Consider the following 72089-nt stretch of genomic DNA (forward strand, 5'->3'; position numbering starts at 1 on the left):
CTTCTTCTTGGCCCAACACTGCACCGATTGCTGTGTCTGAGGCGTCGGTTGAAATTTGGAATGGTAAGTTCCAATTAGGTCCTCTGAGAACTGGAGCTGTAGATAGCAACTTCTTTAATTCTGTGAAGGCTCGATCACATTTTTCTGTCCACAAAAAATCAACATTTCCAGTTAATGCATGTAGAGGTGCGGCAATACGTGAGTAATGTTGTATAAATCGTCTATAATACCCAGAAAAACCAAGAAAACTGCGTACCTCTGTTTGATTAGTGGGGGTTGGAATAAGCATGAGTATTTGAATTTTAGCCGGGTCTACCTGAATTCCAGCTGCTGAGATGTGATGTCCCAGAATGAGTCCTTCTGTCATCATCATGTAACATTTTTTGTGACTCAAGCAAAGCCTGTAGCAATGCAACGCTCTAGAACTTTTTCGAGAGTATCTAGGGCTGGATCAAAGTCATCTCCATATGGTGTAAAATCATCCATATAGACTTCCAATCCATCATTAATTAAATCTGCGAAGATGCTAAGAACAGCCCGTTGGAATGTAGCCGGAGCATTACATAATCCAAAGGGTAAGACTCGGTAGGCGAACGTTCCCCAGGGGCAAGTAAAGGTAGTCTTGTCCTGGTCTTCAGGGGCGATCTGAATCTGGTTATATCCGCTGAAGCCATCCAAGAAAGAAAAAAATTTCTTGCCTGCTAAGGTGTCCAATACCTGGTCTATGAAAGGGAGCGGGAAGTGATCTTTTTGTGTAGCTTTGTTTAATTCTCTGTAATCAACACAGATCCTCCATTTCCCATTCTTTTTAGGTACTACCACAAGTGGGGAGACCCATTTGCTGTCAGAAATAGGATAAATAAAATTAACGTCTAATAATTTCTGCAGCTCATCTTTTACAACATCTTTTAAATGGGGATTGAGTCTTCTCTGTGGTTGGCGAACTGGTCTTGCATCTTTCTCGATATAGATACGATGTGTACATTGCTGGGGATCAATCCCCTTCATATCGGGATAGTCCCAAGCAAATGCCTCCTGATACTTTCGTAGGAGCTGGATGAGTTTGGTCTCTTGTTCAGGTGTCAGATTAGCGTTAATGTTTAAAGTTTTGCCCGGTTCAATTTGTATTACTTTGCTGTTAGCAACAGAGGTTACAGGTATATTTGGGTCATTGTCATCTTTTAGAGGATCTTCCTCTAATTCGTTATCAAATGCCGCTTTTATCATAAAGCATTGTGTATACGATGTGGACTCTGTTTGATTAATGAATTTATTAATGGCATTGTCTTCCGTTTGATCTTTAAAATCTAGCGCTTCCTGAACTGTTAATGGTGGTCTAATATTATCAGTAATATATGAGGCAGGGCGCAGATTGGTCATCGATATATGAGGTGTGATACTTGGCTGGGCTGGCGGGTACAAGATTAAATTTTTGATATCCGATCCTCTGGTTATGGTCATGTTTCCCTGCCGGCATCCAATGTAGGCGTCAGCAGTAGCGAGCCATGGTCTACCTAGAATTAGCGGATGTCCATCTAGTCGGGTTTTGGGATTAATCACCAGAAAATCGGTCGGGTATTCCCAAGAGTCCACTGAAACCATGACATCATACAAGGTGCCTTCTGGTCTTATTACTGATCGGTCAGCTAGTTCTAGTAAAGTGGAAGTAGGCTCTACCGATGTGATTCCAAGCTTCTGGCAGGTTGATGTTGTCAGGATGTTAATCGCAGCCCCTAGATCTACTAAAACGTTGGTCAGGGTCTGCCCGCAGACTTGAACAGTGACAATTGGGTTTCCAGGATCCTCATATTTAATTGGTGTTTCTTTCCCTGATAAGAGGTCGGATAAGGTGCCGACTACCTGGACTCTAGGGTTAGGGGTTATATTTCTTTTTGTTTTTCTGCTACACAGGTCTTTTATGGTTTTTGCATATATGGGGATGTCTTGTATAGCCTAAAGGAATGGAATTCTTATATACAAGTTTTGGAGTTCTCCCAGAATATCAAAATCCGGATATTGCATTTGTCTTGGAATGGCCAGTCGTTCTAGGAAAGGTGGAGAAGATGTAAGTACTTGCTGATGAACTTGGTATTTACTTACTTCTTCTTGTTGTAACGGTTGTTCTATCGGTAACTGGTTTTCAATATGAGCGGTTCTATGTCCCTCAGTTTCTATTATTCGCCCAGATCTCAACTGAAGATCATTGCACTCCTGTAGATCAGATTCAATCTCGGAAGATTCTATAATTTGAAGAGATTGAACTGGCCGATTGTTTGGGTTCGGGTTGGGTTGGGCTGGGAGCTGCGGTCTTAGGTTGGGCTGGGGATTTTGTTGCAAGGCTGGCAGAGTTGGTTGAGGGAGCGGGATTGATCCTGGCGTTTGATATGTCGATCTTGGCCAGTTGCTCTGCCAGGGTGAACTTTGCGAAGTGGAAGGGGTCCACTGCGGAGGATATGAATTATTTGGCCAATATGGCGGAGGATAAGGAAAGTTTGGCCAACCAGCTTGGTTCATCCAAGGGTTCGGAGTAGGAAACATTTGAGGCGGCCAATTTGAAAACGGGTGCTGAGACTGATTTTGCCACATATTCTGTTGCTGAGCATTAAATTGCGGAGATAGAAAAGAAGAGGAGGGATCTTGAAACATACCAGGTTGCCTAGGTTGCCATTGACGACGCTGGTTGATAAATATGCTGATTCTGGTTCCTCTTCTGCTTCTTTGTACACCGCCTTTAAACCAGGGAGCGAGGGACAGCTTTCAGTCGGATGGTCCTTGGTACAAATAGCACATATTTGAACTGTATCAAGCGGGCATTCTTTCTGGCTATGTTTCTTCCTGCACCGTGGGCAGAAAATTGCCAGATTCTGTTCCGCTTCTGCTTGCTTCTGTTTAGCCTGCACAATATCAAGCTGTGTTGTTAATGTCCCCATGATATCAGTTTTAAAATTCTCTAACAGATTTCCAAGTTCCACTCGTGATACTCCTTCTGTTGATGTTCGATTGTCTCTAGTGAAGCGATCATATTCTGCTGGTTTTATCCGTGTGCTGCCTCTTGAGCTCCTGATACATAGATCAATAATGTCAGCAAAATTTTCCTGATAAATGTCTCCTTTTCCCATAATATTCAACGTTTCAATCCATTGCTCCTTCATACCTCTAATCAATGCAGTTTTCAACACGTTATCGGGCAGAGGTAACGATGCATATGGAGATCTCTGCAAGTTATATTGGAAACGTTCTACATATTCTTCTAAAGTTTCATTTGGTCTGGCAGACATTTAAAAGATTTCATCCTTTAGTTCTCTTGATCTACAATAATCCTGATATTTTTTTAAGAAGGCCGCTTTCATTTCATCCCAATTGTTTATGACTCCACCACCTAGACCCATGAACCATCTCAGAGCTGCTCCCTTCAAGGTAGAGGGAAACAGTTTTAGCTTCTGGGGATCAGTGGTGTAATCGTATCCCCTGCATAACACATCAAATTCAAATAGAAACGCATCAGGGTCTTCTGATGTGAGTCCATGGAACGTCGGAATATGTTGAAGCGGAATTGCCTTCATTGGTGCATTTGCAGCAGAATCTACTATGGGATATTGCAAAGTAGAGGTTTGGGTATTTGGCTGATTCTGCGCCATGGAATCAAATATATGCCAGTAATCTTCAGGAATTTCCAATAGAGTATTCCTTGGTTGAGGAGGGGTAATCTTAGCAGGAACTGTTTTTACAGCACTCCCTTTATCAGGGATAATGATGGCCCCTACGGTCTGAGGTGAATGAATTCCCTCAACAAGGATTTTTGCAGCGCTTCCTTTATCCGGACTATTTAAAGGCTGGTTTAGTTCAATAGGAGATCTAGGTTCCTCGATTTCCCCTGTTTCTCCTTCCCCTTCGCAAAGGTTACTAAAATTTCCTTCGTGCACTGGTCCAGGAGTCGAATTGTCAAATTCTTGAAAGTCCTGCTCCTCTGTCTGACTGTGCACCTTCGCAAAGGCTTCAGATGGTAATTCTGAGGCCTGAAGGGAACTAGCAGGTTGTTTAGAGTTTACTTTATTATAACCTACTAATGGCGGAGATCCGGCTTTCTTGTAAATTTCGTCTATAAAGGTCTTTCGTCCAAGGGTCGCCGACCCCTTGGCTTTTTCGATTTTGAATGGAGGCTTTTGATTCTTTTCTGGCTTTTTCTGCTTAGTCATGCACTCCAATTAAATTACTAAATCAATTCTGCTAGGAAAGCGGACGGTGGAGCAGGGCTTTTACATGCTCCGCACGCAGGTTCTTACCTTCCGTTTTTAAAATCCAGTTCTCCCCTAACAGATTCACACACTACCCTGTTAAAAAAACAAATGGCTATGCCCCTTCCCCGGCAACGGCGCCAAAATGTGGAGCTGTAACAAGGGTCTTTTTCACCTCTAGTTATCTCACATTACAAGTCAATCCGGGAGCGTTTTGTTATTGTAAGGGACATCTTAATTTGAGGCTATTTGTCAGGATAATGCTTCGTAGTATAGATCTAAAGAATACAAGAGTAAACAGATGCTAATGCTAAATTACTTTTGCATAAAAGAAATCACACACGCAGCAACTTCGTCGGTCGAGGGTATGGAATTAATAACCTATCCCCCTAGAAACTGATGAAGGAGTATGGATCATGATCTGGGAGCATTATAGCGTCTGCTGTATCTCACAACAGTCTTGAACCTCCTCTCATGCCACTTCAATAAACGCAAGCAAGAAAACAGAATGAAACAGCAATCTTCAGAAATGGAACAGCAATAAAAGGAACGACAGTAAATGGAACAGCAGTAAGTGGAACGGCAGTAAAGAAACTAAGTCTCGCGAGGTCTACACTTCTAATCCTTGGCACACACTTGCATACAAAACAGAAAGCAATCATTTATACAGGTTTGCAGCTTGATTAAATGGAACAGCAAATTATTAAAGACAGGAAACGTCAATCATATGTATATCAAATGGAACAGCAAATCATTAAAGACAGGAAACGTCAATCATATGTACACGATCTGCAATAGTCACCAACAATCCATTAACCCCAGTCACCTGTAGCTGAAATATTCTACTTATGAATTCTGTAATTAGTGCAAACAACTCAGATCAACAGTATGCGAAGAATCCTGAAAGTATGATATGAACTTGTTACAGAGATTTATAACAAGAAAGCTACAGATGAGTAAATATGAAACAACATGTAACCATAACAGATTATGAGAAACAAACCACACAAAGCAGAATTGTAATGGTACAATCAGCCAGTGTCCGTTGGAGCCGGGCCCAAAGCTTCCAATGGCGCACTGCCGTAAACTACTTCAGATGCACGGAGAAATTAACACCGAGATATTATATTAACGCATCAATGAGAGTACAAAACTTAAGTCTCAGAGAGACTCAATAGTCTGAGTTCAACTGACAATGAAATTCATGAACAGAAAGTTAAGATACAAAAGTCATCCCCTAGTTTCAATGCTACCCTCCTTTTATACAATTAACGGCGGAGTTCATTGGTCGACAAAACGATTGATCGTAGCGATCCCTCAGGATCGAAGATCCTGAGGGATCCGCTAAACTGTTAACGCTTTCCTTTACTCGGCCTGTAATTCCGAACTGGCAGTCCTTCATCTCGTTTCGGACTGATCTCCCTTGATTTACTCGACCTGGTCTGAACCTTATTTAGAATTGGAGGGACAGCCGTTATCTTCTCGTCAAATCCTCGTTTCGCATTGCGCCTTCCTGCTTTTACCTTTTCCTGCGTAGAGAAGACAACTGTTAGTGATTGGATCATTTTAGACTCGTTGTCTTTGCATTTCCCCTACTTTATAATAAAGAAAAGATTACAACTATTGCTTAAAACATCACTAAATCATTTATTAAAACATACCTTCCCAATGCTCTACAATGGCAGGAACACAACCAAGGCTCAAAAGGCTGATGTAATGGCAATCACAAAGGTTATTTACCAAAGGTAGGTTCATTTTTTAAAGATCTTGAACTCTGGGGGAACATATGCTCTGTTGGGAGGTTTATTTTTTACCGAGCTTGAACCTTGCATAAACATTGCTCATTTTCCTTTTCATGTAGGCTTGAAACGACCAAACTACAAAGCTTAAAAACACTTAAAAAGCTAAGGAACTACTGAGGTTAGGTAGGATAGTTTCATTAGCAGTTTAGACAAAACCCTTCCTATGCTTCATCCGCAGAATAGAAGAAGGTGAATGGTGTGTCGGACCAATCACCTGACCTCAGGAGTTAAAAACTAAAAAGCTAAAAAATCTAAAAAGCTAAAAAATGAAATTGGTTGTTTATTGTTTGCATAAAAAGGTTTGCATGCCCCCAAGCATCGAGAAAAGGAGATTCTCCAGTAACCATATGTGAATCACTGTGGTTAATTAGGATTGTTTTTGTCAGCGGTTAGACAAAAACACTTCCTTGGCTTTGTCCGCCAATTAGACAAAGGTGAGTGGTGTGTCAGACCAATCACTTAACTTACAGGGACATTCATATGGTAGGATGGTTTCGTCAGCGGTTAGACAAAACACTTCCTTGGCTTCATCCACAGAGTGGACAAAAGTGAATGGTGTGGGATGGCACTTCCAATCACATAACCTATAGGGAAACCTATCTTTTCAGCTGGGTTCATCTGCGAAATGGACAAGGGTGCATGCCCCCTAAGCTTCGTTACATTCACCAAACTACACTCGGTAATTAGGTGGATGGAATGAAGGTTGAAGAGACATTCTTGATGCAAAAAGACCATTTAGGGATGATGATTGACTCGGAGCTATGCTTGAGCCCGGAAATGAAAGCAGGTCAATAAGCTGGACAATTTTGCCTTCATGTGGGAAACACATCACTCGAAAGAGAGTGGAAACAATAGCTTCCGTGCTATAAACATAGTCACATCCAAGGAGTATATTGTAATCTAATGGTCCTTGGACTAGCATCATGGACTAGCATCATGTTCAAGTGAACGGTTTTCCTTCTCAAAGTTATCGAAAACTTAGGAAGGATCCCTAACGGTCGAGTGGTTCCTTTGTTAAAGCCTAAAAAATTCTGTGTAACAGGCATAAGCGATGGCGAACCAAGAGCTTTCCAAGTAGTTGAGGAAAGGATACTCACTGAAGCCCCTTCATTTATGATAGTTCCAGACATGATCATTTTGTAGACTTGTACTATGATCTGAAATGGTACATTATAAGAAGGCTCTCACTAGTTGATTCCAATCAAATGAAGTAACTAGACTGCTTGGAGGGGGTACCGATTAAACAGTTGAATTAACCCCTTGAGTCACAAGAACAGGTGGATTTCCCCCAAGTTCATCGGACTCTGAAGTAACAAAAAGAATTTGAACAGTATTGTTCTCACTCTCTTTGGGAATGATATCATCTGAAGGTGGACCTTCTGAAGGCAAGACTGGGTCGACTGCCATCTCGACTTGTTGACTTTGGTCTGACATGGACTCAGAAGGTTCACTTTCAATGATAGGTGTTTCGACTGATGGTTGAGGTATGTCAATTGGGTTTTCAACTAGTAAAGGACTTGAGTTGAGTTTCTTGTATCCAGATGAAAGTCACTGCGGTGAAGTAGGACGGTTACGCAAGACTCTTTTGGCCTAATCCAAAAAGGGAAAATGGGGAAGGTGATGGTCCCTTTCACATAATCCACATGGAATTTTTACCTTTCCTTTCTGTCCAAGAATTTCATTTTCACTAGTTTATGGTGTGCTGTCAAAATGATCACTAGAGGTTGATGACACCAGACGGTGCGAACAGGGAGACCATTCTTTCAAGATCCATGGAATGCAAGGACAATCTCAATGAAAATGGTTTCCTTTCCAAATTACACAAGGATATTTTGGAGATTTAGTGTGTGTATTTTCACCAGATGATTCATAGTTTCCCCCTTGCTTAACTGACTTCTTCTTCTTCTTCTCCTTCCCTTTCTTCTTCTTCTCAAGCACTTGGTTACTAGCATCACTATTTTCACCAAGCGAAGATGAAGAAGGGGAGGGAGAAAAAAATGAAGAGGAAGGTGGAGGGTCAAATTCAGTATCAACTGGGTGATGATTCGATTGCTGATGAATCACATTATTTTGAACCACAGAGGTTGAGAACAACCACACTAGCAGGCCAATAGTCAGACCTCGCAGAGACAATGTGGCCATATGAGGAGCACCAATATTTCCCCAAGAAGAAAATGGACTAGGATTCCCCTCAAGAGGGATTCCATGATTGGTAGACTCCATTAACTCAACCTAACATCAACGAAGGAACGGGGATGTTATTCTAAATTTAATAAATTTTAATGACGCTTTGACACAACTTTGTTTTTTCAATTTTTAAGAGTTGAGAAAAAGCTAAAGATGACTCTAGTCCCCTTCGATTTTTAATGAGCCTGAAGTGACAAGTGCTCAGATGGACCTTTTCTTTTAAGGAGTCAAAAAGGAATTAAAGTGACTACTCTGGAAATCTAGACAGAAGGATTGCCAAACCAATCGCAAAACTGCAAAATACACTTTGGTGATAAATTAAAGAGAAATTACCAAGGACTTATGTACAACAATCAATCTTCCTGAATGTTGTGTTCAATGCATTGCGATCGATAGGGCGGTAGACACGGCTTCCTATGGATAAAGAATATAAGCCTATTGTGGTCTCCCAATATATTCTCGATAGTATGGGGAGCACAAGTCCGTGCTAGCACTTGTCATATCAAAGAGGAGGAATCACCCAACCTTTGATGAAAACAATAGTTATTAGATTTTACGACGCCGAAACACGTCTCTAGCCTAGACGTCTAGATGTGTTGCGTTAGGTTCCAAAGCGTTGTTAAGTTCATTGAAATTTATTTTAGAGTTGATCTTGCTTAGAAGTTTTCCTTTCAATGGTTCATCGCGTGATGTAGATGTAAAATTCCTAAATATACAGTCTAAAATGATAAACAATCATTGTTTATTTTTAGCAATGAAAATTCTAGCTACTAAGGAAAGAAGATTATGATTCTTTCAAATAGAGAGAAAACAGCACACACTAAATGCACTTTTCCAAAATCATTTTTCGCACACAGTCTAAATGCAAATGTAAATGCATATATTTGTTTTTCATTCCCTTAATGTGAAAAATTCCAAAAAGGAAAACTGAGTATAGATCTAAAATATTTTCTTCAAAGCGACATTTTGACAATTTCTTTTTCAAAATGAAAGGAAGACTTAAACAACACTTTTCAATTTCGAATAGAAAATTCCTTCGACAATTCAAATATCAACAAATCAAATCGAATACATGAAAAAAGGTTCAATCTACTATCTAGAAGAGTAAGACTTTACGACACTCCTCTTTTTGACACAAAACAATAGTTATGACACTTTTTGCACCAAAACGACAAATCGATTTACACAACTTTTCGACAAAGGATTGCAAATGATGGAAAAATACATAAAAACATTTACTAATCCTAATCAATGGAGGCTAGTCTATGTAAAGCAAGGAGGCTTCAATAATGAGATATTATTCATAAGCAGCAAAACAATCAAACAGAACTGAAAACAAGGACAAAAAACCCAAATTTCAAGGAAAGAAATAGGATTACTCAGTCATCGCACCTGTGCTTCACAGAAACAGGGATGCATCTCACCTTCTACACTCGGGAAGTGCGATGCATACAGGCTTCCAGTGACAGACAATGTGATGGGCTAGGGAGCACAACTGAGATGGGTTTTGGCTCAACTTTGTAGCTGATTTCAGTGAGTTAAGCTGAGCTATTATGGACAGTAAAGAACAAAGTATAGGGTTATGATCTTGGGAGGTTATTGAGATACCAACAGGGCATCTAGAATTCTTGTAAGTCAGATGTTCAAATCATAAACTAAACCAGAGATTGACTGAAGCAGCATTCATCTACTTTGCAATTGCAGAGCAAGAGCAGTTTGAAGGCTATCTGGCTAACTCCAGGCTCCGTCTATAGTTTATAAAACAAACAATCAACGACAAACAAACAAACTATTCATTCCCCAGCAGAGTCGCCATTTTGTTTCCAGGAAAACTAGTGTCTTTTTTATCTGTTAGTCCCACTAGGATTGGAAACTATCCTAGAAACAAACAATCAAAGTAATTTGTGATTTCCTCTATGTATGATAGATAAGAGAGAAGCAAAGGGACCAACCTGGATTTTCTGCTTGACTCCTTGCTTGATTTCTCTCCCCCTTGATAGAGCTTGTAACTCCTCTCCTACTTGTCCCGCTTAGAGAATATCTATAGAAATAGAGTAACAAAACACCATCAAAGCATCTCGATCTATTATATCATAAACAATGTAGAATCATAAATACATTAAACATACAATAGCATTCACAAATAACAAGATCCACAAATACACGATTGTATGGAGGAAAACTCAAAGAACTTTATTAAAATAGAAGGGAGAATTACAACCCAGCTGTCTGACCCAGCATCATCCTCCTAGCATCAAAGCCCTCTTCACCTCATGAAAATAAAAATCACCCAACAATAAAATGCTCTTTCTCAAAGACAAACTATAAACACTTCCTTACAAATTACAAAATTCCATCCTCTAGATCTCTCAGATGAGGGATCCATATATAGATGTCTGCAAGGGTGTGAGTCATCTCTGGGTTTTTGATTAGTGTCATTCCAATTGTTGTTCTTGGTTCCACTTGGAGATTTCTTGGATCTCTTACTCATACCTGGGCGAATTCGGAGAGGCAAGTGTCATAGGAGAAGTTTCTGGAAGATTCCATGAGCATCCACTTAGCAAACTGTCTCGGACATTTGTCCATCCTTGCTCATCGCACCCCACAGAAGGCCTCTTCAATATGCATCGCACCTGGCTATTGTAAAATTCAGTATGCATTGTAGCATAGCAAGAACCATCAGAATCAGGTATAGGGTTTCAGTAGAGGTCAGAAGATCCAAGAGAAGGAAGCAAGCATGAGGACATGCTTGTGCATCAGCAAGGGGGGAGATGTTGGCCCTCGTTTTTAATCCAATTTTGCTTAAGAAAACAAATTTAATTTCTATATTATTCATCTATTTGCCATCATATACACCCCATTTTGATATATTTATGCATATTCAGGTATATAAATTTAGTTTTGTAATTTTTAGATGTTTTTATGAAAATTGAATTTTAAGTGCATTTTTGGACAGAATCAAAAATTCCCGTAATGGCTTCATGGATGTCATATTTGCAGGACACGTGGGCACGAGATGAGTACATTTCTAGAAATATTTGGAACTAATATTGAACAAACTCCTATTGGTTCGATCAAACCAAGCTTAAACAGGCCCGGTCAAAGTTGGTCAAATAGGACCAGTCATTCTGGAAATCCCTAGGAAATAGGGTAGTTTTATGATTTGATGGGATTTTCCATATTTTTAGTGATGAGATGGATGAGTTTGACTTGGATAGATAGGATATGGATAGACATATCTGTTAGAGACATTTTAGATCAATTTGTTTCATATTTTTCTATTCAAGCCAAAACATTGAAGGCTTGTGTATGTAAAATTTGTATAATTTCATATTGAGACTTCTAAATTATTTGAGTTAATTTGAGGAACATTATTTATCTTCATTTTTTTGTTCAATGGTTTGGACGATTGACTGCGTTTGCAGTAGATAATAATCTTTTCAAGTGTGCAAGGAAAGGGTGGAGGGTCCCCACTCCAAGCTAAGTACACTTCATGGTTAATCTAGCTTAATTTTCATAAACTAGTTTTGTTTAAGATTTGTTTATTTCGATTTTATGTATGATGATTTATTATGTTTGCTGATGAATATTGGTTTATTTATCATCTTTATATCAAGGGACAACCCAGTGTTCAAGTTGAACCCTCCTTCTATTGGATTAATGAATAAAAACTAAAATTCATCTTTCTTGCTTTCAAGTGATTTTCTGAATTTTCAGTTTTCTAACAATGAAATTAATGATGAATGAATTTGTAATGAAAAAACCAATGACCTCCTTATTTAGGCACCTCTTACATTATTTTTTTATGCATCTTAAGCTATTTCCCATTAGTGGTTTTTTATTTCTGTTCATAAAGTAGTATTCTAGAAGAAGGACAAATCTGGTTCTCCTAAGTTAGTAGCCACTTCTCCTACTTATTACATATTGAATTAGAAATTACTTAGTTTAATTTTATATTTGTAATATGCACTTATAATTAGTTTATAATGGAATTTCCTTCGGTTTCCATAATGATCTTCCAAAGCTGATTATAGCTGATATCCATACATTTTGGAATGCTTCTAAGTTCCACAAACTTGGATTGATAATGAAATACTTAATTTACTCTATAAATTAGCCCAGTAGTCATCTATAGGATTATCAGTGGGCATTAAGGGAGGAGAGATCAAAGGTTTTCCTCATCAGACAGTAACCATGAGGTAGGAGCTATACCTTCCCATATTTTCCAAGTTAAAAATAAAGAAAAATCCTCCATTTGGTAAAGAAAGTTGCATTCTAGGGGAAGTATATTGCATAGTTATCATTTAAATCTCTCACCCACTATAATTCTCGAATTATACCCATACAAGCCTCCACAATTACCAAGGGAAAGATGATAGGGGGTTTTAACAAGAGGGAACCCACGAACACAGTAAGAATTCATCAACACCCTCTTGTAGTAGAAAGCTTCAGAAGGCACAATTGGATGGGTTTCTTTGAAACAATGAGAGGATATGATGATGAGGTGGCCAGAGACTTTGATCTCTCACTCATACCCCTCACTAGGACCCATACCACTGTTGTGGTGAAAGGCCTGTCAATCGAAATCACCCTTGAAGTCATAAGCAAAATCACCAAACTTCCTTTAGGGTTGCCTTGGAGAAAAGAAGATAAGGGTAACAACACCCTTGCAAAGAAGAAATTATTTTTGGAAGGGTAGGAGGTGATGGAGGACAAAAATGGGGTTAGAAGAGAAAGCCTTCCATAACCTTGGAATGAAGTCAGCTACCACCTCATTAAATATATATTATGTGAAGGAAGATACAGTGCGGTGTATGGATAAAATTTCAGACTTCTCCAAGGACTGAGATTTGGAGGAGACACACCTCCTCAAAACAAGCTAAGTATACCCTACATTCTTCTTCAATCAATGATAGATATGAGCATCAAAGTGTAGGAGGGAAAAAATCAACAACTATCCCATCATGGGTTAATCTAACTTACCCTAGAAGATTCTCTACAAAACCTAAGCCTCCCTATTACATGGACAACTTTCAGAGACATGCAAGAAGAGGGACCAATTCAAGAACTTGAATATGAAAAAAGCCCCACTGCTAGTGAGAGGAATGAAGAAACAAAGGGAGAAAATGATGAGTAAACAGAGGAGGAAAAATATAAAGAAAAGGAAGAGGAAAATGAAGAAGAGATAGAAGAAGAAACAAATGAACAGAGTGAGGAACTGGAGGAAGAAGAGGAAGACAAAGACAAGGATGAGAAGGAGAATGGAAAAGAGGAAACAGACTAGAGGTCTACAGTTCAAGGTAAAGGAGGGAAAGAATCACCAAGGAAATCTCCAGAACCCAATGAGAAAGAGGCAGCAACTGCTCTTACTGCCCTAAGTACACCTATTTGTTAGGGTTCAACCCTAACCCCCTTATTTATGTAATAGGATCGAGTCATAGTTATAGTTAAGTAAAGAGTCAATAAATCCCATATTAATAATTTTAAGTGGTTGACTTGCATTTAAAGAAGGGACCATAGTTATTTGAAAATGGGCCATGGTATTAGATAGATGGTATTAATAAGAACCATGGTATTGACCCATGGTATTGCGTGTATGAATCCTATATAAAGGATAGAGACTCCCCTCGAGGAGAATCGTGTCTTATTTTGTAATTGAGCCTGGCTCTATTGGAGGTTGCCCCCTCGAAGAGGCAAGTGAACATTGCTTTCCTTTCTGAATAATAAAATACTAGCTATTATTTCTTATTGTTCTGTGTTCTGGGTATATTTCTTCGCATATTTGGTGTTCTGGTATCTTCTTGTAGGTTAAGAGCATAACAAGTGGTATCAGAGCACTTTCTAGGGCTGGTGGGATCTCCATTTTTAGAAAAAAAAAAATTGGCTAGAGACGTGTTCCGACGTCTTTAAACCACAGGATCTATCATTGAGCGCATAAACCTGCGGATTTTGGGAGGCATGCACGGAGGAAATACAAGAGGTGGTCATGCTTGTTGGACTCCCTTGTAACCCCTGTGGGTACCCCTTCGAGTAGTAGCGCATTAGACAAAACCGCACATGGAATATCTTCCAAGTACCCTCTGGGTTTATCGAAAGCCCCCTAGGCTCTCTTGAAACCTCGCCATAGATAAACCGTCAGTTGTCTTGCTGCTACAGTGCACCGAGAACAACACTCAGGGAGATTACTTGCATGTACAATAGGGTAGTCAGGTTGTACGGCTAAGGGTACGGTTGATCCTCCTTGGTTAGTGCCCTAAAATATTGGGTCGAGTACTACTGTCAGACCCTTATGTATATTGCGATCTATAGAACCTGAAACTTCTTGAGACCATAATTCTCGGGTCTCTCTCTAGATCACGCATCATCTTTACTAGATCATATCTATTAGGTGGGGTTCTGTCGTAGCCGCAACAATCAGTTCCGCCATTAAAATCTATCAAATCTGCCAATCAGATTTATCAGATCTACCATTCAGATCTAGCCATTGGTTTCGGTAGTAGTCGCCACAATCAGATCCGTCATTCAGATCTAGCAGTAGGGGTTCGATCACTACCACATTCCTACTCATACTCTGCAGTTTAGGGTTAGCCGACAGATCAGACTATTTGTTTGGGCCCCTATACCTGGGTGTGATTCTCACAGGACATTGGGCAGAATTGACTTTTCTAGGATTTGGCTATTGTAGTATTCCCAAGTGAGGAGTAAAAATCATTTTGGAGTGTTAGCGCTTGAAATTTCACCTCAGGCTGAAAAAGGTAAACTTCAAGGCAACATCAAACCACTTAGCCTCGTAGCTAGCCCTACGGGGCAAGAGAGGGCTCTCTTCGGTCTATCTCGGTAAAGATTTTCAATGGGTGAGATAACCAATAGGGTAACACTGATTTTAGGCTAGTAAACTGATCAAAAGGGTTGATTTGGGATTTTTAGGGTTTTTGGTAGAAAATTGGGGAAATGGCAATTTTAGGTGCGGGGATTGGACACAGTTTTCGCAGGTGGTTCTTTGGGGCGAGGTAGGAAACAATATTTATGCCTTTGATTGAGGTGGATGATTAAGAATGATAGATGAGGAGTTAAGGAGAGCAAACAATAACTTTGAATTCTCCTTAAATAGTAGAAAACATTGAAATTAAACAAACTTAAAAGCAGAGCATGACAGTCATGAGTTCTACTTTAACACTTCATTTGCTTAATGTGCAGAAGGAAAAGAAAGGAAATGATTCACATAACACACTTACAAGTACATAGAGCAACACACCATCAATACATGTAACCACAAGAATCCCAAAAAGGACTGCAAAACCCTGGTCTTCCTTAGCCAAAAATTGCAAAGATACAGTGAATAATACAATGATAGCTTCTCCCTCAAGAGTCCAACCTCTCCAACCTCTCAAAATGATTGAAAAATACATAATATAGGCAAGCCAACCTCTTCCCTTGCCTCTAGGGGTCGAGCTCATCCTTCTAGGAGCTGTTTCAACCAATTCTAAACTGAGCACTAAAATCTAGGCAGTCAAAACAACTTGCCTCTATAAGCTAGGAAACCAATTCATTCATTAAATTTTTGCCTATCTTATGAATGAATCTTCTAGAAGAGGTAAATAAGTGTCAAAATATCATAAAATTACATCATTTACAACAAGGAGGATGAAAATCAACTCCCAAAAAGTCAAATCCAGTCAAAACTGCTTTTTGCTGAGCTGTAGGCTGAAATCCTGAGCAATTTGCCTGACGGGTCGCGCGCCTTTGAAAGAACTTTTGGGGCACTTTCAGGTGTTCAAATGAGGCAAGAGTAGGCTTGTTGGAAATTTCTATGAGTCTACTTTCCAACCCAACTGGAATTTCTGAATTTGGTTGTCATTTGCCCCTCCAAAATTGCAATCTCCCAAGACTGCTTTCTGTGTGTCAAAAATGTGGCAGAAAGTCATTTTTTGCTTGTTTTTTGACTTTCAAGAGGCCCAAAACTTCATAAAATCTCTTGGCAATGGGTGAGCATGTGTAAATTTTCATGAAAAATCCAGAAATGCTGAGTTTTCCCGGAACAGAGTAGCCAAATGAAAGGGTCGCGTGGGGGGTGAGACCCGTTGAGAGCAAAAACCTGTGTATGGCACAAAAAATTCACAATTGACAAAATTTTCTCCAAATTTCTTGAAATTTGGGCTGGGAGTCCCCAATCAAGTACCATGCTCAGTAAAAGAGGCTTTGGCCAAAATTTGGAGTGGATCGGCCTTTTCCGTTGGTTTAGTGCCTTGGCCAACCTCCTTGGATCCGGCGATTGTAATTTTGAAATTTCTCTAAAACCCTGACACCTGTGGAAAAAGTGAAGGAGGTTTTTCTTCTTTGGCATGTTTTGGACAAAAACCTCTCTCAGTTTTCGAAAATTTATTTTTGATTGCTCTGAAACAGCTTTTGAGTGCGACTTGTCCCGATGTGTGAAACAAGGAATTTTGTCGAAATGGAGCGAAATGAAGGGGATAGGGGGCTTCTAAATTCTTAAGGAAATTTTGGGGAGTAGGGAGGGATGTTAGGAAGTAGGGGAAAGTGGAATCATGGCGATCGAGTGAGGGGAAGGGGTCCAAAAGGGAAAAACATAGGCCCAACCTAGAAAATTGCCAGGTTGTAGCTAGAAACTAGGGTTTGTGCAAAAATGAGGAATTTGGGGGATCTAAGGGATGGGAAGCATTTAATAAGGTACTTTATGGATAGGGGAAGGTGTATGAACATCAGGATACAAGTTTTGCCGATGATTTGACCGTCCAAGAGAAATTGCCTTTAAAACCCTAGGAGAGGGAAATGACCCTGCCTAGGCGCAACTGAAGCATGAACAAGGTGTAAAATGACTCATTAGACACTGACATGATAATGACAACCATATGAATGATGATAGACTCAGCTGAATAGTGACATAGACCGACATTTAGAAAACTTTAGAAGGAGTGAAAGAAAACCCTAGACCTAATGCCTAGTGACCAAATTTTGCTTGAAGACTCACTGAAATGAAAAAATTTGACCTTGACACTGTGAGACCACTTTGTAAGAGCATATTTGATCACTGGAGGAAGACTGGAAAGACTGACACTAACATGGAGTAAAAAAAAATTCAAGTCGACAAGCTGACCAAGGTGGTACCATTCACTTGTTAGCGTCAAAATTTTGGGCAGTCCCAAATTTTAAGTGCACCGAATCGGTGCATGGTACAAACTAAAGCTCAAGCTATGGCCAATGAGAAGATTGACACCCTTGAAATGAGGTTGGATGCAGTACTATCGTCGCTGAAGACCTTAGCTGATACACTCACAAAGGGCAAGTTGGTGGAACACGCAGAGGCATATGCTTTTAATGAAAACATTGAGGGTGAGTCTAGCCATTCTCTTCACCTCTTTGGCAACCACCAACAGTCCCAGACGTGACCACCCAAGTTGGACATGTATAAATTTGATGGCTCTCATCCGGCCACATGGCTAACACAAATGGAGCAATATTTCACACTGAATCACAACAGAGATGATGCGACTTAGCTTAGTGTGGGTAGCATGTACTTGGACAATGAAAGATGGCAATGGTGGTAGTAGCATCAACATTGCTATGGAAGGCCTGTGACTTGGTAGACATTCGCAAAAGCTCTTATGGATCACTTTGACCATGAATCTAACTTTTTGGGTTGTCTCACTTAGCTCCAACAGACAGGAACAGTGAACGAATATAGTACAACCTTTGAAGCCTTAACCTTCCACACAGGAGGTCTACACAATTAGTTCTACTTGGAATGTTTTGTCAGTGGTCTCAAAGACACCGTACAAGCTCACGTCTGACTACAACACCCAACCTCATGGCTGGATGCTTGCAAGATAGCTCATGAAGTAGAACGTGCATTAACATCCCAGTCCAATCACCCAAATTTCATAGCCAAGGGTCGCCCCACCCAGGCACAAAGCACTACCCAAACACTCAAGGTTCAAAAGGTGTCACCAACGGAAATGGCAGAAAGAAGAAAGCAAGGACTGTGTTACTATTGTGATGAGAAATACTCCCCCGGGCATAAATGCAAGGAGCCCAAATTCTTTCAAATTGATGCTACTGATCACTGTTCATCAGAGGAAGACCCACCACCTGAGGAACCAGAGGAGGAAGATGAGAACAACCAGCCAGACAACGTACCTGAAGAACCAGTTATCTCGCTTCATGCTTTGGCAGGGATTTCTTCTCTCCAAACTCTCAAAATCAGAGGTTTTATTAAGCATCGCCCTGTAGTAGTCTTGATTGATAGTGGCAGTATGCATAAATTTATCCATCAAAGAGTCGCAGAAGCAGTGCATTGTTTTGTCAGAGTAGTCTCTAACTTCCAGGTCCAAATTGTTGATGGGGGGACAATGAAATGTGAATACCGCTGTGAAAATGTCAAACTTCAAATGGGGGATTATCAGTTAAATACCCACATGTTTGCCATATGCATGGGAGGGTTTGACATTGTCTTGGGTGCTGAATGGCTCCGCACAGTTGGCCCAATCACAATGGATTTCCAGGAGTTATATATGAGCTTTAAGCATAACTACCACACACATACCCTTCGCGGACTCCAGGCGGGTGATCCCTCTATCATCAGCTCACATAGGATGGAAAAATTGTTAAAAAAGGGCCACCATGGAGTTATAGCCCAATTTAATTCCATCTAGGCCTTCGAACCCACTTCTCTTCATATTCATCCTAAGATACAACAAATCTTAAACAACCGTCTGCCAATCTTTGAAAATCCTCATGAGCTTCCACCCTCAAGAGGGGAACATGACCATAGCATTACTTTGGTCCCAGGGGCCCAACCACCAAATGTGCGCCCATATAGATATCTGTTCACCCAAAATAATGAAATTGAAAAAATCATCAAGGAACTCTTGGAAGCAGGCATCATTTGTCCTAGAATTAGTCCTTATTCATCGCCTGTGGCCATGGTGCTCAAGAAAGATGGGGAATGGCGTATGTGTCCAGACTTCAGGGCCCTCAACAAGTTGATGGTCAGAGATAAATTTCCCATCCCAGTTGTCGATGATTTGCTGGATGAACTAAATGGGGCTCAATTCTTTACTAAGCTCGACCTTCACTCTGGCTATCACCAAATTTGCATGAAAGAAGTAGATATTCTAAAGACTTCTTTTCGAACTCATGAAGGCCATTATGAGTTCCTGGTCATGCCATTTGGCCTTTGTAATGCCCCATCCACTTTTTAGAGCCTCATGAACCACCTTCTCAAACCATATCTCAGACAATTTGTCCTTGTTTTCTTTGATGACATCCTCATCTACAGCCGCACCTGGGCCACACATCTTCAACATGTAGATCTACTCTTGCAACTGCTCAGGAAGCATAAATTATTTGTCAAGATGTCGAAGTGCTCTTTTGGCATGGAAGAAGTTGAGTATTTGGGCTACATTGTGGGGCATGAAGGTGTCAGGGTGGATCCCAAAAAGATCCAGGCAATGCAGGATTGGCCTCAACCAAAGACCTTGAAGAGCTTGAGAGGATTTTTGGGTCTCACGGGCTACTATGGAAAATTTGTCCACAATTATGGTCGCATTGCTAGACCCCTCACTGTTATAGACATTTTTGTGCCTTACAACATTGAGCATGAAATGTCCATAATCTAAGGGATCCAAAGTCCCTAAACATGTTGTTCCTACCCCTAGAGGAACAAGGCTAACAAACCATAGCAATTCACAGAAGTTCTCCACCAGAAACTGCTCAAAAACAATTCAATTCAGGATCAATTCAGTGGCTCCACTAGCTATCTGCGCTGAATGTCAAAGTCAACACTAGTTACCTGCACTACAACGCAGGTAGAAGCACTACCAGGGTGCGCTGAGCGGGAATTGCCAAATGGCAAGCTCATTCAAAGAGGTGTCAAGACCCAGGAAGCTTCCAGAATCTTCCTCAATGACACTTGCCTCAGTGAATTCGACTATGATGAGTAAGAGGTTCCCAATCTCCAAGTGGAAGCAAGAACCTCCAAGTGGAATCAAGAACTGACAGAGGGAGAGGACACTAGTCAGATCTCAAGCTGACTCATCCTCTCTCCAAACATCTATATATGGATCTCTCCTCCATGAGATCTAGAGGCTGGAATTTTGTTATTGCAAAGAATTGTTGTTGGTTTGAGACTGGAACCATTGGGTGCTTAATGCTTTAAAGGGAGGTGAAGATAGGAATTCCATTTTGCTGGGAAGGAGATGCTGGATTGGAGCCCTCTGGGTTGTATCCCTTCCTGAACCTTGTTATTCATCAATAAAGCTATCTTGTTTTCTCCTATATACTGATGTATCTTTGATGTATGATTGCATTAGTATGTTTAGTTTATTGCTAATCCTGAACTAGTTGTGAATATGAATCTATGTCTTGTGTAGTGTCCTCCTCTTGTGATCTTGCAGAGACCTGTTGAAGCTGGGCGAGCGAGAAGGCAAGTAGCTGGGAACTCTCAAAGAGAAGATAAACTGGATCGAGGGACAAACGGAAGACACCGGTTAGTCCATCCATCTCTCTTCATTCTTAATTCATAAAGGAAGAATACTAGAATAGCTGTCTCTGTTTGTTGCTAAGGCACTGTCACACCTTAGGTGGATAGGATCGTCCTGCATAGGAATTTTTCCCCACAACAAATTGGTGACTCCGCTGGGGAGATATGTTTAGTCATTTTATTTGTGTCTCTATCATTGTTTGATTCATAGACTCAACAACAACAATTGAACTGCATCTGCTATTCTCAGATGCAAAGTAGACAGCTGCTGCTTTGATCCAATCACTGGATTTTTCTATGATCTGAACAATGGACTCACAAATGATTTGATGATCCTTTGTGATAGATCTTAGTACTCCCTCAAAGCATCCCTTTGATTATACCTTGCTTGTTGCTTTTATTTGGCCTGAAACCGTTGATTAATCAGCAATCTGTGACCCAGAACCCAGTGAGAAACTTTCGTTTCTCCTTCAGCGCGACCCCTGTGAAGAGGTTCTGCATTTCAACGCAGGTCCCGTGAAGGCTACCTGCGCTGAATGTCAAAACCCCTGTGTTGAGGTTGCGCTGATCCAGTTAGGCCTTGTGCAGCTGGGGTTCTCTGCTCTGTTTTGCCTTGTTTTGATCTCTGATTTTTGCAGCTTGTAACCAGCATAGGTACCAGTCTGATAACTCCTTTTCTCTGCTTAAATTCTGCCTCCTTTTGTACAAAAAGACTATGAGTGTTTTTATGTGTTTGTGGCGTCATTTACAGTTTTCCTTTGCATGAGTGAAATAATCATCCTATAGCCCCTGATTCAGATCTGTTGATTGTGATCTTAGGTGTTATAGACATTTTTGTGCCTTGCATCACTGAGCATGAAATGTCAATAATTAAGGGATCCAAAGTCCCTAAACATGTTGTTCCTACCCCTAGAGGAACAAGGCCAGAAAACCACAGCAGTTTACAAAAGTTCTCCACCTGAAAACACTCAAAAACAAGGCAATTCTGGATCATGTCAACTGCTCCACTGAGCATCTGCGCTGAATGTCAAGTGCTCCACTGTCTACCTGCGCTGAATGTCAACTGCAAAGAAGGCTACCTGCACTGAGCGTAACTGGACAAGTGGCAGACTCATTTCTCAAGGTGTCAATGCCCAGGAAGCTTCCAAAATGAAACTTGGATTAGGGAATTCGACTGGTGATGAGTAAGAGGTTCCAAATCTCCAAGTGGAAGTAAGAACCTCCAAGTGGACTCAAGAACTGAAGTGGGAGAGGTCCTAGTCAGCTCCATGCAAGCCTCAAGCTGACTCATCCTTTCTCCAAAATTCCTATATATAGATCTCTCTCATGAGGTCTAAGGAGGCTGGATTGTAATTGCAAAGAATTGTTGTTGGTTTGTGGTTGGATCATTGGGTGTTTATGCTTTGAAAGGGGCTGAAGAAGGAATTCCATTCTGCTGGGAAGGAGATGCTGGGTTGGAACCCTATGGGTTGTATCTCTTCCTGAACCTTGTTTATCAATCAATAAAGCTTCTTGGTTCTTTCCTATATGCTGGTGTTTATTGTATGATTTGCATTAGTGTATTTGATTTACTTCTAATCCTGAATCATTTATGAATATGTATATTTTCCTTTGTATTGTGTCCTTCTCTTGTTGCATGTAGTTGTTCTCTTGTCACAGGTGGCTGTTCTCTTGTGATCTCGTGGGAGCAAAAGCAAGGAGGCAAGTAGTTGTGGACACGCAAAGAGGAGAGGATTTAGATCGAGGGACAACCGAAAGATAACGGTAAGTCTACCAATCTCCTCTCTTTCATATTTCATAAAGGAAGAAACCAAAGTAGTTGCATTCGTTTGTTGCTAAGGCACTATCACGCCTTAGGTGGATAGGATCGTCCTGCATAGGCATTTTTCCCCACAACAAATTGGTGACTCCACTGGGGAAGAACTTTGTTTTAAGTCATTTTGTTTGAGTTTGCATCATTGTTTACTTCATAGACTCAACAGCAACAATCGAACTGCTTCGCAAAGTAGAATGTTGCTGCTTTGATCCTGCACTGGTTTTTTGTCTATGATCTCAACAATGGACTCACAAATGACTTGATGATCCTTTGTGATAGTCTTTAGTACCCTTTCAAAGTATCCCTCTGTTTATACCTTGCTTGTGTTTCTGATTTGGCCTGAAACAGTTGATTTTTGAGCATTTTATGACCCGGAAACCAAGAGAAACGAGAGTTTCTCCTTTCAGCGCAGACACTGTGAAGGCAGTCTGCATTTCAACGCAGGTCCCGTGAAGGCTACCTGCGCTGAATGTCAAACTGACAGTGTTGTACCTGCGCTGAACCAGTGTGGCCTTGTGCAGCTGGGGTTCCTTGCTGTCTTTTGCCTGTTTTGATCTCTGTTTTTGCTGCCTTTAACCAGCATAGGTACCACATCTGAAACCCCTTTTCTTTGCTTGTATTCCGCCTCATTTTTGTACAAAAAGACTGTAAGTGTTTTTATGTGTTTGTGGCGTCATTTACAGTTTTCCTTTGCATGAGCGAAATAATCATCCTGTAGCCTTGATTCAGATCTGATTGAGTGATTGATTGTGATCTTAGGAGAGAGTTCATTGGCTGTTTACAATTTGATTTATCATTTGCTTTTGCTTATTGGTTTGAATTTGTCACTTTGAAGTGTCGAAACAAGTATTTCTTTCGAAAAATCGCAAAGTGATTGTAATCTCTTCTACCCTTGCTGATTTGGGAAAAAGTAAACTTGTTTATTTTCAGTCATTTAAAAGCAAATTCGAAGTTGTACAAAAAAGCTTTCTTTGTAGGCATTTATACTAAGAAAGTGAAAACAAACACTTGCATTGTGCATTTTGCATTTTGATAAGTTTGCATGTTGGATTTAGGAAGAGTGCATTAGAGTGTGCTGATTGCTCTTTGAGAAAAGATAGTCTCTCTCTTTTCCCTTAGTAGCTAGGATTTTCAAAGTTGAAAGATTATAAAGCTTGCTTATCATCTTAGACTGCATTTAGGAATTTGTACCAATACATCTCATGGTGATCCTGAAAGACAAACTTTAAAAAGATCAACTTAAAATATATTGGATGAACCTAACAACGCTTTGCAACATAACACTCATCGTAGAGGTCTAGGTAGAGACGTGTTCCGGCGTCGTTAAACGTAGTGACTGTCGATCTCTAAGAAGGTGGGTGATTCCTCCTGAGGGACGATAGCACTAATATGGACTTGTGCTCCCACGTACCGTCGCGTATATATTGGGAGACCCCTATAGGCATATATCCTTTATCCTTAGGAAGCCGTGTCGGCCGCCCTACTGATCGCAATCCAGTGAACACAACATTCACGAAGATCGACCACCCGTACCGTAAAACGTATTCTGTGGTTTTGCGAAAAGTTTGGCACACCCTCTGCCTAGATCTCCAGAGCAGTTTCTTTTGGCCTTTTTCAGACTCTATAACAGAAAAATTCCATCCGAGCATTTGTCACTTCGGGCTCGTTAAAACATCGAAGGAGACTAGAGTCATCTTTAGCTTTTTCTCGACTCTTTAAAACTGAAAAAGCAAGTTGTGTCTAAAGCGTCGTTAAAAATTTATTTTAAACGGAACAATCACCCTTATTCCCGCGTTGATATTTAGGTTGAAAAGATGGAGCACACCAACCAAGGAGTTCCCCTTGGTGGGAATCCTAGTCCCTTCTCCTCTTGGGGAGATGTTGGTGCGCCCCACATGGCCACATTGTCACTTCCAGGACTGACAATTGGCCTACCTGTATGGCTCTTTTCAACCAGTGTCGTTCAGAATGCCACCATTCCTGAGCAGTCGAGTCAACAGTTAGATCAGACAAGAGTTGCCCCCAAGCCTTCTACTTCATCTTCCTCTCCTCCTTCCCCTTCGCTTGACGGAACTGGTCGGTCAAAGAACCGAGTTCCTAAGGAGAAAAAGGAGAAGAATAATAAAGAAAAGAAGCAGAAGGAGCCTAAGGCGACTGGGGGCAAACAATCGTCATCTAACAAAAATCCACACACAGCACTCGTAAGGCCTAAATTGCCATGCGTCATATGCAGGGGAGACCACTTCCATAGAGATTTTCCATGTATCCCTCGGATACTAAGAGACTGGTCCCCCCGTTTGCACAATTCGGTAGCATCGACCTCTGATAGCCATGTCGATTGTTCACCGTCAACTAGTGGGAGTGAAGCTCCAGGATAGAGCGGGAAAGCTAAATTTCGCTGCAGACTGTGTGAAGGCGATCACGCCATCCACCGTTGTCCCTTCTTAGACGAGGTGAAAAGAGTTCTGGAAGATCGCTCAATATTGCGAGCGAATCTTCCTCCTGGATATCAAAAACTCTTGCCAAGTCCCTCGCTAGTTGAGAATCCGGTTGACCCGCCCAGGTGGTCAGCCGAAGCACTTGTCATTGAAGAGGAACCGTCTGAATCCATACCTGACGAAAGTCTAAAGGTTGAAACGGCAGTTGACCTGGTTTTGCCTTCAGAGGCTCTATCTTCGAATGACACCATCACAGAGGAGAATGAAGACGACACCGTCCAAGTTCTCTTCATCAGCACTGACTCTGATGATCAAGGGGGCAATTCCACCATTCCTTTATCGCAGGAAGGAAGTTCATCAGAGCGCTATCCGGCCGTTTACTCGGTCCCACCACCAAGCAACCTGGTTGTGTCCTTTGATTGGAACCAACTAGGCAGACCCCGGTTGCCAGCTAGTATAGCATTCAGAATTATTTGTCAAATATACATAATGGTAATGGCTGGCACTATCATTGATGAGGGGGCATCTGTGAGTATCCTTTCCTCTATTGCTTGGAAAGCGCTTGGTTCGCCTGCGCTTTTGCCTGAGATGAGAAATCTATTAGGCTTTGATAAAGGAACCAGTCGCCCTTTAGGGATCCTCCCCAATGTGCCAATAACACTGAAGGGGAAGACCGTTCAAATGAACGTAATGGTCGTTCAAGGACCCTTGGATTATAACCTACTCCTTGGATGAGACTATATATATTGCATGGGAGCAGTAGTCTCCTCACTCTTTAGAGTAATGTGTTTTCCACATGGAGGAAGAATGGTCAAGCTCGTGGACCAACTTTCGTTTCCCGGATCACACATCGCAAATAGTCGTATGCCATCCTTAAATGGTCTATTCACGAAAGAAGTGTCTCAACCCACGGTCCGTCCTCCTGATGAGCGCGAGTAATCCGGGAGGACATGACTAGAACCCAGGGGGCATGCGTCCTGGTCTGCTTCGGCAGAGAACTTTGGGTATAAGGTAGGATTTCCGCGAGAGAATATGACTAGTCCATACCCCGTCCGTGGAGGAAAGAGGGTTGTTCTAGAATAGGATTCTTTTGTCAAGGTACGTTGGGAGGACGGGACTCGTCGCCCACCTTTGTCTATTTCGGTAGGCACTGCCGAGGAAGTGTTTTGTTTAACGAGACAATCTTTAGGTAACCTGAAAAAGGTAGGCCAAGGAAGTGTTTTATCTAACGAGACAATCTTTGGGTAACCAAAAAGAGGTAAGCCTCCCTCAGTAACACAAATGTTTTGTCTTTGAGTAGTGTTCTTCTCTTGTCGCAAGTAGCTGTTCTCTTACGATCTTGCGAAAAATCTATTGAAAGTCGGGCTGACGAGAAGACAAGTATCGTATAGACCCGTTAAAACTAACGAGAAGACAAGTATCGTTAAAATTGGACTAGCAAGACGACAAGTAGCTGTGAACACCCGAAGAAAAGCAGAGGTGAGAAGGAGGAGGGGCAACCTTGAAATTGTATTTTATACCTGGGGGCATGCAAACCTTTTTGGAGTGCAAGCAAAGAGTGGTTATTTACCTGTTTTTTTTGGGTTAGCCGTTTCGGAACCGGTTATTTATCTGTTTTTTGGGTTAGCTGTTTCCGAACTTGCATAAAGGAAGGGTGAGGAGTAAAGCGCAAGAGAGATGAATCTCCTTAAAAAATAGCAATCTCCATTGAGACACTCTTATCTTATGACTGGTATCGAGCAGTTTTAGCAGCATAGTTCATGCTCGTTAAAAAATAAACATAAGCTTTGAGCAGTTTTAGCAGCATAGTTCATGCTCGTTAAAAAATAAACATAAGCTTTGAGCAGTTTTAGCGGCGCATTCAAGCTCATTAAAAAATAAACCCATCCCGGTAAATAACCATTGAAGTATGTAACCTGATCAACCATAAAAAGCCTTGGTCGTGTTTGTGCACCGTCACCTCCACCGTTCATTTGGCCGATCGTTTACCTCCATATGATTGTTTACCCATTTTGAGGAACAGCTGCGAAGAGTGATTTCACCTAGCCATCCTTGTGACACTGTCGTGATTGGAAAATTCCAACCTGTACCTGGAATCAGCTGCTATCCCTGTTCATCACTCGTTCCTCAAAAGACGAGTCTTCTTTAAGCTCTTTTCAACTGACTCATAAAATATGAAAAGATTGCCGAGTTTTGGCCTTCCAGCTCGTTAAACGACCGGAAGAGCTATCCCTCCTCTAGATTTTAATCTTTTTGGACCTGAGGGATTATTGCACAAAAAGATCGAGCGCTTGTTTTGTTCGGCTCGTTAAAACTATCGAAAACTCATCCCTTCTGTATTGTTTTATACTTTTTCGGACTTAAGGGATTAGATGACGAAAAAGGAATTGTGGAGTTAACTTTATGTACCTTTTCAGACTCTCTAAAAATGAAAAGGACCGAGTTTTCCTTGTCGTTAGACTCGTTAAAATCACTAAATAGCGACAAACTTGTCTTTAGACGAGAACGAGTTTCCCTATCGCTAGGCTTGTTAAAACATAGCGATGGGCTTGCCCGAAGGGCAGGTTATAGAACAAGCATATGTTATCCTCCTCAAGCTTGACAAAAATAAAGAGTTACTGGTCAGCAATGACTGGGGAAAAATTGGGAAAAAATCAAGAAGTCTTTGATGGTAGCAGGTCGCTCTTGAACATGACACTTTTCCTTTGTACCATAACGGGTTGGGTTGTTTCATTCATCGGTCACATCACCATGGTCTTTGCCACACCATCCATACTTGGGGTAATGCTACCGATCCATCGCATCAGTGTCGCCATATGTTCAAGAGAAGTCGTTCAGAAAGAGTCAACTAGGTCCCATCCACTGCCATACATTATCCTTCATCCATTCATGACCGCCACCCTGAATCATATGTCACAGATTGTTTTCACCTCCATTAAAATCATTAGCTCCGTTCCATGTCACTGATGTGGGATTCATTAAGGCCCTCCTTTGACGGATCGCTTCTTGTCGACATCAGCTCATTATCCAAGAAGTTGATCTAGGAACAACCCCTTCAGTACTTTGAAGCTTGCATGCCTCAATGGCAAGCTTCTCACTTCCGGCGACAGGTATACATCAATGACCTTCGACCAGAAGATTTTCCGTGGTGTTTGACGCCAAGTCCTTTATTCACATCACGTGAATTGTACTGCAGTACCTTGAGGGTCATTATCATTATCGGTGATTCCTCTCGCGCTTGTTAACAGTTTACATTATTGACCGGTAATCAAGCGATGTCTTTCCATGTTCGACATCAGCGCAATTCACACATGGATCGACTTGTACTTAGAGTGAAGATCGAACGAGTATTGAAGACCTCGGATCTAGTTTCATCCATCTGGGCTGCGATATATATTCAGGAAAATAAAGACATTTGACATGTACATCATTGCAGCAGATGATCCTACTCAAAGGATGATAGTTTCGCCAGAATTATCAGTCTACCATCAGACGATCGTCTATTCTATGTACCAAAATGTAGTTATAAAGATGAGCATGGGAATGCCCGCCTCAGCTAGATCATGAAAACAGAATGAATCATAATGTATTGTATTGTATCTTATTACAGGTCTCCTCCCAGCAAATGGATGAACTTCGGACTCCCCTGGATAAAGCATTTCACCCGATAAACGGCCTCATACTTTAGGGGGCAACTGTTATAGAAATTTTTGTGCCTTGCATCACTGAGCATGAAATGTCAATAATTAAGGGATCCAAAGTCCCTAAACATGTTGTTCCTACCCCTAGAGGAACAAGGCCAGCAAACCACAGCAGTTTACAAAAGTTCTCCACCTGAAAACACTCAAAAACAAGGCAATTCTGGATCATGTCAACTGCTCCACTGAGCATCTGCGCTGAATGTCAAGTGCTCCACTGTCTACTTACGCTGAATGTCAACTGCAAAGAAGGCTACCTGCACTGAGCGTAACTGGACAAGTGGCAGACTCATTTCTCAAGGTGTCAATGCCCAGGAAGCTTCCAAAATGACACTTGGATCAAGGAATTCGACTGGTGATGAGTAAGAGGTTCCAAATCTCCAAGTGTAAGTAAGAACCTCCAAGTGGACTCAAGAACTGAAGTGGGAGAGGACACTAGTCAGCTCCATGCAAGCCTCAAGCTGACTCATCCTTTCTCCAAAATTCCTATATATAGATCTCTCTCATGAGGTCTAAGGAGGCTGGATTGTAATTGCAAAGAATTGCTGTTGGTTTGTGGTTGGATCATTGGGTGTTTATGCTTTGAAAGGGGCTGAAGAAGGAATTCCATTCTGCTGGGAAGGAGATGCTGGGTTGGAACCCTATGGGTTGTATCTCTTCCCAAACCTTGTTTATCAATCAATAAAGCTTCTTGGTTCTTTCCTATATGCTGATGTTTATTGTATGATTTGCATTAGTGTATTTGATTTACTTCTAATCCTGAATCATTTATGAATATGTATATTTTCCTTTGTATTGTGTCCTTCTCTTGTTGCATGTAGCTGTTCTCTTGTCACAGGTAGCTGTTCTCTTGTGATCTCGTGGGAGAAAAAGCAAGGAGGCAAGTAGTTGTGGACACGCAAAGAGGAGAGGATTTAGATCGAGGGACAACCAAAAGATAATGGTAAGTCTACCAATCTCCTCTCTTTCATATTTCATAAAGGAAGAAACCAAAGTAGCTGCATTTGTTTGTTGCTAAGGCACTATCACGCCTTAGGTGGATAGGATCGTCCTGCATAGGCATTTTTCCCCACAACATTAGGAGAGAGTTCATTGGCTGTTTACAGCTGATTATACATTTACTTTTGCTTGTGGTTTGAGTTTGTCTCTTTTAAGTGTCGAAACAAGTGTTCATTTCGAAAGTCGTAAAGTGTTGTATTCTCTTCTACCCTTTCTGATTTCGAAAAAGTAAACTTGTTTGTATTTGTCATTTAAAAGCAAATTAAAAGTTGTACAAAAAGCTTTCTTTGTAGGAATCAATACTAAGAAAGCGGAAAACAAACCCCTGCATTGTGCATTTGCATCTTGATAGTTTGCATGCTTGATTTAGGAAAAGTGCATTAGAGTGTGCTGATTGCTCTTTGAGAAAAGATGGTGTCTTTCTTTTCCCTTAGTAGCTAGGATTTTCATAGTTGAAAAGATATAAAGCTTGCTTATCATCTTTAGACTGCATTTAGGAATTGTATCATACATCTCGTGGTGATCCAGAAAGGCAAAATTCTAAAAAGATCAACTTAAAATAAATTGAATGAACTTAACAACGCTTTGCAACATAACGCACAACATAGAGGTCTAGGCTAGAGACGTGTTCCGGCGTCGTAAATCCTGGTGACTGTCAATCTCGTTGATGGTGGGTGATTCCTCCTGAGGGACGATAGCGCCAGTATGGATTGTGCTCCCATGTATCGTCGCGTATATATTGGGAGACCCCTATAGGAATATAACCTTTATCCTTAGGAAGCCGTGTCGGCCGCCCTACTGATCGCAATGCACTGAACACAACATTCAGGAAGATCGACCGCCCGTACCTTAAAAAGTATTCTGCGGTTTTGCGAAAGGTTTGGCACACCCTCTGCCTAGAACTCCAGAGCAGTTTCTTTTGGCCTTTTTCAGACTCTATAACAGAAAAATTCCATCCGAGCATTTTTCACTTCGGGCTCGTTAAAACATCGAAGGAGACTAGAGTCATCTTTAGCTTTTTCTCGACTCTTTAAAAGTGAAAAAGCAAGTTGTGTCTAAAGCGTCTAAAAAATTCATTCAATTCGGAAACACACTTTCCCCTTTTTGTATTTTGGTTGATCGAGTAATCCGCAATCGTGGAAGAAAGTCAATTGAAACCCCGTCGTTCGCGGAGGCTTATGAGTCAACCGTCTTTGTCTCCGGAATCGAAAACAATACAGACAAAGCGAACTCGTTTAACCGGTTCGAAATCTCCTATCAAAGTTAGAACAAGTGTTCCGACAACATCTGAGATTCCGGTTACTCCAAACATTTCTAGAAACCCTGCCTCTATAGAAGAAGGTCAACAGCCACAGAGGGACAGTGACACTGATCCTAGTCTGAGAGCAAATACTTGCGTTACTAAACCAGTTCCATCTGCAACCGGTCCAAAGAGTCTTGCTCCTCAAACAACTGTCGCTGTCGAATCAACCCCTTCTTCGTCACCAGAAATATTTTACGGACCTGATGGTCTTCCTCTTCCACCTGGTTTGATTGCGATAGAGGAAATTGTAGAAGATCCGCAAGCAAGTACTCCAACACATTTTGGAGTAGGGGTCACTCTATTTCCTGCTACATCATAAGTTAGTCTATCACCAGTGGAAGTTCCTGTAGAATCGCTAGGCAATCTATTGGATAGACTCAAAATGTCTGAACAACTGTCAACATCTAGGACTGTGTCGAATGACACAGCGACAGCAGAACTCCCTGCTGTCACTCCAACAATGTTTGCCAACGTACCATCTGTCCCAACTAGCTCACAACCGCTAGAAGGAGTTCACCCAGGGACTATTTCGACAGTGTGGTCTGTTCCAGTTTGTTCCAGCAACTCTTATGTTGAGACTCGCCAGATTGATCCCTTTGGAGGTCAATTTGGGCAATCTAGTCCCCAAGGACAAACAATCCCCTTGAGTTCCGGATTGCCGCCGTATGGGGAGCAGTATGTCCTTTCATTACCCCCTCCGGGAGGATATCCATACGGGAGTTCTCAACAATATTCAGGTTATACTGGAATTACGACAAGTGGTTGGGTACCTATGCTACCCCAACAACCAAGAGTTGTGTATTCTATGCAACAATGTGTACCTATGTCGAACATCCTAACAACACCAGCTATTGTAACAGTGTCACAAGTTCAATCGATGCCTGTTGTGTGTCAACCGCAGATTTCTCAGGTTGTAATGCAATAGCCCCTTGACCCTGTGACACAACCACAATCGCCAACTAGTGGGGCGACACAGGTCCAAACGGGTACAATTACCCCACATCTTGGTCCGACGGTTAGTATAGCGCAACAGAACATGGCTTCACAACCGTGGCTGGTGCAATACCAACAACCACAATTCCATCAAGTGTACCAAGGTTCTGAGCAGCAGATCTTTGTGAACAGTGGACAACCGTACATTCAAAACGGTCAAAACCAACCGCTTTACAGTGGTCAAGTCCACCAACCGTATCAATCATACCAACATCAATTGCATTATGCTGGTATGCAAAGGCCCACTGCTCAGGCAATTCCATCGTACCCTGGGTATGCTTCACCTAACCTGAATCAACAGTTACCATTCATGGCAACCTTAGAGTTACCCGATCTACACCGGTTAACAAACGATCCAATTGCTTACGCCCCTTGGTGGCCAGCGATTCCTCACAAGCTTCCATCGAACATTCCTAAATTTAATGGAAATCCAGGCGAAGATCCATCGAATCACGTGATGACATTTCATCTATGGTGTTCATCAAACACCCTGAACGATGATTCGATAAGGCTTCGCCTTTTTCAGAGGACGTTAATGGGTCCAGCGGCAAAATGGTATATTGAATTACCTAGAGCCTCTTTCGACAATTTCAGCTCCCTAGCCACGACTTTCTTAACCCATTTTTAATTACTGATAAGGTATGAAACGGGAACAGAAATCTTAACCAACTTCAAGCAGACAACGGCCACTCATATATCCGATCATATACATGAGTGGCGTCGTCGTCGTAGGATGGTGAAAACGTACGTTCCCGATCAGCTATTAGCTGAATGGTTTATCAAGTCGTTACTTCCTGCCATAACAGAAGATGTGGCCAAGGGGGGAGTCGTAACGGAGGAGCAAGTTATTGCTCGTGCACAATATCTAGACTTAGTCTACACTCAGTCTGGCACGCTCTATGACAAAATACCTGACACCCCTAGACCGGAATTCTCAATTCCTCGTCCTCCTAAATCAAATAGTGACTCTCATGTCGGCAATGGTGTGATTGGCACGGCAAACGCGAAATCGACAAAGGCTTCGTCTAAGAAAGCCCGTAAGACTTCAGATCAAAATGCAAAAGAAGAAATTCTTGCTTCGGAAGTAAATGACGTATCAGCAGATAAAGGCAAAGAAACCAATCAACCAGGAAGCAAGAAGAAGCAAAACAAAGGGAAGAAGAAGAAACAGGGTTAGTCATCCCCTGAAAAAACTTCTTCAAACCCTCCTGGGAAAGGGAAACCAAAAATTCCATGCATGATATGTGATGAGGATCATTGGACAGGCAATTGTCCATACAAAGCTGAGCTTAAAAGGTTCTTCAAAAGTTCGCAAACCTCAGCTGTGTTAACTGATCCGTTTCCCAATCCAGGTCAAAATCTGGTTGATAATGGAAATTCTTCCCCGTTGCAAGTGCTAATGTTGTCGATCTCCAAGCAACAAAATGATGCTTTGATTTCGACAAGGAACAAAGATTACGGGAATCCGCAGCTGTCGAACGAAAAAGGTAAAGATCAACCAAGTAGTTCGACAACAACTTCGAGAGAAGTTGTACCGCCCATCATTCCTGAATTAACAATAAAACCGCCAAAGGGAGTAGTACACAAGTTGACATTTAATCCTCGCGCCAGAGCGGCACAACATTATAACATAGTGGAAGATTTGGCCCAATCGCCATCCGCTATGTCGACTCTTGAAGTACTACAAAATTGTCCATCCCAAAGGCAGGCTTTGTTATCGGCTACTGGTGGGGTTGATCCTAAGGATTCCAATCTTGTATCCTTCGACCACAAAGGATACGATCCTCAGTTACCAGCTCAACTAGCTTTCCTTATTTAAGTGAAAGCCCTCAACAAAACTGTTCACTGAACAATTATTAATGAGGGGGCATCTACATGTGTTATGTCGATGAGTTGCTGGAAAACTTTAGGATCTCCAACCTTGTCGCGATCTTCGACGACATTAAAAGCATTCGACGGAAGGACATATACCCCGTGCGGTATCCTAAATAACTTGAAGGTTGAACTAGGGGGAAAAACAGTGGAAATAGATGTGGAAGTCATCGATGGGAATCTTGATTACAACATCCTACTGGGAAGACCGTGGAGATATGCCATGGCAGCTGTAGTGTCGACCTATTTTAGAAAGATCGCATTCCCTTTTCAAGGAGGGATTACGATTTTCGACCAACAAGACTTCCTCCCTAATGGTTCACAAGTTACAGGAAGCATTCCCATGATCCATGGAAGCAACCATTCACTTCAAAATATCGGAGTAGGCCTACTGAAAGACCCCACATTAATGGGAACTTTCGCACTTCCACCTCCAATCTATATAGGAGAAGTAGCGTTGGTAGGAGCCTGCAACATGATATCTTCCACGAAGATCTCAGAAGACGATATCAACATGGATCATACAATGGTTTTGCCCCCAAGCCCAATAGAAATATTGTAGCAATCAATGTTTCGGGCATGGGAGGCGAACCCAAATCAACGCTCATCAAGCGTTTGGGTAGATAGGTCTAGAGAATATGGTACCCCATTAGATCCTTGGTCGAAAGTGCATGGGACTGACGAAGGAATCCTACAATCAATGTTGATTGAGGGGGAACCATGGAATGATTTCCACCATCGTTCCCTTCTTCCAGATTATGAAGAAGATACTCAACATGACCTTTATCACCCTTCAGTTTTTGAATTCCTATCAAATATTGTAAATACGGTGGATTCCGAGTGAAACTTATCCAATATTGAAGAGACTATAGCCATAAATATCTCAACTAAAACAAATGTTGTAGAGAATATTTATGTCGGCAAAGGTTGTTCTCCTTCAGAACTGGAAATATATAACGCTCTTTTTCGCGAGTTCAGAGATGTCTTTGCTTGGTCATATGATGAAATTCTAGGCATTGACTCGAGTATCGTTGAACACGAAATTAAGATGTATCCTGATGTCAAACCAGTAAGACAACGGCTTCGGCAGGTGCACCCCAAGAAAGCCGCTGCCATTAAAGAAGAAGTTGAAAAGCTTCTCCATGCTGGTTTCATCTACCCGGTTCCTCTAACCGATTGGGTATCGAATATTGTCCCTGTTATGAAGAAACAAGGGACAATTAGAGTGTGTGTGGACTATAGGGATGTAAACTAAGCTTGTCCGAAAGACAACTACCCTACACCCTTCATCGACCAGATAATTGATGAATGCACCGGATGTGAAATCTTTTCATTCATGGATGGATTTTCGGGGTATAATCAAATAAATATCCGCCCACAGGACCAGTCAAAGACTGCATTCATTTGTCCATGGGGCACATTCGCTTATCGAAAATTACCCTTTGGTTTAAAGAACGTAGGGGCGACGTTTCAGAGGGCAATGAACTATGCCTTCCATGACATCAAGAACATCGTTCAACCATATCTCGACGACCTTCCGGCTCATTCGCGAAAGCGGACTGATCATCCGCAGCATTTAAGAGTGATATTTCTACGTTGCCGACACTACAAGATAAGACTCAATCCCCAAAAATGTGTATTTTGCGTCGGTTCTGGTCGTTTACTTGGCTTTGTAGTCTTTAAGGATGGGATTCGTCTCGACCCTTGCAAGGTTCAGGCAATCATTAATTTGCCTCCACCTTCAAATTTGCTTCAGATTCAGAGACTCCAAGGGAAAGCAAACTTTCTGAGGAGGTTCATTCCAAATTACGTAGACCTTGCTAAAGGTTATACTCGTCTTTTGAAAAAGGATGTACCTTTTGTCTGGGATCAGGTGGCGCAAGCTTCCTTTGATGCTCTGAAAGATTCTCTGGTAAAAGCATCATTAATGTATGCCCCGGACTATCAAAGAGATTTTAACCTGTATCTGGCTGCAGCGGATACGACCATTGCGATGGTTTTAGTTCAAGAAGTCGATGGAATTGAACATCCTATATATTATTTAAGTAAGAACTTAAATGATACAGAAAGCAAATATTCTTATGTTGAAAAACTAGCGCTTGCGGCTGTTCAAGCGATTCAAAGATTTCGACATTATGTCCTCTTTCGGAAAACTACCATTTTATCAGATTGCAACCCCATGACTTATATATTGTCGCGACAGTTGCTGGGGGGCAAATATTGAAAATGGATAGCAATCCTTCAAGAGTTTGATCTAGAATTTGTAAAATCCAAATCAAAGAAAGCTCTAGTTTTCGCAGAAGTATTGTGCGATCTCCCATCGTCGTCCAACGATGAAACATCCGAAGAATCAATTGTGGACGAGAATTTGTTTCTGATATCTACAAGCAATGAGTGGTACGGAGATATCATAATTTATCTCCAAACCCAGAAGTTCAGGCCTAACACCTCTCACTCTGAACAGAAATGTATACGATACCAAGCAAAAGACTACATGATCGTCGGTGATACACTTTACCGTCGTGGTATCGATACAGTTCTGAGGAGGTGCCTCACCCATGAAGAGGCTGAAAAAGCCCTGAATGAGTGTCATTCGGGCGCGTGTGGGGGGCATCAATCTGGATATGCAACAACACAAAAAATCTTACGAGCATGATACTTATGGCCAACCATGTTCAAATATTGCATAACCGCAGTCAGAAGTTGCCATGCTTGTCAAATTTTTGATAGCAAAACCAGAAGACCACCCGCACCTTTATAGCCAATAGTTGCTGTTGCGCCTTTCGCCAAATGGGGCATCGATTTCATGACATGTAACCCCACCTCGACCGGGGGGCATGGGTATATCATAGTCGCCGTTGACTATTTTACCAAACGGGCCGAGGCGATGCCTACATTAGATAACACTGGTGAAACAGCTGCCCTTTTCTTTTTCAATCATGTAGTCGCGAGGTTCGGCGTACCACAGGCTATAGTTACAGATCATGGATCGCATTTTTGCAATCACATGATGGCCGAATTAGCTGCCAAGCTAGGGCTATCTCACGACAGCTCTACCCCGTATTATCCGCAAGCCAACTGACAAGTTGAAGCGATCAACAAGGTCCTGAAGCATATGTTGCAAAGGATGATCAGAGTTCATAAAAGAAGGTGGCACCTAATCCTGTACTCAGCCTTGTGGGCTTACCGAACATCAGTAAGAAATGCGACCGGGTTCACACCTTTCCAACTGGTGTATGGCCTGGAGGCAGTCTTACCAGTCCAGTGCGAAATTTCGTCTCTTAAACTCGCAATCGATCTCCTCCCTGGAACTTTAGAAGAAGAGGACCGTTTCTTGGAATTAATCCAATTGGATGGAACCCGTCGTGACGCTGCTTTGGCTAACGAAGACCATAAGAAACGAGTCAAGGCACAATTCGACAAAAATGTCAAACCCTGTGTCTTCTCAGAAGGTGACTTGGTCTTGCTCTACGACCAAGAATCCGACAAATTGGGAGCAGGTAAATTTAATTCTTTATGGATGGGCCCCTATATTGTTAAATGAGTGTTAGCAAAAGGAGCCTACGAGTTAATGGATTATGACGGAATTCCACTGGCGCAGCCCCGTAATGGGTTGTACCTCAAGCTTTACTATGCTTAAATAGTAACCTGTGTGCTTTTGTTGTATTTTGTTTTTGCTAAAGTGTTTGTTTTGGTCGAGTAATCCACCTTTTTACATTTATTGCAGATGTCGAACCTTTCTGAGGCATGTGTGGGATATGCGGATGAAGCGAGTCGTAGTTCGTGGAACCTGTCCTCCGTAGCATGGGCCATTTTTGATCCAAGCGGCGAGTTAGTAAGTTTCAGAGGTGTATGTATTGGTCAATCAACGAATAACATCGCTGAGTATAGCGCGTTGATAGAACTGCTCTCTGATGCCATCACCCATGGTATACGCCGACTAATCGTCAGGCTAGACTCACAACTCGTAATACTGCAACTCAATGGTATATATTTCGTTCGCAATCCAGCTATTTATCGTATGTTTCTAAGAGTTAAGATTTTGGAAAGACAGTTTGATTTAATTCAATACCAACATATTTCCAGAAACTTAAACACATTAACCGACTCATTAGCAAACTATGTGTTGGATAGACATTTGCGACATTTATAAAAAGAGACACATCATCAATGTTGTACATATGGATCATATAACTCAACCGAAATAAACCCCGAAAATCATATATATATATATATATATAAGCTATTTATCGTTTAAATATAATGTTCTGTAACCAAGACAAAATTGGTCGCATGACCCAAAAAACTCAAAATGCTAGGGGGCACCCTAGCCTAGTGATGCTCATGATAGCACGTCACGGCCTGTGCAATCATGCGCAAGAGATGAGTCCATCGTCTAGGCACACCAGTACTATGCCACTGCAACTGTAAAGGTAACTCGTCGATCCGCACATCCGGAATTCCAAGAGTAAGGCTCTCAACCTGCTCCTGCACAGCTGTAAGGGTCTCGGCCACGTCAAGGTCGCGAAGAATAACCCTCCCAACAGTCTCCCCTGCTGGGGCAACGACTGGCGCTCTCGGGCGATCTGCTGGACGAACAGGACCAACATCTGCATGCACACATGAGTTTGATTAAAGTCTTGATAGAATAAAGCACAAGGACATTATAAATAAAAACAGTAAACAGTGATATGGTCAAAGATTTTACCAATAGTCCCCCACTGTTCGCCATCCGGCAGTACCAAATCCGGATCGCCTTGGAAATCCATGCCAACATATGGATACTTGGAATAGACCATCTCCTGACGCTCGAACCACCTGAAGAAGGTATCAGTGAAAGAAATCTGAGATTGACCAGCATGCCTAGACATGTGATCAACCCATCTCTGCATGCGTGGCTCGGTAGGAGAAGGCAAGTCGAGTGCAATATACTGAGGCTGCATCAGTGGTATCTTCTCCAAGGTAAAGGCAGTCAAAATAGAACCAAATCCAAAGTTCTTCAACTTCCCGTCCTTTACCTTGGTCAACTGACTTTTCATCTGAAGAAGTACTGCATCACACCAGTTGAATACTTTCAGTTGGAGGCACTCCAAGGCGTGCTGCACATAGGATCTGTTGGCAACATGAAGAGATGCACTACCGGCCATCCTACCAATAGTATACAGAATGGACCTGAGAGACCTGTCAGTAATCTCACGGATAACGACCTTGCCGTCTCTGCTCAGCTGAGATCCTTCCCTGCAATACTTGCGGACATAATCTCTCACGGAGTCATTCCCTCGGGCTGAACCTAACAAAGAAATGGGAGCACCCCGCCTCGACAAGCCAGTCAAGAAGTAAATGTCTACTACGGTCAAGGGGATGGATTTACCCCTAATCTAAAATACTTGGTTGATAGGATCCCAAGCATCAAGCATGTACTGTAGTAAGGAGATCTGTGCTCTCATACTAGAGATACGGAAGAACTTCAGCAGGCCACAGTTCCGCAGCGCGTTCACCGTGACAGGATCATGGAGGGCAATCATGTCCTCTTCTTCATGTTCTCGTTCTCGCCATGTAAGGGTCATTTTGCTCCAATAATCTCTGAGAAACAAACATGAGAGGAGTTAGATCCTGGATTTGATGAGAAACTAGCAAAATTTTTCATCAAAAACTATGCAACAAAGCTATTTTCTGTGCCCAGTGCAACTAGCCAGTGTTCCACCTGCGTTGAAGGTCAAACTGCCTTTAGGAAGCTTGACATTCAGCGCAGGTTTCGAGTGAACCAGCTGCGCTGATGGCAGAGCGCCCTAACAAAACCCCAGGGGCTCAGGGAAACATGCACAGAATGGAAAAAGGAAACCATGAAAAGAAAGAGCTAGGGTTTAGCTCCTACCTGGTCCAGACGGCACCGAGAATCGTCCACAGAATCTCCTAAAATCAGCTGGTGAAAATCAAAGGGGAAGAGGCACCTCCAAAGCTCCAACAAACCAAGTTCAAATGAAATGGTAAAATGAGAGGTAAAAGCACTTTTTAATTTCTTTTTACGTAGTTCAAAGCGAAATATTAGGGTTTTAATCTCATTTTCAAACAAATGTTATTCATTTCTAACTAGTTTGATGCAGCAATTGAGGATATAGTACTATCTTTGAAAAGGGCAAAGCTAGTTATGGTAAAAAATCAAAATTTGACCATATAATCGAGCAGTTTTAGCACACAGTTCATGCTCGTTAAAAAATAAACGCAAGATCCGAGCAGTTTTAACGCGGACTTCATGCTCGTTAAAAAATAAACATAAGCAATGAGCAAGTGTTTCCACCAGCGTTTAAGCTCATTTTAAAATAAAAAATGAAGCAAATTCCCGGTAAATAACCACTGCGAATGTAACATTATCAGCCATTAAAGCCTTGGTCGTGTTTGCACCGTCACCTCCACTTTTCATTTGGCCGATCGTTCACCTCCATATGTTTGTTTACCCATTTTGAGGAACAGCTGCGAAGAGTGATTTCACTTAGCCATCCTTGTGACACTGCCGTGATTGGAAAATTCCAACCTGTACCTGGAATCAGCTGCTAACCCGTTTTATCACTCGTTCCTCAAAAGACGAGTCTTCTTTAAGCTCTTTTCATCTGACTCGTAAAATATGAAAAGATTGCCGAGTCCTTGGCCTTCCAGCTCGTTAAAGGGACAGGAAGTGTTATCCCTCCTCTAGATTTTAATCTTTTTGGACCTGAGGGATTATTGCACAAAAAGATCGAGCGCTTGTTTTGTTCGGCTCGTTAAAACTATCGAAAAATCATCCCTTCTGTATTGGTTTATACTTTTTCGGACTTAAGCGATTAGATGACGAAAAAGGACTTTTGGAGTTAACTTTATGTACCTTTTCAGACTCTTGAAAAATGAAAAGGACCGAGTTATCTTTGTCGTTAGACTCGTTAAAATCATTAAATAGCGACAAACTTGTCTTTAGACGAGAACGAGTTTCACTATCGCTAGGCTCGTTAAAACATAGCGATGGGCTTGCCCGAAGGGCGAGTTATAGAACAAGCATATGTTATCCTCCTCAAGCTTGACAAAAATAAAGAGGTACTGGTCAGCAATGACTGGGGAAAAATTGGGAGAAACTCAAGAAAACTTTGATGGTAGCAAGTCGCTCTTGAACATGACACTTTTCCTCCATACCACAATCGGGTTGGGTTGTTTCATTCACCGGTCACATCACCATGGTCTCGCCATACCATCCATATTTGGGGTAATGCTATCGATCCATCGCATCAGTGTCGCCATATGTTCAAGAGAAGTCATTCAGAGAAGTCAACCGTGTCCCATCCACTGCCGTACATTATCCTTCGTCCTTTCATGACTGCCACCCTGAATCATATGTCACAGATCATTTTCACCTCCATCAAAATCATTAGCTCCGTTCTGTGTCATTGATGTGGGATTCATTAAGGCCCTCCTTTGACGGATCGCTTCTTGTCGACATCAGCTCATTATCCAAGAAGTTGATCTAGGAACAACCCCTTCAGTACTTTGAATCTTGCATGCCTCAATGGCAAGTTTCTCACTTCCGATGACAGGTATACATCAATGACCTTCAACCGAAATATTTTGCGTGGTGTTCGACACCAAGTCCTTTATTCACACCACGTGAATTGTACTGCAGTACCTTGAGGGTCATTACCATTATCGGTGATTCCTCTCGCGCTTGTTAACGGTTTACCTCATTGACTGGTAATCAAGCGATGTCTTTCCATGTTCGACTTCAGAACATTTCTCACATGGATCGACTTGTACTTAGAGTGAAGATCGAATGAGTTTGAAGACCCCGGATCTAGTTTCATCCATCCGGGCTGCGATATATATTCAGGAAAGATAAAGACATTGACATGTACATCATTGCAGCAGATAATCATCCTACCCAAAGGATGATAATTTCATCGAAATTATCAGTCTACCATCAGACGATTGTCTGTTCTATGTACAGAAAAATGAATTTATAAAGTTGAGCATGGGAATGCCCGCCTCAGCTAGATCATTAAAGCAGTATGAAAAATAATGTATTGCATTGTATCTTATTACAAGTCTCCTCCCAGCATTGGATGAACTTCGGATCCTCCTGGATAAAGCATTTCACCCGATAAACGACCTCATACTTTAGGGGGCAACTGTTATAGACATTTTTGTGCCTTACAGCATTGAGCATGAAATGTCCATAATCTAAGGGATCCAAAGTCCCTAAACATGTTGTTCCTACCCCTAGAGGAACAAGGCTAACAAACCACAACAATTCACAGAAGTTCTCCACCAGAAACTGCTAAAAAACAAGTCAATTCAGGATCAATTCAGTGGCTCCACTAGCTGTCTGCGCTGAATGTCAAAGTCAACACTGGCTACCTGCACTGCAACGCAGGTAGAAGCACTACCAGGGTGCGCTGAGCGGGAATTTCCAAATGGCAATTTCATTCCAAGAGGTGTCAAGACCCAGGAAGCTTCCATAATCTTCCTCAATGACACTTGCCTCAGTGAATTCGACTATGATGAGTAAGAGGTTCCCAATCTCCAAGTGGAAGCAAGAACCTCCAAGTGGAATCAAGAACTGACAGAGGGAGAGGACACTAGTCAGATCTAAAGCTGACTCATCCTCTCTCCAAACATCTATATATGGATCTCTCCTCCATGAGATCTAGAGGCTGGAATTTTGTTATTGCAAAGAATTGTTGTTGGTTTGAGACTGGAACCATTGGGTGCTTAATGCTTTGAAGGGAGGTGAAGATAGGAATTCCATTTTGCTGGGAAGGAGATGCTGGATTGGAGCCCTCTGGGTTGTATCTCTTCCTGAACCTTGTTATTCATCAATAAATCTATCTTGGTTTCTCCTATATACTGATGTATCTTTGATGTATGATTGCATTAGTATGTTTAGTTTATTGCTAATCCTGAACTAGTTGTGAATATGAATCTATGTCTTGTGTAGTGTCCTCCTCTTGTGATCTTGCAGAGACCTGTTGAAGCTGGGCGAGCGAGAAGGAAAGTAGCTGGGAACTCTCAAAGAGAAGAGAAACTGGATCGAGGGACAAACGGAAGACACCGATTAGTCCATCCATCTCTCTTCATTCTTAATTCATAAAGGAAGAATACTAGAATAGTTGTCTCTGTTTGTTGCTAAGGCACTGTCACACCTTAGGTGGATAGGATCGTCCTGCATAGGCATTTTTCCCCACAACACTCACTCACCTCCTCAAGAAAAATTCATTTCTTTGGAATGACGAAGCGCAACAGGCATTTAGAGCTCTCAAACATGCCATGTGTTCCACTCCCATATTAGCACTACCCGACTTCACCAAATCTTTTGTGATTGAATGTGATGCTTCAGGAATGGGTATTGGGGCGGTCTTAATGCAGCAAGGTCGATCCTTGGCCTTCACTAGCCAACAACTAAGTGTGACAAATCTAGGACAATATACCTATGAGAAGGAGATGATGGCAATCTTACATGCAGTAGATATTTGGCAACCATACTTATTGGGGTAGCGTTTCCAAATCCGCACAAACCATCAAAGCCTTAAATATTTTTTGGAGAAATGCCTATCCTCGCCACAACAAAATAAATGGCTCACCAAAATGCTGGGATATGATTATGAGATAATTTACAAGAAAGGGCGCGAAAATGTCGTAGCAGATGCGTTATCATGCCAATTTGAGGAGGAAAGCACCCTGCTCGCAATCTCCCTTCCCATTCTAGAATGGATTGAAGAGGCTCGCAAGGAATGGTTTTCACATCCTTTTCTCTCCCAACTCATTAATCAATTGCAGGCAGATCCAAATTCCACAACGGGCTAATCTTGGCAGGATGAGATTCTTCGCTACAAGGACAGAGTTGTGATATCACCAATATCCACCATCAAAAGCCGCATTTTGGCAGAGTTGCACTCATCTCCCACTGCAGGCTATTCAGGCTTTGAGAAGAATTATGCTTGCACTCGACATTCATTCTTTTGGATAGGCATGAAAAAGGACATTCTTACTTTTGTAGTTGAGTGCGACATATGTCAGTGCCACAAAGGAGAAACAGTCAAATCTCCAGGCACATTATGGCCATTGCCCATCTCGGCCTCAATCTAGACGGAGGTTTCTATGGGTTTCATTATGGGTCTTCCGAAGTCAGGAAACAAGTCAGTCATCATGGTGGTTGTCGAAAAACTTTCTAAGTATGCTCATTTTTGCACCCTACCCCACCCTTTTACACCGACTTTGGTCGCTCAATCTTCATGGACAAAATCTTCAAATTGCATGGCATGCCCACATCCATTGTGTCTGATTGTGACCCAATCTTCACCAGTAACTTTTGGCAGGAACTCTTCAGCCTACAATGTACCCAACTACAACTCAGTACTTCCTATCATCCCCAAACTGATGGTCAAACAAAAGCAGTCAACAAATGTCTGGAAACCTACCTTAGGTGTTTCACTTCAGAAAAGCAACATCTATGGGTACAGTGGTTACCTCTAGCCGAATGGTGGTATAACACCAACTATCATGCCACCACGAAAATGACTCCATATGAATTATTTTATGGTCAAATCCCTCCTTCACCTACTTCTTATGTCAAGGGATGCTCGAAGGTACAAGCAGTGGATCAACTCCTATAGAACCACACAACCATGCTGGCCCACCTCAGAGAGAATCTCCATCAAGCTCAAAACCACATGAAGAAATAGGCAGATCAACATCATTCAGAATGCCAATTTCAAGAAGGGGATCAGGTATTTTTGAGGTTGCAACCATATAAGCAAACATCACTCAAAGACAAGGGTTGTCAGAAATTATCTCCAAAATTCTACGGACCATATCAAGTACTTCAGCGCATTGGAGAAGTCTCCTATAAGCTAGCTTTTCCACCCACTACAAAAATCCATCCAGTCTTCCATGTCTCATGCCTCAAGAAAGTGATTTGGAACAATTGCCGAATTCAAACTAGTATACCTGAATTGGATGAAGAAGGGTCAATCTGGCTCCAACCTAAATAGGTTCTTAACACACGAGATCAACACTTGCGTAGCCGTACAATCAAGGAAGTCCTCATCAAGTGGAAAGACACCTCTCTGGAAGATGCGACCTGGGAACCAGCCACTATCCTTCAGCAGTTTCTGCAGCTTCAGCCTTGAGGACAAGGCTATTCTTATGGGGGAGGGCATGTTAGGGTCCAACCCTAACCCCCTCATTTATGTAATAGGATCGAGTCATAGTTATATTTAAGTAAAGAGTCAATAAAGCCCATATTAATAATTGTAAGTGGTTGACCCGCATTTAAAGAAGGGACCACAGTTAGTTGCAAATGGGCCATGGTATTAGATAAATGGTATTAATAAGAACCATGGTATTGACCCATGGTATTGCATGTATGAATCCTATATAAAGGATGGAGACTCCCCTGTAGGAGCATCATTTCTTATTTTGTAATTGAGCCCGGCTCTATTGGAGGTTGCCCCCTCGAAGAGGCAAGTGAACATTGCTTTCCTTTTTGAATAATAAAATACTTGCTGTTATTTCTTATTGTTCTGTGTTTTGGGTATATTTATTCGCATATTTGGTATTCTGGTATCTTCTTGCAGGTCAAGAGCATAAAACTGTCAAGGCAAAAGGGAAGAGACAGAGACAAACCCCATTGTACTTTAGGACAAGAAAAATCACAAGGATCAGGCAAGGAAGACATCAAACACCCACAAAAATTCCTATTGTCATTTAAGACTCACTAAAGAAGCAAGAAAATGTAGATCCTCTTAAGCAGAATCAAGGAGAAGGATCATCAGGACAAGCCTCTCCCAAATCTCCCATCACTTATGTTAGGAGGCCTGTCATAAGGTCCACCTAATCAAAGGGAAAAGGTATCCTCCAGGAGACACATAAAGACCTACAGGAAGCAAAGGCCATCCTATAGGAAACTCTGCTAAACCTACAAGAAACTTAGAAAATGGACCAAGAAGGTATCACTCAGTAAGAAACATCTGAAGGAATACCTAGAACTGAGAGAACCTAGTCCACAACCCAACCTCAACTCTTACTACAGGTTCATTGAAGGGGGTAGGGTCATCCCACATAAGTTTTCCATTCCCTTATTCTTTGAGCTTGAAAATGAAAGGGCAAGAACACACAGGTTGATGCAAATTGCCAAATCCAAAGGAGTGGAGGATGTGGGCCACATGGAGGAGAAAGTAAAGGAGATGGGCAGAGAATTGAGCAGCATAAGGGTCAAAGAGGCAATGATGAAAGCTCAGTTGGAAGTAGAGAATGCATGGCTAAGGGGATGGTTACAAGAAAGGGAAAGCCAGTTGACAGCTATGGCTAGTTTACCCTTAGAGGCAATCCAGTGTAGGATGCCAGCAAAGTCTTATGCCTTGTATCTTAAGGAACGATGGCTACAATTCTAAATTAAGACTTTAGCATAGAGAGGCACTATGACCTTCCAACACTATAGATAATTCACTGATCATTGTGAACAAAGCACCTTGGAAGATAGAGCAAAAATTTCTGAGTTTTACCTACACAACTTGGCCTTAACAGATTTGAATGTGTGGGACCCAAATTCCAAACTAGGGGGCTTGCAATTGATGGCCTTAGCATCATGGATGAGTCATGAGGAAGCAAGAGCTACAAATATGAAGATGGTAATGACAAGAGAAGAGATATAACCCCTCATGATAAGAGCTGAGCAATCAAATCCAATGGTTGTCATCAACACCCACAACCTGATTGCAAATGATCCTAAGCTTTCACCTAGGTACCTTGTTGCACAAGAGCAAGAAGTCACACACTTTGAAGACATCTTCAGGCTGTTAGGAGATGATAGCATGCAATCTTTCCAAAGGATATGGAACACCTTGCCTTACAACCTAAAAATCAGAGAATACCATTCTCCTCAGAGAATGAGGGAGGTACTAAAAAAATCACCCATGTACAAGAAAGCTCTACAAAGACTCAAAGTCAATTGGATTGGCTTGAGACTCAGTCCACCACTGCTCTTAGGAATGTTAGAAGAAAGAAAATAAGAGGAAGAAAGAAAGCAGTGGCAAGAGATAGAGAAGAAGGAAGGATTTTATTCACAGGAAGAATAAACTACAGTAGAAGCATGGGATGTCAGGGAGGCCACCAGAGAAATGAAGGACATGGACATAGATTAAGTTGCTCAGAGGATGAGAAACACTTTCAGTAGTGGGGTGATGATGAGCCTCATCATTGAGTAACTATATGGACCTTAACACACCTCCAAGCTTATTAAAATCAACTCTTCTCATAATTCCTTACACATTTTAATTATATTTTGCTTAATGAGATGAGTAAAAGTAAGATGTTATCTCTAGTGGTCTAATGTGCATTGATTGCATGTTTTTGAGAGAAAATCATGGCAATTTTTGCTAATTAAGGGTAGAAAATCGAATGAGACAAGGAGTAGACATTTAGGAGATAGATCCTCCTCATTTAATCATCATTCATTCGAATATTCCTCCATCAAATCACACTAGATCAGATTTGCAAGCAACGAGTCATGAAGATCATGGGTAGTCAAGCCAGTGACATTTAAGAGCAGTTCATCTTCAGTTTGGGAACCAAGCCTCCCTAGATTTAAAGAAGTCATTGGAGACTTCGGTTGTATAAATAAGGAGGCCTAGAACCTCATTAGGATTCCGAATTTTTATGTAAGAGCATGAAGCATTTTTGAGTTTGTTGGACACCTAATCCTCTAAGGGTTGGTGTGGAAGCTGAATAGACTAAGGAAGTCCAAGAGACATTGGAATACGAAACCAAAGGACATATGAATTTACTTTAAATGTATATCATTTGTTAATAATAGAAGTACTCTCCTACTTATCTTTAATATCCTATTGTGGCCATGTGTGTGTTTGACATGGTATCAGAGCGGGTGTTCTCTTGCCCTGCTCAAATTTGAGCCATTGTTTTGTGGCCTTTATAGATCTGAGCACTTCTCCTTATCGGTTTTGTGCCATTCTGGCTAAGCCTGGCAGCTCTAATGTTGACGCTTCCACTGGTCTAACAGTGTATTCATTGACTTGAAAATTTCTATAGTGTTTCCTTCTCTGTTCCTGTGGCTACTCGATACCTGCATACAAAATGCTCAGCCTTTTCTGCACTCAGATTTGTAACTCCCATTCCTGCCATGAATCCCTGCAATGGACAGAGAATTCTATGATTTCTACCTTTAATAGTCTGGTGTGTACATTGTTGGAATATATGTGGAAGCCGAGACCCCGTGTTGAAGCTTGAAAGCTCGCGAAGTTATGAACGCTGCTCCTGGTATAATGCAGTTTGTAGAGATAGTATAACGCTGCTCCTGATTGAACTGGTAATGGATCTTAATTCTCGTCTTTCGGCCTCAAGCAACAAACGACTATAGAATTGATCCTTTTTAAAACCTGGACTTGCAATTACAATACAATGGAAAATACTGAAGTCACAGTGCCTCAAAACTGTCTGCAAAACATTCACCGTAGAGCTTCAATGGAGAATGAATTTTCTGTGAAGTATTGAGGTATTCAAGATTATCAATTGTTTTATATTCTTATACTGCATTTTCCTATTTCCTATGACAAACTGAAGGCTTCATGGAGAATGAGGAGTCTAAGGCAAATTAATATCAGTAAATACTCCAGCTTCATAAGACCCACGAATTATTGAGCAAGCTGCATATTTTATGGTGGGGCCAGTTCAGATCTCTTTAAAGAATTAGAATGGCATAGGCTTCCATGACTGAATCTACAAAGGGCCATATCTTTAAAAATTCGTGACTGTGGGAAGTACCGGAAGAAGTTTTAATTGATGGGCATGATTCCAAGGAGAAATAGGGTCGAAATCCCTCACTGTTAACGTTGGACGAGAGCTGCATAATTTTTGGGCTGAGTCACAACTAAGGTGGAACAAGTTAACTACTATTTGAAGGCTGCCACTATCCCCCACTACATGAGGCTATATATCATCTTGGAGAGGCTCATATTGTTGACTGTGTGGAGTCCGAGCCTTTATTGGTGAGCTAGAAGGTGATACAACCACCTTATGGTGTCTATGACAATTGCTGGTACATATATTGATTTCTATTGGGACATTTTGAGGTGTTGTATGGAGAGGAGAAAATTCTGAACTTATATGTGTCATTGAAGAACATAAAAACTACATCGAATCATCTATTGTAACCAAGTTCCTCTACTCTAATTGTCTCCATTCTATTTGCATAGTAAATACTAAGAGGGAGTTGCCTATTTTCTCTCTTTCTATAACTGAAATTACATATATCAGTCCTATGTAAATCTCCATGCTTGAAATATATAAACTTGAAATTTTGGTAGCTTCATTCTGGGTACATGTCATTTATTTCATGCATTTTCTGAGTTGGAATTGTGAGAAAACACCTACAATGGTACACAATTGAGTTGTTTAACGAAATGCTACACTGAAACCATAACACAAACTCATAAATTTAGTATGAGAAATTAGGTTTTTTCAAAGAAGGGATATTACACCAATGAAGGCCGAGCTACCTAGAGAAGAGAGTGAAAGTGTCAGGTTTCTATATAAGATCTGAAATCATCATTTAAAGATCATTTATGTGCTACAACAATAATCCAAATTTATGATTATATCAGCCCTGAAAGGAGCGAGTAGTTTGAAGATTTTACAAATAAATTTTCACTATGGAAAGGAGTTGATCTCCCTCAAAATTCTAAGCATAAAATATAAATTGAAATCCATAAAGTCTGGCCATTGTCACCTTCAAAAAAAAAAAATAGTCGAAATTCTGAGCAAGATTGAGTTCTCAATTAATATATCACCCACCTTCACTATATCATCTTGGAGCAAGTAATACAGTGGTAAATTCTAAGTATATAAATATATAGTCCGATCCAAAAATAGTGAGACAGTAAACCGACCTGTGGAAAAGAATCTGAGTCTTGAAGGAGAATCAAACTTATGCATATTTGTAGGAAGAAAGCATTTTTTACTCAAGGAAGGAAGAAGTTTTCAACAGTGAATGTGTCATGCACCAACTCATGTAAGGACCCTTGAAGACTTCGTCTAGATCAGAAGAGCCAGTGGGTTGCAAACCTATCAAGCTAGACATTCTGTTAAGGCAACAATATCAGGCTTGTTGTATAGAAATTGAGGCACAAGACATTGTGAAGTGAGAACATGAGCAGACATCAGTGCAAATTAATTTGTGTTGAAAAGTTGGCAAATTAAGTTTCTAAAATCATTATTGTTTCTACAAGTGAATTTTTGGTCATTTATTGATTTGATTGTTTGAATAATGGAGAAAATTCATGGATTATTAGATTTATTAAGCACTCTAATCTTATCTACTGGTGGAAGCACAGTTAAAGTCCGCAAACACACTCTCAGAGATATTCAAACATCTTTACAACATGCACAAGAAAACATTGCTTTTTTATAGCTTGGATCTCAACTACAGCAGGAAAAATTACAACAATGGAGTCATCATTATGAACCTATTTTTGTTCAGAACAATGAAACAGGATCCCATAAGCAGCAAGTCAATATTGTTGAAATTGATTCAGATCCAGTGCCCAATAAAGCAGTAAGGTTACATGCAGATGCAGAAGTTCAGTTTGCACTTCCCAAGCCCATCATCAGACCTTGGGAAGAGCTTGTCCACAACAAGCACATAACTGGTCTTGGGTATGACAAGGACATGTCCTTTCATATTCCAGATTACTCAAAGCCCATCTAGTTTCAAAGTGCTGGATTACTTCATGACAGTTCACCTTCAGTTGTTCCAGATTTTGCCCCTCCTCCACAGTAACAGCAACAACAACAGATTGTGAAATGCCAACACTATGACCGAGTTGGCCATATGAAAGATCATTGTTTTGATCTTCATCCATGTAAGCACTGTCATAAAACTAGTCATTCTTCAAATAGATGCTTCAGAAACAAACCTCCTGCAAGAACATAGATTCATCTTGGATGGATCGATTCTTGGCAATGGCCATCAACAGCTAAGAAGATATTCCAGTCACATGTCAAAACTTGTTCTAGAGTATTGAATAATCTTGTAGTTGAGTTTTCTCCATCATCTCACCTTGTATTTGATAGGGGGGAAATGATGGTCATATACAAGCTTCAAAGCCACATCAAGCGAGCTTGAGCCACAACCTGCCATACCAGATTCAGAGTTGTAGCTAGAGACAAAGATGCACCTGAGCATGCCTTCAATCGGTGATACCTCTTCAAAGAATTAGGGACACTTCCTCCAACAGAAGACTTCATCTTCTTTCCAATTTTGGAAGAGTTCCAAGAATAGAATTGGGGACACTTCCTCTAGCAGAAGACTTCAGCTTCTTGCCAGTTTTGGAAGAGTTCCAGGAATTTCATTAAGCATTCCAAAGTTGTTGGTCATCCTTAAACCATCACAGGTTGAGACTTCCCTTTTCAGGTTGAAGTTCTCCCTTTTATGTGGGGTGACACCTCCCTTTCATGGTTGAAGGTTTCCCTCTTCAAATCATCAGGAGCACTTCCTCTAGCAGAAGACCTGAGCTTCATGCCATACTTGGAGGAGTTCTGGGAACTAAACTAAGTGTTCTAGTGTTGGTGGTCATCCTTAAACCACCGCCCTTTATACCAACATTTCAGAGAGCGCATTCAGCCTAGTGTTGCCACGCTTTTTTGTACATTTTGTATTACAACTCTCTTCTTGGACTCATACATAACCCTTCGGATTAAGGGGGGGGAATGTTGGATGCCTAATCCTCTAAAGGTTGGCGTGGAAGCCGAATAGACTAAGGAATTCCAAGAGACCTTGGAATACGAAACCAAAGTTCATATGAATGTACTATAAATGTATATCATTTGTTAATAATAGAAGTACTCTCCTGCTAATCTATAATATCCTGTTGCTGTCATGTGTGTGTTTGACAGAGTTTAAGGCTTGTGGAAAAACATTGTTATGTAAGTTTCCTCATATGATAATGAGAATGAGAATTTCCTTGGTCTAGCACTGAGTTGACTCAGAGGGCTGAAGCTCTTGGTTTAGGACCCAAACCTAGCAGCAAAGGCTCCTCTTCTTGTACGTGTATGCTTAGTTGATTTAATAGATTAATGGTTGAATTGGTTTTAGCATTATTTCATTGCAAGTAGTTTTGAATTTGATTAGTTTGCTTCCATTTGTGCATTTCTTTAGCAGTAGCTTATAAAGATAAAGGAATACCAAAAAATCTGATAGCAGGTGGAGCTGGCCTCACTCCTCCCTTTAGGGACCATGGTTTGAGGAAAGAACTCCTATGCAGCCCCAAAAAGACAGAATTCCGATTTCTTATGGGATTTAGGGTTTTCTACTACTTAGGCCAGCATCTTTTCAGTTTTCAAGAATAGGATTAAAATTTAATTTATGATATCTTTAGCCTTGTATCAAATCTCATAGTGTTTCACATTATTCTGCAATTATTTCCATGCATGAACTAGGCAACTAGATAATGAAATTCTGTTTTCTTAAGTTGATTGAAAATGTTTCTTGTTTGACATGATTCGTGGATAAATGCCAGTGATTAATGTAGTGTAGGAAGTTTCAATAGTGCAAGAATATCTCATGACCAGAAATCCCAGCCTAACCTCATCCATCCATGATCACCAAAATTCACTAAGTCCCTCAACCAATTCATCATTCCATAAGAACAACTTCCTAGGTTTGTTGAGCAAATCCAACCATCTCACAAACTCTGTTTTGAGATTTGAACAAATCCTAGCCACTCCCTTGCCTTATTTCCCCCTCTATTTACCTTCCCTAAGCCCCATACCACCTTCCAAATCACTCCTATTTCTCTCGGTCGGATCCTGTAGGAATACAGGGGATCTTGTAGGAGCATTAGGACATCTTGTACGAAGCATTAGGACATCCTGTAGGACGACCTGTAGTGGCCTATTTTGAGGCCGATTTATGAAAACATCATCCTGAAGGATAGGAGAAGATACCTACGTGCCTCCCAAGCCATATGACCTTTCACCATCATCTCTAACCCACCTGCGACATCACCAAGAAGATTCAACAATCATATTTTCACACAAAAAAGGACAAAAAGGAAAAAAGAGTTATTGTGTTCCTTTACATGCACAACAGTAGAGTGTTTGGTTATTTTAGATTTCATGCCTAGGATAGTAGGATTACACACATGTTAACTTAGAATTCTTTTGAAGCAAAACCTCTTAGCAATTAGTTATATGAATGGTGTGTTTAAGCATTTCATTTTAGTCTTTCCTTACTACAGTAGACAATATTTCAGTTTTCCCAATTAGTGAAAAAATCTCCTTTTCTCATTAGTAATCAAGCTTCTTATGAATCAATAGAAGGCTGGTTTGAGAAACCATAGTGGTCTCTTTTCAGTTCAGCAGTGAAAAAGAGTGGACCCGTCACATCTGCTTGTGTATACAACACTATCACCTCCAAGTTTCTATGAACCCTGAGTTGATAAAGTAAAGTTGGTAGCCCCAGGAGTTGCAACATTCTTGCTCTAATACTAGTGCTCATCATGTGCACCGATAATTGATAAATGAATTTCACCTGTAAAATATTTTCATAATATATCACCCAAGCTTGTGAGGAACCCACGCTCCAAGTCTTCAAAATTTCAATTAATCCAATAGAACCATGAACCTTCCTACCAATCATTATAAGATTTAAATATAATAAGGAAAATGGTTTTCAGAGGGGGGTAGGTAGGAAGTGGTTTAGGAAGGGGGGTGTGAAGTGAAAAAGGAGATGACACGTGTAAAAATAAGTAAGGTAAAAAAAATCATTTTCGGATCCCCCCTTTGGTTAAATGTCAGAAGAGCTGGGGGTCTGAAATATATTTATAACCTTTGGATTTAATGTGCCCATATCTGAGGCATGGGAAAATAGGGGAGTTTAAATAGTTAAGTGTGGGGTGGGCCATAGGCTTTGACCTTTTAACTTGGTTTTGCGATTATTCTTACCCAAATAATTGTTTATAACATAAATTTTAACTTTAAAAAGATATTTCCATAGAAATATATCATTATATTTTTATAAAAATACGATTATTTTAAAATTATTATTATAAAAAAGAAATTATAAATCATTCAAAAGTACATAATCAACATATATCTTAGCATTCGGCCAAGAAAGAAATTGGAATATTATCACTAAAGATTTGTAATTTTGAGTGTACCAAAATATGTTACAACACTTCCTTCCTCCAATTCCCTGCTAGAGGAGCCTCAATGGGTTTGCTTCTCTCTATGTGGAACTTCTTTAGTATCTCATTCTCACACTTTCCCTAAGTGACAAACAATTCCCTATCTCATTTCCATGCTTCCATACTAAGGAAATAATGCATGATCCCTAGGTCCTTCATCTCGAATTCTCTTGCAATATCCTCTTTGCAATATTTGACTAAATTTTCATCACTTGTTAGAATTAAATCATCGACATATAATACTATAATCAATAATTTACCTTCAACCACAATATGGTCAGGTTTGCATATGCTTCACTTTTGGTGAATCCCACCTTGGTGAAATAGCTATCAATCCTAGTGTACCAAGCACGGGGTTCTCGCTTCAATCCATATAGCACTCGCTTGAGTCTGCACACATGCGACTCTCTATCGAAGGTCTCAAATCATTCTGGCTACTCAATGTACACCTCTTCCTCAATCACTCCATTGAGGAATGTTTTCTTCACATCCATCTGATGTATCTTCTATCCCATTTGTGTTGTAAGATCTAGAATTGATCTGATTGAAGAGTACCTTTCTCATGGAGCAAATATCTCCTCATAATCAATTTCCTCCACTTGAGAGAAAATATTTGCCACAAATATGGCCTTGTGTTTCTCGATGCTTCCATCCAATACTTGCTTCACCTTGTAGATCTACCTCGAATCTACCATTGACTTGTTTGCTGGTCTTGGGACAACTTCCCAAACACTGGTTTTGACTATGGAATCATATTCCTCCACCATGGCATAAACCTATACTAGCTTCTCCACTGCTTCCTTGAATGAGGATGGTTCTATCTCAACTAGCTCACTCGTCAGATCCATGTACCCAGTGTATCGATCTGGTGACCTCCTCTACCTGTGTTGTGATGTGGGTGCTCCCACATTCTCTCTAGCATCATGCAATAATCTGTCACATTCCCTGGTGTGTCTCCTTCCATATCTGAATGTATCTACATGAGTGGGTGCTTCCACTCTCTTCTCCTTTTCGTGTGGTTTCTCCACATCATCCTAAGGTTCTTCCTTTCGAGCCAAAATATCTTCATCTAAATGTAACTGAAGCTCCCTCTCAAGGGAACATATCATGGCCTTCTGTTCATCAAACTTCACATATCGATGAACAACTGTCATCATGTGAGATGGAAGGTACACCTGACAGTTGTGACGTGTATCAGTGTACCCCACAAATATGCCCAACATAGTTGTCGGCTCTAGAGTTTTCCTTACATCCTTGGTAAAATGACAGTAAACTGATGAACCAAATATCCTGAAGTGTGACACATCTGGTTTCTTCCTTGAAAAATCTTCTTTTGGTGTACTCATCTTGAGAATCCAATGAGGACTCTTGTTCTGCACATATACAATAGTGTTTCATTCTTCAACCCACAAGTGCAATGGTAGGCCTTGATCATGTAACATCACCCATGCAGCTCCCACAATACTTTTGTTCTTCCTCTCAATCACCCCATTTTTTTATGGGTTATGGGGTGCTATAAGCTCTCGTCAAATGCCTTCTGATAGAAAAAATTTCTTGAATAATTTGACACATATTCACCACCATTAACACTCCTAAGTGCCTTCACTTTCCTGCCAATGTATTTCTCAACAAGTGCTTTAAATTCACAAAATTTGGACAATTTCTAGTCTTTCTTCTACATGAATAAAATCTAGCACTTGTGTGAGAAATCATCTACATATATCACATAATACCTATTCTTTGTCATGGAGGCTGTCGAAAAATGTACACACACATATGAGTGAACTCTTTCAAGGAACCTAAAGTCCCTATCATGAAAGGCGTCTTTGGTGTACTTCCTCGATGTACACCCTTTGCATGTATGTCACTACTCTAGTGCACCCTTTGGAATTTCTGTAGAAATCTGTTGCATGATCTTCAAGGCTCCATATTGCAAATGGACAAGTCTCCTATGCCATAATTCATTGATGTATTGGTTATGCACCTTCTCTTCTTTCATGCTCAAAGTAGCACAGTCTTCTACATCTAATTTGTAGAAGTTCTTCACCCGAACCCTGATCTGCTTCACTTGTCTTGTGGTGATGTGTCTATGGAAAGCCTTTCCTTTGCTAAATATCACGTCGTAGCCACGATATTCCAACATAGAAATTGAAATTGAATTGTTCTTTAGACCTAGAACATACATGACATATTTTAATGTGAGAGGAGAACTAGACTATCTCTGAAAATTAACTGTATCGATACCAGTTGCATTATACCTTCCATCATCTCCCATCTTGATGTGCATCTAGAAGTCCTTCTCCTCCAAGTCACCAAAAAATTATTTGTTGCCCATCATATGGCATGAGGCTCCACTATCTAGATACCACACACTACCCATCACTAATTTCACCATACATGCAATGAGTGTGAAATCTAACTCGAATTGTGAATCTAGAGATTCACATGCTCCTCCTCCTAAGGGCTTCTTGTCGTCCTTCTTATGCAGATACTTCGTGTCATAGTGTCCTAGATCATGACAGTAAAAACATTTACTCTTAGACAAGACCTTCTTCTTTCCTTCCTAACCGGGATCACCTTTGGATTGGGATTTCTTCCCTTTCCATTTCTTTCCCTTTCTAGCCAAGGCACAATTCTCCTCATCATCATGCTTGGATTAGGTTCTATCTCTAGTGTTCTACCTTATCTCTTGCTCCACCGATTCGGACCCAAATCTCTCCCAATTTGGTAGCTTCTCCCTCCCATTTACTGAATCCCAGTAGTTGTGCCAATGCTTGGGAAGGCCTAGAAGTGTTAGTCTTACCAGATCATCTTCAAAAATTGTAATACCAACACTCCCAAGTTCATCTCGACATTGGGTGAACCTGCTAAGGTACTGTGGTATTGTATCGCCCTTCTCCATATTTATCTTTCGAAGCTTGTCCTTCAGTGTCATCTTCTTGTGGTCACTGTTACGCTAAAACAAATCTATCAAATCTTGTTACATTTCATATGGGGTATCCTTCCCATGGAGATTCAAGATAATATGATCTCGAGCTCCTTCTAATATGATCCTCCTCGCCTTTGCCACACATTTTTTCTACTCTGCTAGATCTTGAGCATTAGTTGTTTGAGGCTTAGGAATATCATTGTCTATGAATTCCTTAACCCCGTTATCTTCAAAAATTGCCTCCATCTTGTCTTTCCAAGCAATATCCCTTGAGCTACCCTCAAGGGCATACTTGAGTCTCAATCCATAGAAATAAATCCTACTCGTTCTCAAGAATGATATGGAAAATTCGATTTACCTGCAAATACAAACTTGATTTATTCTCTTCTATTGTGATTACTTCTCTGATACCATGTAGGATTTCCTTGTAGATTCAAACTATTGATGTAATATTCTAAAACAAAAGACTTTAATCTAATATACTCATCAACAGAAATAATTAATAGATAAAGAAATAAAAAAACATGAGACAAGATTCAATCACATATGATCATAAATTTATCTAAGGGGAAATATTTCTTCTCAAAACCCCTTCTTATCTATATATTACATTAGATCAGAAAAATAAAGAATATTTACAATGCTTGTTCAACCTACACAATCTCTGCGCAAGTACAATCTATCTCCTTACCTCACAAGCTGACTTTGGCCAATACTTAACCAATTCTGCTTCCTACCAAGCTCCTATTTCCTTGTGTTGTTTCTCAAGGAATTAACCCCCTATTAATTAGGGAAATCCCATCTTGAATTGTGCAATCTCTATAGGACCTTCTTTGACTACATGCACCACCTGTACAACTCAAAAAGTTATATAACTGATAGTACACTTCCCTTGAACTCCAATCTCAACTGGGTAACTCAAATGTCATGCATGCATGAGTTAATTATGGTTGATTTATCAGGTAACTGGTTGAACACATGAACCTGCACCCCACTGCTAGACCTCCTACTAGTTCCTCCAATAGTTGGAACTAGTTTAACTTGCATTAACTCAGTTTAACTGAATTAAACTATTACAACTCAAATTAAACTCAACCTAGAATCCTAAAATTTAGGAGACACTCTACATGACTCAAGTTAGGCCCTAAACACAAATTAACAGAACCAACTAAGTGAAATTAACTCAGTTAACTCATTTTCGTTGTCTTGTGATGTGGGATTACAATTTCTCCTAATTTAATTCAAGGGAAAATTAAATAATGATTTTCTTGTTGCCATTTTCAACAAAATGGTCATGCAATTTCAGCCTTGACAAATGGTCTTCCACAGTGAAGCAAAACCATAGTGAAGACCCATATAAAGAAGGTACCCTCACGTTCATTATAACTCCCTTTTCCTAAGAAAGATCATATTTATTTAAAATCCATGGGACATCACCTTCTTTGAAAGAGGAAAAGGGACCAACCTCTCCTCTATTCTCTTGTCTTGGCCAAGGTTTCCTTTTAGTTTTTTAAGAAATAAGATCTCTCCTAATAGCCAATGTGTCATTTTCGTTCGATGATATGCGCCTCCATAAATAAGATGAAACATTTTTAAATATATGCACAGCATCTAGTAAGTGGGAAATATTAAGATGGTCCCAATATGGGAGCTCATGAAAGACAAATTTCATTTTCATCCAATGGGAAATTTCTCAACAAAGGTGTTAAAGAATTTTGGATCATCGAACATAGGCTCACCATTTGAATCGAACATTTCTGGAAACTCCATCTCCTTTTCTCTCTCATATGCTCTAAGCCATTCAGCTAGAGTCGTTATTGTAGGCCTTTGGGTTCTATCTAGTTTACCATTGAAAACAGATGTTTCTCTTCAGTAAGGGTGTTCTTTTGGGAGGAATACCTTGGAGTAGTCATACACTAGCTTTCATAGGTGTTCAGGCCACCTAGCCTTTAGAGAAGGTCCAAAACATTTACATCCATGATACCCTTTTATTACAAGACCTGCGAAATTATTGTATATAGGCCGATGCGTTAGCAAACCATGAAGATCAGAAAAATTGTAGCAAATTAAATTAATATGTGAAACAATATTGTTACGTATATAAACAAATGGATAAAAATGTAATGTACTAGAGCACATATGCCATACAACGTAAAAATACTCTTTGTTGTGTTGGGTCTTAATACATCGTACACATTTATCCCTTCCCATAATTCCTTCAATTCATCTACCAATGGTTGTAAGTGGACATCCATATTCTTCACTTGTCTTATACAAAGGACTATGAGACCCTACATAAGATGTCCATTCTTCATGAATAACCATGGGAGGATATTTTTATTGATCACTACTACAACCCAAACCTAATATTTGGTGTTTTGGAGGGAATATGAGTTGATGCCATCCATGGCCATTCTAAGTCGTAGACTTCGTACTTCATCCTTGAAATTTTTAGGCCATGTATCCTCTATATGCCTCATGGCTATTGAATCTGTTGGGATTCATATAACTCCCGACTCACTTCTATGTGAGGCATACCATCCCTACAACATAGCTAATTCTTTGCAACGAAAGAGCCTTTGAATCCTTTGGATTATAGGCATGTGCCTCAATATCTTATGAGTAGGACCATGTGATTCACTTTTTTTTTTGAATTATTGTCCCCTTCATGATCACATTTCAGACATATCTCTTTGTTTGCATATTCTCCTCTATATAGAATACAATCGTTTAGACATGTCTGATATGATATGTACTCAACACCCAAAATTTTCAAAAACTTCTTTGCCTCTTCATAGCTACGCGACTAGATATTATCACTCCGAATAACCTTATCTTTGAATAACCTGTAGTTGTTGGGGAATATAATTGTATAATTTCAATATTTATTGTTCATAAAATTGACCATTTTTAATGTTGATTGTGTGACAATATTTATCAAAATATAAGGGACTTTATCCATCATGCAGGTGAATTACCGCAATATTACCGAGAAACATGCATTCAACATGCCAAACTTTGTTTTCAAGTTGTACAACAACATTGTTGTCCCCATCTAAGTAGACATTCACTTGCCGCCAGGTCCAAAGAGACGGGTGGCAGAAGCAGATTTTAGGCTTTCGAATAAGGTATCAGTGATATGAAAATCATCCCCTAGGCCATCGTTCTGGAAGGAATATAACAACATTGCCTCTATGGAAGTTGTATCCCATAAGTAATAATCCATACCAACCTCTAATTGATTGCCTCCATTGCCAACTTTTGATAAAGAACTACTATTTCTGTTGTCATTCCTAATTGGTGAATTTGTACGTAGTGGGAATCGAATAGGTGGTTGATTAAACCATTTTTTGTATGCTTCCTCTCCGAGTATTTCTCTAAATGTAGCCTTCTCTCAAGTTGAAGTTGTAGTGGGGTGCACAGGAAGATGGTAGGTAGGTCGCTCATCATAACTAGAATCCTAATTTCAAAAAATATTGAACGTCATCAGTACAATACCAATGATATTAGTAAGCACCTCAATGATATTGGTTTATTGAAATTACATTATACCAAACAATTGTTACCATCATTGATCCAGGATTGCGGTTGGAAGGCGCCACGATCCAATTGGCAGGTTGAAGAGGTTATCCCTTTTAATCTACCAACTTCTTGCAATATGTTGCTCCTGATAAGAGCTTCTAACGTTTTAAAATGGAGGAATATTTTCTACATCCAAACTCAATTCTAAATTAGAATCCTGTAAATTTGGATACATTTTTATTCAAATTGGCATGGATTAAAAAAAAAACAAACAGATAATCAAAATAAAATTAAATCTGAACTTACTAGAGAAGGAAAGGGAGAACTTCATGAAGGACTTTGATCAACGATATGGAACGAGCTGGAATGTGAAGTATTGGCCATTTTATATTATTGATATTTTGTCCCTGCATTTAAGAAAAATCATAAATAAAATTTTGTGGTAATATATAAAATTAATTTCGAGAAACATATAACCACAATTTGAATTTCAACATAGTTTTCAAACCATTTTTCAATAATAAGGCGACTTTAAGCAGAAAATGTATACTATGAACTACTATAATTGATGTAGATGCATCCTAAAGGATAATTTGAGATTAATATTCCATTTTATGTGAAAATAAAATTCCATATAGGTTTTTAACCCTACCCATGCGCTTATCAGAACAAATCGCACCAATGTGTTTAAATTACAACAACATTGGGGCATTCAAACAATACCCGCACTAGTTTCTAGCATTTTGAAAATATAAAATATGTTATCGTATCGGTGCTCTTGTAGAAAACCACACTGATGCGTTTAAATAAAAACAACACTGGTACACACCTGTTTCCTGGATTTTTGAAAATAAAAATGAATTCTACCATGTCGATGCTCTAGCATCGACGCATTTAAATACAAACCGCCCCGTTATGTTAAAATATTAATCGCACCATTTTAGGATTTCGAAAAAAAAAATAAAATCCTATCATTTTGTCCGTTGAAAAAATTTGGTGCCTCGACAATTTTGGTGTGCTTTACTGCCAATCGCACCGATGTTTGGAATAAGTGAACAAAAGCTATTTTTTTTCCTTTTTTAAAATTGAAAAATGAGTGGCAATTTATTTTTCGAAATCTATTTTCATAAAGTCTTTTAAATAGTAAAAAGTTATTCATTATTTCATTATTTTTCCCAAAATTTCAAGGGAGTGATTTGCAAGATAGAAATACCAATAGCACTATGCAACAACATAATAGTTTGGAGTAGTGGAACTATTCAGAAGATCAGAAGCTAACATATATGGTGATTCACTCAAAACCCTGCATAGTAAAAATTTTAAACTTTATTGTTGATTTTACAAATACATTTTTTTACAATTTATGTTAGAGTTTAATTAAAAGAGAGATCATTTACAAGAGAGACATACTGAGAGCACAATGGAGCAACAAAATATTTTGCAACCACAGAAAGATTAGAATTTGAAAGATACGGTGATTCACTTAAAACCCTGCATAGAATTTTTTTTAATTTTACTATTGATTTTACCGTTAATTTTTTTTACAAATTCTGTTAGATTTATTCAAAATTCAGAAAAATAAAAATTAAAATAAAAATTAAAATTAAAATTAAAAAAATTAAAAATTAAGAGCCCTTTATAATAAAAAAATTACTATTGATTTTACTAGTAAAAATTTTTACAATCTTTGTTCCTATTTAGATTTAATTAAAATTTAGAAAAAAAACCAATGCTTACCTTAAACCCTTGCTTCTTCTTTCTTATGTGACTGCAAAATTTCACCTTAGGGTTTAACTCCCTTTACCACTTCACAATTAGGGCTTTTCATTTTAGGCATTTTAGATTTAATAGGTTTGTGTACTTACTATATATAGGGCATTTGACATGTAAAGTAGGGGGATCACTTATTGAATTAGATCCAAACCCTGTCGGCCCTGTCTGTTTTTTGTTAGAACGACATATGTTTTGTGGCACGCTAATGTAATATAATGCACCGATGCGCCCTGTGTAATACAATGCACCGGTGTATTATAACCCTATCGGCTCTGTCTAGTCTATTTATCAGTGCTCTCGGTGTAATATAATGCACTGGCACATCTCTGCCAAATAGCATCGTTAATTCATTGTGGTGTGTTTATTCTTACAAATTGCATCGTCATAATTTAAAATTATTTAAAAAAGAAATTTTTTGTTTATGGTGTTGAACAATTAAATGCTCGGCATGTTTAATGGCTTAAACACACCAATGCATTGATTCAAATAAACACACCAGTTACTAGAGCTCTTTCTCGCTGAAAATTATTTCATTTATGTTTCAAATGTATTTAATGGCTTATGTATTGAATGGTACAGGTCCTATATTGATAAAAAAATGTATGAGAAGGTGTCAAGTAACAAAAATATTGATCGACAAAGTGATAGCACATCGAAAAAAGCAGAGAAGGCAAGTTCTTTGTAAATCCTTTACAAAATTAATATGTTTGAACTATATGTAAGTTTAACTAATATGTATTGGTTAGTGTGTGTCATGCAGAGCCACAAAATGAAGAAGGTCAACAAGATTATTTTTAATCTTAGCGCAGAAGAGTGTAAAAGCCAGATAGAAAAATTACAGAACGATGAATCGGGTGAATGAAAAAATACTATTCAATATGAGTTTTTTTTAAATTTTCATTAATAATATACTTAAGAATACTAGATAACATGTTTCAAACGATCCATCAATTCATATATGTTTAACATTCTACAGGAAGAAACAACGAAGGAAAAGATCAATATCATTCAAAGAAAAGAAAAAATATAGAACAGGTAAATGACGATGAATTGGTCCTTAGCTCATCTGGTGATCTGAAAATAGATCGATTCGTCGCTATATATTTTCAGAAGTATAAAATTTGGGTCTTCAAATGTGCATGGTTAAGTTTCAAAAGAACTTAAAGATGAAACAAAGACATTTGAAACTCAAAATGAAAAAAATGAAAAGACACAACCATGTGATAATGGAGTTCACCCCTCTTGGGCTACGTCTACGAGCCGTGCTCCAATGGCTGGGGTGCTTTATTGATCTCGGGTACAAAATGTGTACATAAAATTCTTTGTCTCCTAGAGTAAATATGATGCTGGAGTGACACTTGTTTCCCTTCAAGGAACATTCTCCTTCAAAGAACTCTCACTTGCAATCTGAATCCTTTATACAATGAAAATATGGTGCCAAAACAAAAAGGACTCTCTCACTGAAAGTGATAGCAGGCCCTCTTACTCATTCCAAGATCAAAATTATAAATTTGATTGCTTCCCAAAATAAGTGTTGTCGTCATCTTTCTCAAAATCACACAAAGAATAGATTGAAAAATAAGTTTCTCTAATGAATAAACTAATGCTACCACTACATCTGAAGTGCCTCAAACCCCTATCTAGGCTCTTCAAGCGCTCAAAAAGACCCTTTATGGCCTCAAAAGGCCAAAAACAGCCTATGTTGCCAAAAGAAAAGGGCTTGACTCTGCAAACCATTCAAGAAAATGTGTTGTAGCCCAATGGTTGGGTGCATTGGTTAGATATCCCCAAGTCGAGGGTTCAATCAAGCATTGGCATGATTTTGGAATGATATGGTGGGTGGTTATACAAAAAAAATATTTTTAATAAAGTTCGGTGAGTTGGTCTTGCACTACCGATGCCCTAATCACGCATGTGACTGCCGTATAGTTTTTCATGGCATATAATATGCCAAGGGTTATTATAACTGTGGCCCCATATATATATATATATATATATATATATATATATATATATATATATATATATATATATATATATATATATATATATATATATATATATATATATATATATATATATATATATATATATATATCTTCTCTATATCATATATATCATAGAACCATACTATATGGTCCAGAACCAACTAAGGTCCAGCAGTGAGGTGTGAGGTTAGTCAGCGGTAGGTCAGGAGTTCGAATCCCGTGGAGCTCCAATAAATTTTTGACCAATAGAACAAGGTCGCATGGCCTTCCCTGATTGGGCCACATGGCACCCTGTGACTGGGCCACGTGGCACTATGGGATTTGCCCATCCTCAATGAACCAAAAATCACTAAATGTCAACATCTATACATGGCAAGTGTCCTCACCAGATTGGCCCTTGTGCCATCTGTACTACCCGGTCACCCTGCCGGCATCACTACCCGTTCAACTCTCATATTTCCACGTGTCCTCATCTCATTGGTTCACTTATGGTCGTACAGTCTAGTCACTCTGTTGATGTCACTGCCAATTGTACCTGCCATATTAGCACCACGTCAGCCCACATCATCCTCCATACCACTAGTTGTACCTGTCATGACAATGCCACATCATCTCATGTCATTCATCATATCGCCAATTGTACCTGCCAAGTCAGCACCACATCTGCTGACACAACATTGTACAGACTGCCATGCCACCGTATGGACTACCATGTGGAAAAATGTGACTAGCCTAACTCGATGTCAAAAGCCCAAAACTGAGTGACACGTGTTAGCCTCTCATGTTGCCACATCACGTCACTGACGTCATCAAACGTACTATCATTTCGACATGTTGATGTCATCATATGCCATGTCACCTGAAAACTGGGCACCTGTTGATATCATCATGCCATATGTCATATTCTAACTAGTCCACATCAGTCACTACTGATTTCATGCTGACATCATCATTTGACATGTCATTGTATGGATATTCGAAGTCAACGTACGGTTTCCACATGTCTTCACTAGAATATTCCACGTGTCTCATCCGTACAATGCTACGTCACCTTTGTGGGACCCACTTTGACCTCCTTTACACTTGGTCCCAAAAAAATTAACTTCCCATATCTTCTTCATACGAACTATGTTTTGCATTTCATTTGCATTGTTGGATTCATCTCGACAAGCTCTACAACCTGATTTTAGTTGCATTACGATCCAAGATACTTCATTTTTAGGCTTTTCTGGATCAATTTCTATCCATCTAGCATTGGAATTTTCCTAGACATGACCATCCAAGTCTTAGAACATGACTAGACATAACCATCTTCTTTTACAATATGACTAGACTCGATTGTAGTTTAACTCATAGGATCGACCTGGATCATTTGGAGTAGTGATGGAGGTTAATGAAGGGGGGAGGGGGGCGTTTTTACAAGGCTATGAGAGATATAGTGGAATGTACGTATAGACGTACTTTCCACTTACAATACAAAGATAAATCCAATGATTCCAAGAACCAAATTATATCTAAACTACATGAATTGTTTCTAAAGAAATGGCCAATGAGTCATGTCAGACTTGCAATACCAAAAACATACAACAACAAAAAAAATCATTCAAAAGGTAATATTCCTAATTAAAATGATTTTCTAGACTTATATGTATATATTACTACAAACCATTCATTTATTAATGTCAATTTTGTTATATTTAGTTTTCATATATCAACATAAAAATAGTTTATTACTTTTTCAAGAAGATTATGAAAATCCCAAGGGATCAACGAGCTGATATGTGAAACATGCCAGTAGGAATGTCTAAGGAAAGTGTACAAGGAGATTGTCAAAGAAATTGACATAATTGCATCACATGAGGAGCCGTCTCCACAACAATGTGCTTCAAATGTATGTAATCATGATTGAATTTGTTCATATAAAAAAATAATTTAACATTAAATATTTATTTTCAAGTATTTTCTCACAAAAAACAAAACAAAATGGAACTCATTCAGCACATAAAACAGGACGACAAGGAAGAAAAGGGTTGATATCAAAGTTTATGGATAATTATTAATACCTCCTTATAACAACTGAATGTCATTTTTATATATTTTAAGTTTTTTTTACAGTAACCATCCTTGAATGCCTTCAAATAGGTGCTAACATACAAACAAGAGCCATCAGAATAATTGATTGACATTGGGTTAAATATGGGTTATAATTTTAAGTTTTCATATAAAAAATTAATTGTGGAATTTGTAAGGATGTATGTTGTTTTACTTCTTTGAGTTTATAATTAATAGAACAAAAAAATATTTTATATTAAATCTATGATTTATAATGGGGTTTAAAACATGCACAAAACAAAGTATGGAACTACGCTAGGAGAAGACTTGTTGCAACAGGGCATTAGACTTGGCTTTCAAACCATGTGTACAATTATGAGTCACTTCGTACTATGGTACATTTCTATTTGATTTACAATGATATATATTATTTATTTCAGATTTCATTATTCTCACCAATTTAGATACACTCATTACACTTTATTTTTATGTTGGCAGATGGAACAAGATCAAGAAAACGAAAACAATCGATGCAATCAACAAAAAATCCATCCAAATAACCCTTCATGGAAGTATCTTGAGCACTGACAACCGTTCTAGCAAAGAATTATTATCTATTAGAATATCAATGCAACCTATTGTATTTTTTGAAATAATTGTTTGTGAAAATTAGACATTTTGTTAAATGTAATGGACATAGTGTCCCAATTGAAAGACAAGGGGTTACCAATAACAATTCCATTTTGTATGAAAAAGAGCCTCTTATTGATAAATAATAAAATACATTTTAATTTATTCTATTGGGTTATCCAATGTCACAGTGAAATTTTACACCATTGATTAAATATATGGATGATTAAATATTTTAATGAAGAGATGTGAAATTTGATAATATAACAAATTAATCCAAACATCATATACAAATGCACTAATCCGATTTTAATTTATATGAATATTTTTATAGATATATGTCAATTTTTCAATGAATAATGGATTTAAAAAATTACAATAATTGCAGTGTCATAGGTCGATGTTTCCAAAAAAGAGAAAATCTCATACAAAAAATTGGTGCGTCCATAATATAAACACGCACCGGTGTGTTATGTTATATAAAAGCATCATGATGGCATATTTTTTGATTGACCGATGCCTTTTCAAAAAACAACAACACCTGGGCATTTAGTTCTTCAAGCACTGGTATTGTTTGCAATTAACACCCCGGTGCATTGTAATTCTTAAAGAACCAGTGCTTTCATAGAACTAATGCCTTGGTCCTACAAAATATTATTTCCAACCCTGGTTATTAACAATCCCAAATTTTTATATCCTTACCACACTCATGTGTTTATACAAACCATACACATCCGTGTTGCAACTTTAAATAAAAGCATCAGGTATGCAATTTTTTTTCCTTGCCTCGTGTTGTTCCTTAAAAGAATGCCTAGGGGCGTTTTTTGATATACTTGCACCGGGGCAGTATACATCTCAGGCACCAGCATTCTTTGCATTCAATGGCTTAGTGCTTTTAGTTTTGTATGCAAACCTGGTGCTTTTATATATGTAGCGCACCAGTGCTACTTGTTCCATGAAGCGCACCGCAAAAAAATCATCCGCTAAAATCTTTGGCTGTCCATATTTTTTCAATTTTTGCCATCACAAACATATGTTTTAGTGAATGCTTTTTTATAATTTTTTCCAATTTTATAACACTAAAATCCTCTATTATAACCTCCACTAAAAGGTATTTTCCTTGTAGTGAATATATTGGGATGCCTTCTTGATACAGGTCTATTTGGGCACATCAGTTCCAACATTCAGATCAATACTATTAGGGCTCATAAAACCCTAATTCAGTTGCTACATGCCCTAGACAAGTCTGTTGGCATTGTGGCACTAATTTAGAGCTATGGCACAGGTGTTGTCCTTGATGGCAACTCTCTTTGGTGACAGATCTCAGTACAGGCTCAGAATGAAGGAAAAAGATATATACGCAGGTTCACCAAGACGAAGGCGCATATACACGTGGGTTAGACGTTACTGTTGGCATTATGATACATATGTTGTACTTGATGGCAACCCACTCATCTTAGATAATAAATTATAGTGTAGAGAAAAGTTCACGCACTTTTATGCAGAGAAAAGTTTATTTCATGTAGAGAAAAAGTTCACGCACTTTCATGCAAGGAAAAGCGCGTATATGTTGGAGAACTTACCTTTGGTCCATGGTAGTTAGTCCTTGGTATTTGAACCTATGAGGAAAAGCACGTATATGTTGGAGAACTTACCTTTGGTCCATGGTATTTAGTCCTTGGTATTTGAACCTATGAGGAAAAGCGCGTATATATTGGAGAACTTACCTTTGGTCCATGGTAGTTAGTCCTTGGTATTTGAACCTATGAGGAAAAGCGCGTATATGTTGGAGAACTTACCTTTGGTCCATGGTATTTAGTCCTTGGTATTTGAACCTATGGTTTTGGACCATGGTACTTCATCAAAAGTGTTGATCTCGCGTACTTTCATGGTTGGTTCATGGTATTAGTCCAACAGTTTTTTGATCCTATGGTTTTGGCCCATGGTATTGTGAAAGGCCTAAGCCTATATAAAGCAAAGGAGATCACTTGGCTAATTCATCCTTGCAATTGAATATCTTAAGATATGAAATATTGGGTTATTGTTTTGAAAGTTTGATCTATGAAACTAAAGTTGAAAGCGAATCTGTGAAGGGTGATCTCTCGAGCGCTGCAGCTGCGAAAGTGCGGAGGCGCCACAGAAGGCGCAGTGCGGAGGTGCCACAGAAGGCGCAGTGCGGAGGCGCCACAGAAGGCGCAGTGCGGAGGCGCCACAGAAGGCGCAATGCGGAGGCGCCACAGAAGGCGCAGTGCGGAGGCGCCACAGAAGGCGCAGTGCGGAGGTGCCACAGAAGGCGCAGTGCAGAGGTGCCATAGAAGGCGCAGTGCGGAGATGCCACAGAGGTGCCATATAAGGCGCAGTGCGGAGGCGCCATAGAAGGCGCAGGTGCGGTGGTCGCGGCGCCATAGAAGGCGCAGGTGCGGAGGTAGTACAGATATCCGCAGATCTATACCAGTGAAGTTGCAATCCCTGCTTAAAATTTGTTTTAACTGCCTTTGACTATTCTGCAGGGTTTTGGGTGCATAATTGATGTTTGGTTACTGGTATTGAGTTCAGATAACAGCATGATTAATGACTTATCTTTATGTACTAGATCTGGTTGATAACTCTCATAATATCATTGTATATGTATGGATCTGGTGATTGGGTGATTCAGAAGGTTGTTTGATTATGAGCTTCAATGTTGTTGTTGGGTCCAGTATGAAAATTGGATGAAAAGTGGCCTTTCAGATTATGTGTTGTGCTTTAGTGTATCCAGTCTGAAAATTGATGAAACGTGGTACCTGGAGGAGAGAAGATTGTAGGCCAGCGCCTATGTACTAGTATCTAAGCTAGTACAAAAGCTAAGGGAGATCTTTGGAGCATTGTAGCAGGTAGCAGCCTGCGTACTAGTAAATGGATCTGCTAGTACAAGAGCAAAGGGGGTTGTAGCTCCCGTACTGGTATAAGACTGCACCAGTACAAATATTGTAAAAGGATTTTCTTATTAAGAAGAAGATTGAGATGACTTGCAGCAGGTGGTTTTTCTCCCGCATTGGGTTTCCACATTATATCATGGTGTTCATGTGTGTGCCTTATGTGTGATGATCTATTCTCTATTACGGCATCTGTTATCTGATAATATGGTTGATAATGTTCTAATGCACTCATTGAAGATCAATTAACTTAATCATAAGAAGTTGTGGAAGTAGCATATATGAATCTGATTATGGAAATGAAAAAGTTTTATTAATGTGATAATACTGATTCACCCCCCCTCTCAGTATTATTTCCAACAATTGGTATCAGAGCAGGTCCTTTGATAGAAGCTTGATCGCTTGAAGGAGATCCGTGGAACAATGGGAAAGAAGCTTAAGAAGAAAGCACCTAAGAAAAAGAAGTCATCTCAGAAGAACTATGACAGTGGGAGAATCGATTGGGGATTAGGTATAAGAAGCTCTTCAGATTCAGAATCATTATCAGGTATGAATATATTATCCTTTGATGTTCCAGCTATCTTTCCTTTTGGAAGAGATGAAAGTGATAGCGAAACTACTGAATTTGCTCTTATGGGTGAACAAGAAAGATATCAAATAGAGGCAGAATTTAAAAGGCTGACAGACAAAATTAGAGATCAACAAGATCTAATGAACAAAAGGGAATGTGATTTCAAAGAAGAAGCTACCAAACTAAAGGCCCAACTAGAAGAAGGAAACAAGGTAAGAAAGCTACTCAAGGACAAGGAAGACCAATGTCAAAAATTGCAGCATGAAGTGACATCATTAAGAAAAGAAGTCAACGAAAGAAGCAAAACCATCAAGAAACTCAAAGATAGATCCAGCTACTATGAAAATCTTGAAGCTACAATCCTCTCAGTAAAAGGAGATCTTGAAGAATCAAAGAAGCAGAATACAGATCTACTCCAAGCTATTGCAAAACAAGAAAACGAAGTCACCAGCTTAAAATCTCAACTAGAATTTTCCTTCCGAGTTCGTCAAATGCAGCAGGATCTGAATGAAGAACAAAAAAAGGAGATTCTCAAACTAAGGAAACAAATGGAAGAAGGAAGGAAAGCTGAAGAAGATTTGAAAAAGCAATCTCTTGAAAAGGAAGAACAACTTCAGGTTGAGGTAAATATCTTGAAAGGTAAACTAGAAGAAAAGGATAAGCTTTTACGATTTCAAGATAGTTATAAAGTCTTGGATGAAATTCTTAGTAGTCAAAGGTCTCCTGCTATAAAGATTGGTCTTGTTTTCCATGAATCTGTTGAAGGTGAATCTAGTTCACAAGGTGAGGCAAGGAACTCTAAAGAGAAATCTAAAGTGATCAACGAAGAAATGAAAGATCAATCTCATCATCAACCAAGAAAAGAGATTCCTCAAAGAAAATCCTTTACTCCTCCTATGAATAATGTTGAATGTTATGTATGTCATAATCTTGGACATGTTGCAGCTAGATGTAGAAGAAGAAGGGTTCAAGACCATTATGCAGAAAGATCATCACATTCAAGGTACTTTTATGGATATTTCTTTGCTTGCAATATGTTTGGTCACAAAGCTGCTGATTGTTACAGGAGGAATATGAAACATGTAAGATGTTATGCATGTAACAAGCTTGGGCATATAGCTAAGGAATGCAGGAACAAGGTGTGGGCACCATATCAAAAGGAGAAAATGTCATCATCGCACTTGAAGATATGGAGGAAAAAGGAAGTACAGTCAGAAAAAGGCGGCACTGCACAACGTACAGACATACCAGAATCAGAGGGAGCTGAAAGTACAAAACTTCAGTGTCCTGAATCTCATATGCAAACTCCATAAAGGAAAGTTGCATATATACGCGAGTTAGTTACTCCACAGTCGCGTATATGATTGTTTGAAGAAAGGCAGTAGGGACAGATTCAAGAGAAGGATCAGTTTTGCTCTAGTTAATAATAATGATGTGTGGATATGATGGTTAAAAGTGTTTTGGTTCTAACTTGATATTGATGATGTCTTGATACTTCTTATTGATATGCATGATCAGACAGATGGCACAGGTTTAGAGGGAGCATATGGACTTAATGCATTATTGGCATTATGGTTAATAGTCCTTGGTGATGATACTTATATGGATAAATGATTCATCTTGCTATGGTTATGATTTGTTCACATGGTTC

This window comes from Pinus tabuliformis, chromosome 6 (genome assembly GCF_031772625.1).
Source record: "Pinus tabuliformis cultivar Carrire ecotype Pingquan chromosome 6, CPIR1, whole genome shotgun sequence".
NCBI classification, from domain to species: Eukaryota; Viridiplantae; Streptophyta; class Pinopsida; order Pinales; family Pinaceae; genus Pinus; species Pinus tabuliformis.